The sequence below is a fragment of the Centropristis striata genome, chromosome 9 (assembly GCF_030273125.1).
Source record: "Centropristis striata isolate RG_2023a ecotype Rhode Island chromosome 9, C.striata_1.0, whole genome shotgun sequence".
NCBI lineage: Eukaryota > Metazoa > Chordata > Actinopteri > Perciformes > Serranidae > Centropristis > Centropristis striata.
The window spans coordinates 16,487,218-16,551,600 of record NC_081525.1 but is presented as its reverse complement, the minus strand read 5'-3'; the positions used below and the strand labels follow the sequence as shown (position 1 = coordinate 16,551,600).

The 64,383-nt window shown below is 38.3% G+C and overlaps 4 protein-coding genes across 5 annotated transcripts; 1 reads left to right on the top strand and 3 right to left on the bottom strand.

Annotated features, from left to right (window-relative positions):
• The first annotated feature begins 3,295 nt into the window (after positions 1-3,295).
• Positions 3,296-20,858, top strand: bcl6aa (BCL6A transcription repressor a). Of its 2 annotated transcripts, XM_059341785.1 has the most exons (10): positions 3,296-3,506; positions 11,720-11,812; positions 15,817-15,988; positions 16,095-16,316; positions 16,405-17,370; positions 17,719-17,900; positions 17,997-18,164; positions 18,270-18,400; positions 18,605-18,742; positions 19,530-20,858. In XM_059341785.1, the coding sequence occupies exons 1-10, from the start codon at positions 3,479-3,481 to the stop codon at positions 19,668-19,670; spliced, it is 2,241 nt and encodes a 746-aa protein (XP_059197768.1). In that variant the 5' UTR covers positions 3,296-3,478; the 3' UTR covers positions 19,671-20,858. The 2 variants fall into 2 exon arrangements, with proteins under 2 accessions (XP_059197768.1, XP_059197769.1); XM_059341786.1 differs by lacking the exons at positions 3,296-3,506; positions 11,720-11,812 and adding an exon at positions 13,433-13,509.
• A 2,192-nt stretch (positions 20,859-23,050) lies between these two features.
• Positions 23,051-27,094, bottom strand: smx5. Its single transcript, XM_059340351.1, has 5 exons — positions 27,005-27,094; positions 26,735-26,802; positions 25,792-25,822; positions 25,137-25,196; positions 23,051-23,613 (listed from the first exon to the last, which is right to left on the bottom strand). The coding sequence occupies exons 1-5, from the start codon at positions 27,005-27,007 to the stop codon at positions 23,488-23,490; spliced, it is 288 nt and encodes a 95-aa protein (XP_059196334.1). The 5' UTR covers positions 27,008-27,094; the 3' UTR covers positions 23,051-23,487.
• Positions 27,095-29,691: 2,597 nt separating this feature from the next.
• inpp5d (inositol polyphosphate-5-phosphatase D) lies at positions 29,692-53,228 on the bottom strand. The gene is made up of 27 exons (XM_059340854.1): positions 52,616-53,228; positions 52,100-52,163; positions 48,797-48,932; positions 48,560-48,704; positions 48,226-48,366; positions 46,749-46,839; positions 46,556-46,633; positions 46,382-46,459; positions 46,153-46,276; positions 44,071-44,177; positions 42,806-42,908; positions 42,525-42,721; positions 42,328-42,445; positions 41,529-41,625; positions 40,019-40,157; positions 38,808-38,916; positions 38,561-38,649; positions 37,641-37,722; positions 35,827-35,919; positions 35,631-35,741; positions 35,457-35,536; positions 35,282-35,369; positions 33,709-33,855; positions 33,556-33,619; positions 33,270-33,467; positions 31,498-31,934; positions 29,692-30,741 (listed from the first exon to the last, which is right to left on the bottom strand). Exons 1-27 carry the CDS (start codon positions 52,753-52,755, stop codon positions 30,701-30,703), a joined length of 3,297 nt encoding a protein of 1,098 aa, XP_059196837.1. The 5' UTR covers positions 52,756-53,228; the 3' UTR covers positions 29,692-30,700.
• A 1,026-nt stretch (positions 53,229-54,254) lies between these two features.
• gpr17 (G protein-coupled receptor 17) lies at positions 54,255-62,078 on the bottom strand. The gene is made up of 2 exons (XM_059340855.1): positions 61,869-62,078; positions 54,255-58,428 (listed from the first exon to the last, which is right to left on the bottom strand). The coding sequence occupies exon 2, from the start codon at positions 58,418-58,420 to the stop codon at positions 57,398-57,400; it is 1,023 nt and encodes a 340-aa protein (XP_059196838.1). The 5' UTR covers positions 58,421-58,428; positions 61,869-62,078; the 3' UTR covers positions 54,255-57,397.
• Between the last annotated feature and the right edge of the window lie 2,305 nt (positions 62,079-64,383).

Sequence of the window (64,383 nt, the reverse complement as noted above, 5' to 3'; positions counted from 1 at the left end):
CAGTGGGCTGCCCACATGGGGCCCAATTTTCTGCCTGTAGTGACCCCACACAGGCCCCTAGAAGGAATGTGTGCTGGGCTGAGTGTTTTGGCTATGTTCCCCTCAGCCTCTGTTCACATACAGGTACTTTTGTAGCGGCTAACCAACAGAGTTTGAATGTGACGTAAATAGTTCTGCAACATTTACGTGATTATTTAGCGACGAGTTTGACCACGACGTCAGTGAAGCAACACTGACAACAGTCCAAACAGTCGAGACATGGCCATGGAGGACATGGAAGGAGAGAAGATGGTTTCTTGTTCTCGATTCTCTTGTCTCAGTCTGCTCTGCTTATTTCTTTTAGAAATGGCGCTGTTATGTTGTTCTACTCACATCATATCCAGCCACAACCGTATCCAATCAGCGACGACATGTTATTAGCTGAGCAGCTAACCAGTGAAGTTGGGCGGATGTTGGCGGATCCTCTCTCCCAAGCCACACCCATAGCGGCTGACTAGAGGGATAAGTGCCTAATGAAAATGCGTCTTTTGTCTTTGGGAGGCCAGCAGACACAGCTTCTGAGATGAATGCCTGGCTAATTGGCTAGCGAGCTAAACAGCAACGTAGTCTGCCAGTAGCAGGGAATGAGGAGGAGGAGGAACACAGTCACTGACCACTAGCCTGCCGTTTGCCTCATTTTCTGTAGAGAGTGTAGCATTAAAGGTGGAATTAGCAAGCTAACAAGCTAACATTAATCAAGTTGTTAACGGCTGGCTAGTTACATAGTTTAGGAATTGCTCCTATGGGTCATATGTGAGTGAGGAACATGTCTTCGTAAGGTTTGGAGGACTTGTTAAAATAGGGTATTAGTGTCAGCCCTGTAATAACCTGGCGACCTGTCCAGGGTGTACCCACCTCTCAGCTTTAGCACCCTAGCGCTAGGATAAACTGATAGAGGGAAAGGTCCAATGAACATTTATGCAGCATTACTCACTGAGGGCAACATTTTAATTAAATGTTTTTCTTGGACAAGGAAGTGGTGTTAAATTCCTCTGCAGACAGTACAGGTTCACTTTTTTCAACTTTCAAACCTTTTTTTCAGACCCTGTTGATATGAATTACTGCAAGGCATGCTGTAGAGAGCGAGGAAGCTGTGAATCGCTGATCTTATATTTCCAAGGGAAAGGCCAAGCCAGAAATATGAAGTCTGTCTGGGCTTTAAAAACCAAAAATAAACACTTTGTGAAATCAAGTTTACATCTAGAAGGTTGCAACAACAAATGGTCCCTTTTAAAGGACTAGTTGATCCCTCTTTTGTTAATTTGATGCGGGCTGAAATTACATCAGATGACAGCATAATCCAACATCATTATCAACATCAAAATGTGTTTGGCGCTGTTTGGCCCGGGGCCGACGGCAGCACAGCCTCTGTAACGGGATGATATGGATTACACTTTGCAAACCGACCTTGCCCCCCTCTCATTTTTTATGCCTGCCAGTCAAACACAGCGATGACCGCCGATGCCGAATAAAACCCAAATATCCCTCTGATGATTAAGGTCACTCATACACTGCTCTACAGAAGCCATCCTCTTATAAGCCCCACAGAGCAGGAAAAGGGGTGGGGGGGGGTAGGGGGCGTTGGGGGTGTTCGATGACTTGGACTAGAGTCAGTCTTGATGTCTTTATTGTCATTCCTCTTCGGTGCTGTCTAAGTTCTTCCTGCCTCGCTGTGGCTGCCGGTGACAGCAACGGGACAATTCAGTAATCAAAGTTTTCCTCTGAGGCACTGTGACCTGTTGTTGCCTTTCATTTGTGTGTCAGTTCAGAGGTTTAAGCTTCTTCATGAGAAGTTTATCCCTGGATCACAGGGATCTGAGGGCTCACCGGTCATTTGCCGTCACTATCCCAAAGGCTCAGATTGTTAGGGCTGCTTTATTCTGAAATATGATGGAAATGTGTTGGACTAATTTGGCTTTAGCAGGATTGGCTGAATATTAGTCCACTCATCCAATGGATTATCCCATGGCTGCGATGAACATACTGTACAGATCTGTCAAACACCCATATATATCTCATTTTCCTCTCATGTTCTTGTATAAGAGCACATTCGGATGCATTCTGGAATGATGGCAGCACTCAGTGAGCAACACAGTGCCTGATGCTGACACAGTAAAGCTGTGCAGCATGTTACAAGAGCTTTGGGAGTTCTTACCCGCTGAGGTGAGCTTATCTGCACGGACATGTGTATTCATTTAATCTGAGTTCAACATCAGGTGTCGAGAGCGATTACACACTGATGCTTTGACATTAACACTATGGATTCATGCGCAGAAACATGCTTTCTGTTTCTCATTGTGAATTGCTTTTGCAAGCAAAAGAATAAAAAAAAATATTAAAAGCAGCTAATTATTTGATATGACAAGTGAATTTAAAAAAAAATTTTGACTGATCTTAGCTTTTTTTTCTCTAAATATTGCTTTACTGTTTTCAGGATTTTCCTCCCTAATTTTCTCTCTGGCAGCCACATTGCTGACCTTCCTATTGGCTGTGCCAGGTTGAAGTGACAGCTGGTGTGATGTAATAACACCCCCTCCACTAGACAAGTTATAAAGAGCAATATCTAGTTCCATGGATTGAGATAAGCTTAGGTAGATTAATGCTCCAGGACACTGAAATGTTTGTTGTATAAAAGCTCTGTTTATAAAACAATGTGTCATTGGCGTATATGAAAAAGTCTAATCTGGCAGATGGCCTGAGCTCCAAGAGTTCCTCCACTGTAAAGGCACTGATAGTCTATGGCTTGTGCTCCTGTGGCTTAATGGGATTTTAGACTCTTCATTCAAATGAATTATATATAGGAAAACTGGGATTATTTTACAGGCTGTTTAATCTCTTCTCTTTTTTTTCTCCCAAAACTGAGCCTGCCCCACGGTTTTAGCATTCGTGGAAAAGTGGAGCGACTGAGTGCTACAATCAATGAACGCTAGAGTGCAGGCGGCCTATCAGCTCAGAGAGCCAGAGATGCCCTGTGGACCGTTTCACTAACATGAAGCGTGCTCAGTCGACTTGACTCACTTCAGCCCGGCTGCCGTGCCCGCCTTTCCAGAAGCGTTCCCCATCCTGCTGAACACTGACAGACATGAGGCTTCACCAGAGCTGCTCCGCCACAGCGAGACACACACTCGGTGCACTTTTGCACTGAAGACAGCTTCATCCCTCCAGCTTTAGCTGCCACTCAGGGGGGTTGGAGAGGCTCGCTCAGGCACCAGTCAGACTCTGCATCCTGGAACATCTAGCTACTTGCCAGAAAAATAAAACTCTGGCTTTGTGTTGTGTTGTGCTCTGGATCTTATAGTCAGGTAGAAAAGTTGATTGATCTCAGTGACTGGCACCGAAAAGACTTTTTGGAACTGCAGAAGAGGCCCCTTCGCTTCCTGAACTGGGCTTTGATTTCGAGGTGCAGCACTTCCTCCTGATTCCCACTACAGATCCCATCATGCCTCACTCCTTCCAGCAGAAAAAAGGTGAGACTTCTTTCTTCTGTTTCTCAACACCTGCACTACTTACAGTGACAATTTTTCAATGTTGGCAAAGTGGTGCATAAAAAAATAATTTCTTAATTTAAAAAATTAAGAAATATTTAAAAAATAAAACAAAACATTTTGTCAAAGTCCAATGAAAACTGTACAAAGACAATATATTATATGTTCAAACTGGCAAAGTGGTGCATTAAAAAAAATCCTTAATTAAAAAAATTAGGAAATATTTTTTAAAAATCTTGACATACCTGATGAGACATGTGCAATAGTCTAAAATGTAAAAATAAAATAAAACAAAACATTTTGACATAAAGTCAAATGAAAACCGTACAAAGACAATACCTTTTTGTAAATATACACTTTTAATTATGTATTTGATGCATTTAATTTTACATTTTACAAACTTTTTTGAACTTTACTAGTGCTTGTCATATATTTCCACAAGAATTAAATTAAACATTAAGTAATTATACTAAAACTGCACTAATGTCAAGTTTGCTTTTGTCCGAAAAGTACATTATTTCAATAAATCTAACATTGCATTATATTTTGTCATTATCATGGGATTGCTTATGAAAGTGTTCACATTTTATTTTCTTACATGAACAAACTGTATCCACAGGATGAATGGCAGCAAAACAGATTCCTCCACAAACTATGGCTGGCTAACTCCTGCTTATAATAAGTGATAAAACTGTATATTTCCATACTGCTTTCATGATGCTGCACTAATCTCCAGAGATCAAATCAATATAGTGCTCAATCGCCTGCTCACTCACAACACTAACAAGAGCCAGCATGCAAAGTGACATTTACAGGGGTCACGATAAAACAACTGACATCTGATAAGCAAATGAGAGCACCAAATTCAACAAATCGTGTCCTCACAGGTTTATCTACAGTATGTAAAAACCTGACAAAGACATCAGAGAACTCTTTCATTCACTTTAGATTTTCACACAAGTTTGGAGAATCTTTTCACATCTGCACAACAGATGAAAACAAAGGTTTGTAATTTAAATATGTTTAAAAAAAACCCTCATGCACAAAGCAACCTATACAGTTTGTGAAATTATAGGTTGATTAAGTTCACATGTAATTATGTCAAGAAATGCTCTCGTACATACGAAGCACAAGAATTTCAGAAGATATCAAGAGTGTGCGTGCGTGCGTGTGTGTGCATGCACGTGATATAGAACAGATAACAATTATGCGAATGTGTTGAGCACAGAAGGTGTCACTCTGCTTTCTTGCATCAGCACTTCCACCTGTTATTTCCTGGGCTTCACAGTTACTTCTAATGAAAGCACTGAGGGATACAGTAGCTGTTACACATTAGTAAGAATACACAGATTTTTTTTCTTTAACTCAAAAAGCTCATTCCTTCATTTCAAATGTGCATAAATGCAAATTAATGAGGCCTGATGGTTATTTGAGTTGATTTGTTTCTAGCAAACATAAAGAGTGGGAGGTTTTCCAGAATTTAGAGGGAGAAAGCACTGTCTGGTTTCATGTTTTAGCTGGGGAAAAAAGGGTGTAGGCGCTGACAAGACAAAGAAAATTCAATCAAATATGATGCATTTTAAGCAAAACCTAAAACATGTTGTTTAGAAATTGGATAAAAAGGAAAGAGACATTTAAAAAATAATGAGTTTTCTTTGTTTGCAAATTAACTATTTAAAAGGACATGTACATTTAATGTATTATGTATACATTTTCCGTGATATCTCATAAAAAAGTTGGAGTTATCTCCTCTTGAATCCATGTCAGTACCCAGAATTTGACTTTTTTTTTTTTGTACAGCAGTTGACTTCTGGGGCTTGGTGGGATTGCTTTCATCCTCCCCAATCCCATGTTTCCATGTTGGATTTAAATCCATTTACTGCTTTGGCTGGAGGAAACCTAAAAAAAAAAAAAAGCTGACATGAAAATATACCTATATACTAATGGAAGCTGTGAACGTTTGATGATGATCTCTAGCGAAATACACTGAGGGCTAATGTCAGATTTTTCCTCATGAAATGAAATTTTAAAAGCTCACATGGGTCCGTTTAAAAACAGTTTTATAATGTACCTGCAGTGGACATCACCTTTTCTGTTTGCATGTAAGCAAATACAAGAAACTTTTCTCAGGGTTACATTAATATTTGAGTATTTTTCAGACACAAAAGCAACAGAGACAAAGAGCTGAGGTGGTGGATGTGCTGAGTGCGCCGCCGCCGCCGCTGCTACTGCTGCTGCTGCTGCTGCTGCTGCTGCTGCTCTGTGCGTGGTTCTTGTTGAACCGTGGCCTGGAGCTAGGTGTGTGTAGTTCCTGTTTAACCAGCCCTGTAGACCAGTATCAGCAGTTGGCATTAGATGCAGGCTGCTACTTTGACCTGGCAGTGGGAGCGATGTAACATAGGAGAATTTGATATAGTTGAAAGCGAAATTGGGCTGGAGAGCAGGGGCAAGAGAGAGAGAGAGAAACAGCAAGTGGAGAGCTGCAACAGTTAACTGAGGGAATAACATGAGAGCTGAGTCCCCAATAACCAAACACTGGCTGTGACTGTGTCTGTGTGGGGTGGCTTTCTGCAAACTCTCATGATGTTTTTGTTACTTTTATACTCCAGATTCAATATATATTGCTTGTGAGTCCTAAAACAAAGAATATAAACTGGTTTAGTGGCCTTTTCTCTACGTCACCATAAACATGTTGACATTGGAAGATTCCACCAGTACAGTGGAAATACAGAAGAAATGTTAGCCGTATTGCCTAAACAGTGCAGATGGCGTTTACATGCATCATTCATGCAACGTTTCAGTGGTAATCTGAGGACAAAATCACTAGATGCCGTCTCCAGAGAAAGTGTCATTGTGCTGGATAATGTCCCAAAGTTCAATGACGGTGTGAGAAAAAATATGCTGAAGCATTCTTTGAGCATCTCTGCGGGTATTTTACATACCTGAAGTTATAACGTGTAGTGTAGCACGTGATATTTTTTGTCTGATGCACTCCAACATCTCCGGCAGATTAAAAAAAAAACTTTCACCAACACAAATCTTTGATTTTTACAGATGTTTTCATTTCAGTTGCTTTCAAAATTGTTTTGTTATAATCATTTTTAATACAATTTGGTAATGTTTCAGTCAGTTGGGTCAAATTTGCATTTTTTTCTACTACCACTTGGAGAAAAAGAAGGTTAATTTTTCAATCACTTATCCATAGCTAATTATTTCAACTGTATATCAGTTAATTTTAGATAATTATTTCAACTGTTTATTAATTTTAGATAATTATTTCAACTGTTTATTAATATTAGATAATTATTTCAACTGTATATGTAGCCTATATTTTATATATTTATATATTTTATGTATTTCAATTGTATATCTATTCATTTTAGATCATTTCAACTGCTTATTAACTAATTTTAGATATTTCAATTGTTTATCTATTAATTTAAGATAATTATTTCAACTGTTTATTAATTTTAGATAATTATTTCAATTGTTTATTTAATATTTTTTATATTATTATTTAATTTTTTATTTTTTATTTCTAGATTATTATTTCAACTGTTTATCTCTTTATACTAAGTGATTATTTCAACTGTAATTATTATATTATAGATCGATATTTCAACTCTCTTCTATTCATTTAAGATAATTATTTAATTCACTTAAGATCATTATTTTAATTGTTTATCTATTCATTTTAGATTATGACTTCAAATGTTTATGCTCTCATAGCTAACTAATTTTAGCTATCTTAGCTAGCTATTTAAACCATGTAGCCATTTTTTTGCGTATTTTGATATGATTTTGATCCGATAATGTATCCTGCAAGGTATCCTCATACATATCGTATGAAGTATGACTGCTCTATTTAACGTTGTTAAACGGTCACTGTTTGCAAACGCGTAGTTAACACTGATCTGCTTGGTGAGGTTCAGAAAAAAGCTCATGGTTTGGGTTTAAAATTGCTTTAAATGGGATTCAGAGCGATCAATTTCCTACACACTGCTCTCGACATGGCGGTGGCAGAGTAACTTGAGGGGGAACCAACCAACGTGTCCGATTGATAATAACAAAAATCATTATCAAGAAAACCATGGAAAATGGCTAGATATCGGCTATAAAATTAAACTCTTATGAACTATTTTTGTTGTTATCATTATATTTGTCCAAACAAATGCACCTTTAGTTGTACCAGGCATTAAAATGAACAAGAAATTGAAGAAAACAAGGTTGGTCTAATAATTATTTCCATGACTGTAGTCAAGAAACTGAATTGGATGAAATGGCCTGTTAGCTTTTTCGCTAATTTAGCATTTTAGCGAATTAGCTAGCTGTTAGCTTATTCGCTAATTTAGCATTTTAGCAAATTAGCTAACAGGCCATTTCATCCAATTCAGTTTCTTAATTATATTGAAAGTCAAATACTGTAATTTATCAATTAGAATGAAACTACTTAAGCTAGTTTAACACAGTATAAATTTGAGTAATGCTATGTTGCTTAAACATATGGTTCGCATAGACTACACCACCACCTAGACCAAAGCTAAATAAATCTGGGTGAGTTCATTATTTTTATTCCCTGTAAAAAAGTTTTTTTTTTGAGGAGTTTTTCCTTGGCCGATGTGAGGGTCAAAGGACAGAGGGTGTCATACCATGTATAGTCTGTATAGCCCTTTGAGGCAGATCTGTGATTTGTGATTCTGGGCTTTATAAATAAAATTGAATTGAATTGAATTATTACCAGAGTGAATATCTGCACATTCCTTGCTTTGAACAGAAGGGCACATACTCCATATACTATACAGAATTAGAGAACATGACTGTGTGGAAACCAGGCTTGGCTCATGACTACATGGGGCATATTCAAATTATAGTGCATTACTATCTTTAGGTCAAACTATGAACAATCCTGTACAATGTGGGTACATGTGTAAGCAGGAGAATACACGTTCCTAAAGTTCCAAAAGAAAAAAAAAAAGATGCAAAAAAAGAGGCAGGATCCTCACTACATTCCCACCCAACACATCCAGCTCAATACTAACTAATAGGTGTTGTGACAGCAGTGCAGGAAAGGGGGTTGATTCAGACAGATGATTCTTATTGGATCATTATTGAGGGTGGTGCAAAGAAATAAGAGCCACTTGTTTACTGTCTGAATCTCTGCACTAAAGCTGAGAGCAGATACCTCTGTTAAAACACCAAGCTGTGGAGACACATTACATGGCTTTGAAACTAATCTGTGTAGAAGTTGTCCCAAATTTAACAACTCCTCCTCATGTGCTCTTGGAACTCCTGTATTTTGCAGCCCTGGGCATGTGAGAGAAAAAGAGGAAGACAGAGAGAAAACACTGTGAAGATTTGTAAAGGATGGTAGCTATTACAGCGCGCTTGTACTGTATCTACTCGTGTTTTTAAGTGGAAGTAAACTGACCCATCATCCAGCAGATGGCACACTGGCGAGGGACTGTTTGTGGTATGCGTGGAAAATTCCATCAAGTTCGACTCTGCGGGCTGCATTCCTGGCTCCTCTTAGCTGGCCTTGAGAAAGTCCTGAATCTACATGCTTTGATTTGATGAAATTGGAATTCTACCCCACTAACACGCCTCTGCACTGACTATAACCTTAGCATGTAGCTTGCAAAGGCAAGCCGGTGAACTCAAGGTTATCACTGCAGAAACTTACTCCAATTTTTTTTTTTTTGGTGTTCCTGTGTTTTGACTGATAAAGCAGGATAAAAAGTGTTTAACAAAGTTTTTTGTTACATGTCCTGGGAGCTTTGTTAATGACCTTCTGTTGTTGCTGCTGCATTACAATACATGCATAACTTTTTTCAGTGAAGTAGTCAGAAAGAGAGAAAAAAAAATCAAAATGGCATTGTCAAAATCTTAGCACTACATAAAATCAAGTGTGAGCTCCTTATCTCTATTATTCGCTGCTGCTGGTAATCTTCCTGTGTGTGTTTAACCTTGTCAAGTGCGATGAAAGACATCTTTCAACCTGGAGTGTGTAAGCGCAGAGACGCGCTGCAGCATTGTTGCAAGCAGACATGATTTCATGTCAGAATATAACTTGCCAGTTTGTCTGTTAATTAAAATAAAAAAAAGGCAAGAGGCAAGCTTCCAAGTAAAGTGCGCTCATCATTACCTGCACAGAGAAATCTTTTGATGTGGCATCAGTGAATTTTTTCACTGCATCTATTTATTACACGTCGTGTTATTTAACTGACGTTATAAATTATGCATGCCATTTGTTTGCAATGATCTGCACAAACAGACAATCAGGGGAAGATGTGGAGTAAAATACAATAGAGGTTATTTTTATAGGCACACAGGAGCCGACCTGCAGTAGCAATGGTGTTTGACAAAGGGCGACTTTGTTGTGGACAAAAGAAAAAGAAGAAATGCTTCTGGGATGCATGGAGTTAAAAAAGTGAAACTTAACAATATAAAAAGAAAATCTTTTAAAGAAAGGAACTAAAAAGACCTCTGTAGCTAACAGCATTTTCTGTTTGGTGTTACAGCTTGGTTGCATCATGCCTCTCAGAACAAAACTCTACACTCACATCTTTGCTGACAATGAACACTGAAGTTGGCAGAAATTTGCTGTGAAACGAGACAAAAGTGTGCAGTTTATGAAAAAAAAAAGTGAGGCAACCTCCGGGCCTCGGGCTTTTGTCAGTGGGCATTTCTATTCAATGACCTATCATGCACCAAGTGTAGGCAATGATACGGCTTAGAGATGTTTCACACTGTGTCAGAAGTGTACAAGCTCCTTTTTTTTTTTCTTTCTTTTTTTAAATGTGCAGCTGTTACTGGCCGGGCAGACTTTGAATCACTGTCACAACCTGCTTTGGCTGTGATTGTTTCTGAACAGCGCGCCACCGCCGACACAAAGACCCTAACGCCATGACCCGTTGTTTAATTATGCAGCCTGAATGGAGATCAAGGATTATCAGATGCCCTGTTCATAATGTGACAATGTGCCCTGTGTGTCATTCCTATCAGTTTAGACTGATTGATATCGATCAGCTCCCCTGCACTCTTTCTCTGTCCTCAATAAGTGGGTCATTTATTTTTGCTAGGAATTGGTTGAGTAAAAGTTTGCCAAGGATGTGCAGTAATTATCTCATCCTTCTATAGCTGGGCACAGCATGGGGCTTTGGTAAATTACACATCTCTCTCCTAACTCCTGGATGGTTTATGGCCGTGCATTATGCATAACTGTGCTGGAGCGCCTTAAACATCCCCCAAGTGGATTGAAATAAAGTTGACGCTGCTCTTTGTTTGGAGCTCAAGATAGTCTTTATTTGGCAGTGCTGAATCGGAGGTTGCTGTAAACGCGTGCGTCTTAATTATTTTGGAGACTTTTTTTTTCTCTTCTCTCTCCCCCCCCCAAAGGTTTGTAAACACCTGGAGTGTTTTTTAGTGCAATGCCGGATCCAGATGGGCGGATGCTCGGGCAATCCACAGGGAAATGCTGGTTACATTATAGTAGAGTGTGGCATCACATATAAAGGGTTAAACAGAAAAAAAGAAAAAAAGAAAGGAGCTGCTTCATTTAGATGCTATAACACAGACTGACTGACAAAGGTTACTTAAACCTCATGTAATCATTATTGTATGTCACTAGGATTGTGTATATATTGTGCAAATAAGTGTATATTTTAAAAAATCTATTTAAAAAATGTAAACCAGGGCAAATAATCTTATTTGGAAATAAAGATCTCACTTTTAAGATGTATTTTACATATCTCTGTTCATCTTTATCAAAATAAAAGTATCAGATCAGGAGACTTTTACAACATATTTCTCAAAGACTTGATCAAATATACAATGATCAATAAGTGTAAAGGTATTTAAAGTCAAAATATGGACTGGATTTACCCAAATAAAATACAAATATAATGCAACATGGGATGTTCTGTGTTACTGATTATCATTATCATATCATAACTGACTGCCCACTGATTATTTTTACAGTGATTTATATGAATAACAGCTTCATTGTTTAAAAAAATGTAATTATTATAGTGCCACCAGAGTGTTTAAATCTAAACAGAGATCCTGTGTGTTATTTTATATTATTAATAATACTGCAGATAAATTATATATTTAACAAGAAGAGTCATATGTACACTTTCACTGATGTATTATCTTCTAATTCATTGTATAAACTTGTCTTTGTCGTGTACTATCAGCTCAGCAAATGCTCCTTCTGTGCCAAGGGGTGAACGGGATGAGAAAAGACGGGGAATCCGTGGTCTGGAATCACCACAAACAAAGTTTCCACGGTGAGTCACTGACAGTAAATGCTTGCCCACAACTCATGAAATTAATGCAACTTTTCAGATGCTGTCACACAACACCCGTCACCTAAACCATCTATGATCCGGTTACCACATATGTAAAGTCACACCATCTCCATGCAGGGAGAAAAAACAAACTACACAACTTCTCTTCCATGCCATCGTGTTGTACAAAAGCCCTGATACTTTTCAAACTAAAAGAAGTAAAAACAACACTAGTAAGCCAAAAAAGTACAAAAAGACTCCATTTATTCTTGCCCAACTCTGAGAAATGATGCAACAGGGAGTACACATGCCTTAAATTAAATGGTAGGAGGAAAAAAATCACAGCAATGCATTCAATTAATTTTCCAGGAAACTTTCACTTTGCATTTCAATGAGCTATGTTTTTGTTGTAAGAGTGCACATTACCTAACAAGCACAACTGCCCCATTCCAGTTAATCAGTTATCAAATCAAAAAGGTGTTTTTTTTCTTAACATTTTTAAAACAGAAGACAGCCATTCACATAACAAGAGCATGAAGCCTGTTTAAACTGTGAAGTCCAATTAGGTTACAAAGACATAAAACATTAAAACACCAATGTATTGAATTTGACAATCTATCTAATGGGTCTCACTGCATTTGAAACAGTAATGCCCTAAATATAAAATGCCATATTTTGAATATAATGATTGCATTCAACTGCTATGCAGGCTACATCCTTTGCTCATGGCATGCTTTTAGATTGGTGATGCGCTGGCTCTCATGCAACAAGTTTTCTACGTTATTATAAAGTTAATATAAGACTCTTGATCACACCTACAATAAGTCTAAATCATAATATTACCAACAACAAAAAATAAGTCACGCTTCAACACAATAAAGTCCATAAAGCGAATATGTTAAATACGCAGATGAGAATATAAAACTAGACCTAAGAAGTGCCACTCCGACCATGCACAGACATGAACTGAAACATCACACAGCTGAACAATGACATCTACACGACACACAGCTCCGCTGACTGCCTATAGACTTGTGAATAATAAATCTATTGAAGCTTTCCTTTTTCAACAAACCCCCGATGGTGATTCGCAGCATTCTCCATCTATGAAGTCAGCATACCTGCAGAAAATCTGGCTAAATAACAAAAAATAAAAAAATGAAATGAACAGCACGCCTGTCACATCGACCTGTCCGTATGAGCCTAATTAAGCTGTCGGTCTGTGTGCTGTACATGTAGGGTCTGTGTGTTAAATGCGACGAACGGCAACGGAACGACACATTGCCTAAAACATGGAATATAAATTAGTTCTGAGAATTTCGGGGGCTGGGTTAAAGGAACTGGTGACGTAGCCGGCTCGACGTCCTGTGACTGCGGATTCAACCAAAACCAAGGGGTGTTTGTACCACTGTGAAACAATTTTATACGTTATTTTACAAAATAATTCACATTTTTATACTCATTTGAACGCTTATTATCGGTAGTTGTTACTGTAAAAATCATTGTGCGCAATACGCGTTGAAATAACAGCTTTTAAAATAAGTTTTTTACACCGCTAGGGAAAAAAACGTCACACCCCTGGCACGGGAAAGTGGTACGGTCTCGGGCTCAAATTCCGAGAATTGAGCTCGTCTGATTCTTAGAACTGGGGTTCTTAGAAGTGGTGATGCAAGAAGTTTCTAGGAAAGCGCTACCAGGTGATTTTTTAAATTCCTTTTCCCTTTAATTTGGCGCGAAGTTGTTATCTACTGTGTATTGCTGATGTTTTATACAGAGCTATTTGTCCATTTGTGCTGTTTTAGTGTTTGTGTGAAGCCGGGGCTGTGTGTGACTATTTGAACAGTGCAGAGTCGAAACTCTGAAGTGGCTCCTGTAGTGACAGGCAGCGAGCCGCGGTCTTGACAGATCATCTGCCTTGCGTTGCGCTGCGCTGCAATGAAAAAAAAGCTGCTGGTTTCGTTTGAAGCGGCGGGACAGACAGACAGACAGACAGTCTCTCTGCGCTGGAGCTTCACATGCCGCACTGACACTGTTGGAGAGCTGTAATAGCGCTTCGTGTAGAGAGAACTACACCGAGGAAATTAGGGATTTTTAAGCGGTGTAAAAGCGACCCAGAGCCTCTGGTTGCGCTTCATGGCTCTCGGGTGGACAGAGTTAACGGTGTTAGCAGTGGCTGTAAAGGCGCTCAGATTTAGTGCGACTTTATACGTTCAAGTGTCAACACACAGTGTGGCAGCGCGCTGTCAGGCGAAGTTTGCTTGCAGCATGGCAGCCTCAGGTTCAGGGTATTTTTTACTTCGCGGTCGCTCCGACGGTGATTTGCTCCAATGGAGCGCAAAAGGCTGCGCCGAAAGAGCCCTTCTGTTACCGTAACATTGTAGCGGAAACATTGGTGTTGATGGGTGTGTGTGTTTTCCACGGTAGAGGTTACAAGACACGTCGTCGCACCAAGTTGCGTTTCCACTGTGACACTGCGCTGCGTGAGAAAAGCTAGTCCGAACTAAGTTGATAGGTTTTTTTTTTTGTTAGTGAGATGCGCTCAGAGTTCAGCTTTCCTGCAAAGTGTTGCCTCATTTCATGCAACAGACTGAGAGTTTCTGTTAGATAGTGTTTTTATGCTCAGGAACACTTATTATGCTATGTTCATGCCACCAAAATAAAAATATGAAAATCAGAGATATAGTGAGGACCTACTTTATCGGCTGACAAAAATGTGTGTGCTGTTATTTTTAATTAAATGATAGGGAAAATTGACGTTTGCCATAGTTGCAGCCCTCATAATCCATAATCCATCTTTTTTTTTTTTTTTAAATGTAGTTAATTGTTACTACAGCATTACTGCTTGTTTGCCAGTACCTTTTGATCAGTCTATTTAAGCTGCATTCTGCCCTGGTTCTATTTTCGGACGTGTCCAGTTACAGACTTGAGTCTTCACATTGAGTTGAAGATACTGTCATAAATCCGCGTCCGTGTCATAAAGCCAAATCTGCCTTGAGTTAATCAAATAATAGTTTTTCACTCCCGTAAAGTAATTGACCTAAAATGCACTGTAGTATATTGGCACCGAGGAGAGAATATTGAGCGCTGCTGAGCCTAACAACAACATGCTGTCGCAGGTTTCATCAGAGCAAACAAGGAAAACTGTTACTGTTTTAACCTTGCCAGCTGCACCGGCTTAGTTTGAAGATTCAATCATGGCGAGGACATCTTGCGGTTGAAATTAAAAATCATAGTTGTCAGGGGGTTTTGTGTGACAAAAAAAGTTTGCAGTAATAATTGAGCTGTTTTCCTGCTTGTTCAGAGTGAGTGGTGTGAAAATCCGACACCGCCGCGCTGAAGGCAAAGACAGAAAAAAAAAAACTTTATTCCGTTAGGTTGAATTAAGAAAAATAATTCTCTTAAATAATTAAGAGAAATAGGTGTACAGAGTCAGTTCTGCTCATTTTGATATGCGATGAATAAAAATAATCGCGAATTGATTCTAAAATAAAAATATCTGTTTCTAATGGTGTGTTATTTAAATGTGTGCTATTTTTTATTTAATTAAAATCAACGTTGTCATTGTTTTTGAATTTTCAATGTAAAAAGTTTATATTTTAAAAATACCTTTATTACAAAATTATAGCCTATAGTCTATTTTTTTGCTCCAGTCTGTTAGAATGTGATACATTTTTTCCTTCATTTTAATTTCCTATATTAACTTGTCAACCAGTGGTTTAGAAAGAGAGAAGGTGAGGGGGAGAGATTCCAAAGGTAGAAATTTAAATGTCTAGACAGTGTTTGTTTAATAAATGGCGCCGCCTTCTGGAGAACGGCTGTATCTGTTTCTGCCACATTGATGAAGACCTTGTGAGGATCATAAATAATTTCAGCCCAGTGAATTTACTCAAAGATTACCTGCACCACAGCGTTGAAACAGATGGCTGAGCGGTGGCATTGACTCACCAGGGACCAGGGCACTATTTCTTTGTGAAATAAATAATCTTTACTATTCTTTTTTGCAGAACTTGACAAAATGGCTTGCGCAGCAGACAGCTGCATACAATTCACACGCCATGCAAGTGATGTCCTGCTCAACCTGAATCGGCTGCGTAGCAGAGACATTCTCACAGATGTCACTATCTTGGTTAACAGACAGCAGTTTCGTGCGCACAAGACCGTTCTCATGGCTTGCAGGTGTGTGTTATTCAGGCCAAGTTGAGTGAGCCAAATTTTCTCCCGCTGTTTAAAGATAAAGTGTCTAATCTTTGTACGCTCTCTGTGTTCTTTTACATGGCTGCAGTGGGTTGTTTTACACCATCTTTACTGACTCCCACAAGTGCAACCTTAATGCTATCAGTCTGGACCCAAAGGTGGACCCAGAGGGCTTTGCTATCCTGCTGGAGTTTATGTACACCTCCCGTCTCACGCTAAAGGAGAGTCTGATTATGGCGATCATGAACACAGCCATCTACCTGCAGATGGATCATGTTGTGGACACGTGCCACAGATTCATCAAATCCAGGTTGGCAGACTAAGGTTCCATTCCACCGGTCAGATTCATCATTATCAGCATCTTTCATGTTTTTTTACCTCTCCCATTCTCTCTACAGTGATCCGTCTGCCAAGCTGCCCAGAGATGAGTTTTTGGTCAGTCCATTGGTGTTACCTCAGGATGTCCATGCTTACCGGCCCCATGATGTTGTTGACAGTTTGCACAGCCGCGTAGCTCCATTCAGGGATGGGAGGCCCTACGGCTCAAACATGTTCAACGGGGTCAGCACCCCCAGCAACTACCATCTCTACGGGCAGTTTCCCATGCCAGGATTCCCTTTCCCTCTCTGCAAGCTGACTGATGCCAAAAACGCTTTTGCTGACCTCTCTAAGAGTGGTATCCACCACAAGCATTGTTCTCCGCATGACAGCGCCAACCTCATCAGGGCAGAATACACCAGGGCAGTTGGCACAGGCTCCTCCAGCATTATTCACTCCACCACCTACGCTTCCAGGGAGGTAGGCAGAGACGATGAGATGCGAAAGGAAAGCCACGAGGGGGTCGGCCAGTCTATCGCTCTCGGCACAAGGAAGCGTGCATTTCCTGTGTTGACCCTCGAGCACCAGAGAGACTCTGGAAAAGATCACGCTCCTCAGGCAGAGGAAGACCTGATCCATCAGCACTACCCACTGGGAATCTCCTCCGCTGGACGCAAGAGCCTCATGAGCAGCCCGCAGAGCCCCCTCAAATCAGACTGCCAGCCAAACTCCCCAACAGAGTCCAGCAGTAGCAAGAACGCCGGCCTCTCCCAAGCCGCCGGAGTGCAGGCTCCGCAAGGTACGCAGGACCCCAAATCTCGCAACTGGAAGAAGTATAAGTTCATCGTCCTGAATCAGAGTGCTAAGGAAGAAGAGGTGGGGCTGCGGGATCCCGGGCTTCGTTCACCTCAGCGCCTTGGCCTGCAACCCTACCTCCACCCCAGCGACTCGGAGAACCACGACCCACAAGCCACGAGCAAGAGCAACGATCACAGCGAAGACCTACCTGTGCCCCAGGCCAGTCGTCTCAACAACATCATTAACAGGTGAGGGTTTTTCCTCAAATTCATACCGACATATTTTGGCAAATTTACTTTTGTTTTTTTGGAATCCAGTTTACTGTGCTGGGTTTTTGAATATTCACCAGGATCATTTTAGGAACTTTATTTTGGAATAACATTTCATTTGAAGTATTATGTATGATAGTATTTCTTCAGATCTGGTTTGAAGTTTTTGTCTTGTTTGAAATCTTTTTTTTTAAGTATTCGTTTACTTCTGAAGTGTTTGAAGTACTTGCTTACATCTGGTTCGAAGTATTTCTTAAGTCTGGTTTGAAGTATTTTTTGAAGTATTTATCTTAGTCTGACTTGTATGTATGTGTGTTGTGTCTCCAGTGCACTGGATGGCTCCCTGAGGAACGGTGACAGCCACCCTCCACACTACTTGAGCCGCCTGAACTGCTCAACCTGCGGCACCCCGTCCCCACAGCACTCAGAAGTGTGTCCCAACACCTCCAGGTCCCGTCTCACAGAGGACATGGCAGAGCTGCACTCAGAATACTCAGACTCCAGTTGTGGTGAGCTTGTAGCAGACATTAAATCTAAAATCAAAAAATCATAATGTATATAATTTAGGACTAGTGGCTAACTTTGATCATGTTTCTCCTGGACAGAAAACGGTACATTCTTCTGTAACGAATGTGACTCGAAGTTCGCTGAAGACGAAGCGCTGAAACAACACATGCTTCAAGTCCACAGCGACAAGCCATACAAGTGTGACCGCTGCCAGGCTGCTTTCCGCTACAAGGGCAACCTCGCCAGCCACAAGACTGTCCACACAGGTACTTCTAAGAGATTCATTTATTGTCTGTCTGTCAAACCTTTTGTTCCTTTGTGGCTGAATTCTAACAGGGTTTTTTTGTCTCCTTTTGATTTCCTTTTCTCAGGAGAGAAGCCGTATCGCTGTAATATCTGTGGTGCTCAGTTTAACAGACCAGCTAACCTCAAGACTCACACTCGTATCCACTCAGGAGAGAAGCCATACAAATGTGAGACGTGTGGAGCTCGTTTTGTACAGGTAAGTGGTGCATGAGGCACTAAAACTCGTCTCTGAATTGTCACTATGGGTGGGTAAAAAGTAATTTTCAGCTTTGCAGAAGTACCCATGGCCTTCAGGGTGTTTTGACTTCCATGCATGAATATTCGCGCTGTCTGGAAAAGATTTTCATCAGTAAGATCTTTGGATTCAAGCTGATTTTATTTATGTTTTTGTGCATTTCAGGTCGCTCATCTCCGCGCTCATGTGTTGATCCACACGGGTGAGAAGCCATATCCGTGTGAGATCTGTGGAACACGCTTCCGTCACCTGCAGACGCTGAAGAGCCACCTGCGTATACACACAGGAGAGAAGCCCTACCATGTAGGTTCACATACTGTATTTCCCTTTCTTAAGCAGGGTTCGTTCAGCTTTTAAAGAGTCAAGAATTTGCAGACATTTGAAGCCTTTAATCATCACATGAAAATTGTTAAATGAAAATGCAAAAAGAGTTTACAGAATTATTTTATACCTAAAGCAATCAACATCTACTGAGACTTTATTTTACCAGCTGTTTACAGTCATGGAAAAAAAATCTGAGACCACCCTTGTTTTCTTCAATTTCCTGTTCATTTTATTGCCTGGCACAGCTAAATGTACATGTGTTTGGACAAATATAACGATAACAACAAAGACAGCTCATAAGAGTTTAATTTAAGAGCTGATATCGCCATTTTCCATGGTTTTCTTGACAATGATTTTGGTTATTATCAAAGAAAACCGTGGAAAATGGCTAGATATCAGCTCTTAAATTAAACTCTTGTGAGATTTTTTTATTTGTAATTGTATTTGTCCAAACAAATGAAGCTTCAGTTGTACCAGGCATTAAAATGAATAGGAAATTGAAGAAAACAAAGTCTGTCTATAATTTTTTCCATGACTGTATATTAACTTTAATTGTATGTTTGATCATAATTACTTAATGAATAATTTCATGAGTAATTGTGTAGATGAAACACCAAAATGTCAGGCACTTTTCAAGCAGTATATTCAAATTCATATCCCTCACCTTGAAAACATGACAAGACTTTGTGCCAACCCTGCTAAAGGTAATAAAGCGCTACTTTCGTTACAAAAAATGCCTTTCAATAATAAAATATTTCTTTTTCAGTGTGAGAAATGCAACTTGCACTTCCGCCACAAGAGTCAGCTACGGTTGCATCTCCGACAGAAGCACGGCGCCATCACTAACACAAAGATCCAGTACCGTATGTCGACGGACATGCCCACTGACTTGACAAAGGCATGCTGAACTGGAGGAAGAGGACAGTTTTAACGGAGGCAATCTTGACCTTGGCATTTAAAGACCCCCAACTTGTACAATCATTCAAAATTGTAGTGCCACACTGTGTTCATTAGACGAATAAAATTGGCTGTGTACGCCATTCTAAACGGGTTTCTCACTACATGTGAACGTAGAGCCACTTAACGGCATCTTAGTCACTTTATTGTTTCTATATAGATATGAATATATATATATAAATATATATATGTATGTTGGGAGTGTTTCTAAGCTTTGAAGGTACGTATATAAAGCTTTATTTTATTGAGAAGGATGGAATGTAAACAATCTGTTTTTTGAAAATACAGTATTTTATATCAGAGAACTTACTTTTCTGAAAGTATTGAAAATTTTGATTGACGGGTGGTACATATATTTTAAGATTACAAGATTTGCGGCTGTATAGGGTTGTCTATACATTTTTATGTAGATGTACGTACATGTTGCACCATGTCAAGTTGCCATATTCATGTGAAGAGGGAAAAAAATGACATAGTAATTTGGATTTAGTGTAAAACATATCAGATGTCTGCTGCTGTCTGATGAGGTTATGCATGAGGAATCAGTTGTCAGTGCACATGAAGTGGGCAACTGCATAAATATTGTGACATATTGTGTAATTATATCTGTGGGATTGCTCTCTGCGGGCAGAGCCAATCTAAGTGTTGAAATGCATTTCAAGGTACAGCTTTGTTATGACCAAGAAAATATTTTGCTTTAAATGTATTTGTATAGATGTGACTTTTATGTTTTTGTTCATTTGTTTTCCATAAGTGAAGGTTTACAGTTTTTTGGTCATTGTTCTAGATCCTACAGTAAAGTTGTGTAAGTGTCAACTTTTTTTGTTTGTACATACACTGTGTATTCAATGTGCCTTTCTCTATGGTGTCTGAATTCCTCTCCATTCAGCCCAGCTCAATTAAGGTACAACTCAAGGACACCACTTGTCCTAAACTCCCCTGTTTGTTTGTGTGTGGAGTGTGTGAATGCGAGTGTGTATGTATGTATTTTTAAATGCTTGTCACCAACCTTAAAACATGCAAATTCATCATTGTAAATCTTCAGGACTTGTTTTTGGATTGGGCTTTTTTAACTGCATTAAAATTATTGTACAATGTTATAGATGTATGAATGTAAAATAAAGGTATTGGATTTCTATGTATTAACACCCGACTCGTTTGTCATGTTAAAGTTTGAAATGACGCAGATTATATAGGGGCATACAGGTGGAACATATTGAGATTGAATCTTTAAATCTATAAATCTATAATACATCTGCAATTATTATGTTGTAATTCGAGAAAACTTAGACTTAACTCTTAGAATCTGCAAATGTGTTTGTAACATATCTTTCCAATACATTTCTCTCATGTTGTTCTTTCACAAAATGAAGTGTAAAAAATACAAACTATTGCAAAAAACATACCGGAGTTATATTCTCTATTTCATAAGACTAAAGAAAACCCTCTGAACCAGAGGACATGATGTAGATCAACTACAGCACAATATACAATCATGGAAAAAATAAGACCACCCATGTTTTCTTCAATTTCTTGTTCATTTTAATGTCTGGTACAACTAAAGGTATATTTGTTTGGTCAAATATGATAACAAAAATAGCTCATAAGAGTTTAATTTAAGAGCTGATATCTAGACATGTTCCATGGTATAAGCATACTAGTGCATCAATAATTGTCTCAGATGTTAGGTTTAAGTATAAATGTCAGTTTGAGAGAGATTGTGTTGCTAAAATGAGTATAGATAAATTAACAAGCAAAACCAGCAGCATAAGATTTTCGTTTTTGTTTTTTAATTAAGTTAAATTTAACATAATTTAAGGCTTGTTACAAAAATACTGCAAAAATGCATTGAAAAAGTAATGTTGAAACGTGGGAACTAAAATCACTTTCAAGCCACTTTTTCATAGTTCACCTTATGGCCTATTTAAAATGCATGAGTTTAAGGATTTCCAGCACCCATAAGAACCCTGACTATAAACCCACAAAAGCACTTAAAAAAGGTTAGTAACTTATGACAGGCCTTCCACCACACCTTCACCCATCTGTAAGATAAAACTTAAAGCAAGCCTATGTTACAGCCACTGTGGTGCCAGAATGGTGAAACAGTGCAAGAGGAGCACAAGTGGAGAAGATGCTTGCAGGCATTAGCTAATGGTCCGACCAGACCAAATAAGGCTGTAGCTGCAAAACATATGGGTGTATTTAAGTGAGCAGGGGTGCATTTTACTGCGAACGGAAGACTGTTATTTCTTCTTTCCAAAGGTTACAAAGTTGTGTGTTAAACCATCTTATAGGGAAACTGCACTTACAGGATCATACAACAGGAAGCTCAGATTAACCCTCCTGTTACAGTCATGGAAAAAATTATTAGACCACCCTTTTTCTTCAATTTCTTGTTCATTTTAATGCCTGGTACAACTAAAGGTACATTTGTTTGGACAAATATAACAACAAAATGGCTGGATATCTAGCCATTTCCCATGGTTATCTTGATAATAACCAAAATCATTAACAAGAAAACAAAAGTACCTTTAGTTGTACCTGGCATTAAAATGAACAGGAAACTGAAGAAAACAAGGGTGGTCTAATAATATTTTCCATGAATGTATGTTGCGGGTTAAATTGACCCATTTCAAAGTTTAAAAACCTAAAAAAAATTGTTAAAAGTATTTTTCCATTAAAATATATATTTTTTTATAAAATCAATGTCATGTACAGCCATTATATTTTATATGTAGCTCTTTCCAATGTACATAAAGTTTTAATATGCATTTTTTAATGAAAAACAAGCGAATTATCCTCATTGAACCATGATCTGTGAGAGGTAAAGAACACCACTGCACAAAATATTGATTGAAATGGTTAGTAATGTATTAATTAATGAAATATAAACAATGTTTATTAGTATTTTTTTTAGTTTTTCACACTTCTGGATAATTTAACATGCCCTGCGTCAAATTGAGCCAAGAACATTACTGCTGTTCCTGAAAAACGAACATAACAGGGGGGGTTAAACACAACAAATTAATTATGATTAAACTGATTTGCATGGATAAACCAGAGGTTCTATGAGTGCATAAACATGTACAGCACATTCAGAGGACACTTTATCTCCTGCAACACGCTGTCATGTCTTTACTATCATCTCAATAAGTTATATCAGTATTTTGATTCTGGTAACTGAGGCCATGGGATTTTCATTTTTATATCCCATAAAAGAAATTTGCTTCTGTGATCACAGCTCAAAGGCTTTTTCAGTTTCTCCAGTCATTTTAAAAAGGCCAAAATCAAAAACACTTTCCTATAAATGACGATAACATGACCAAACTGTAAATAAAATATTTTTTTTTATTTTAAAGTGGCATAAAAAAAAAAACAAAGTCATAATTTTTAAAGATAAGAAACCGTGCTTGTATTATGCAACAGAAACAGATTTATTTATTTACCCTTACTAGGTTCAAAATTGAATTTAGTTCTATTTCTTTTAAACAACACAAAAGACAGCATCAAATGAAACCTCCTGTACGACTATTTCCAATAATTACTGTTTTGAAAAGTATTGATCACTCATATTAAGAATGCAATTTAGCTCTCTGTGAAAGTACAGGAAAATGACCAATACTGCTTAATTACAAGAGTTGCACAAAATGTGCCATCTTTAAATGAACCAAACTCAAAACTACTCATTATTTACTGTCAACAAAAACCCCACCAGAGACCCCAGCGACCCCCCCACCCCACTCTAAACCCCCTATGGTTCAGGTCAATCACTGCTTCTGCTGCATTGCTTCTTTTCGTGCAGCGTCCTGCAGGAGCTGCGTGTCCACTTCATCTGCAGGTAGCTGAACGTACCGGACCACAGATCCACGGATGAAACAGTTTTTCACAGAGAGCTGGAGCGAAATTAAAACAAGACATTACAGACGGGCGAACGATGTGTACTGTTTCAGTAGAATGGCGTCAGAGCTTGAATCATATGAGGGAAATAACACGTGACTGACGACATCCGAAGCTTCAAATGTCTGTTTGACACTTTTGATGTTTGACAGCTTGGAAGGTTTTGCAGCTAAATTCTATCAGTAAGCTAAGGAGAATAACACAAATGTGGCGATACAGTCATGGAAGAAATTATTAGACCGCCCTTGTTTTCTTCAGTTTCTTGTTCATTTTAATGTCTGGTACAGCTAAAAGTACATTTGTTTGGACAAATATAATGATAAGAACAAAAATAGCTCATAACAGTTTAATTTAAGAGCTGATATCTAGACATTTTCCATGGTTTTCTTGATAATAGCCAAAATCATTATCAAGAAAACCATGGAAAATGGCTAGATATCAGCTCTTAAATTAAACTCTTATGAGCATTTTAATGTAGCAGGCATTAAAATGAACAAGAAACTGAAGAAAACAATGGTCTAATATTTCCATGACTGTATTCTGTAGAAACGAGAGATGAAAAGATTTACAAAACTACACGAATAATGAATATTTTGGATGATGCATTACCGACATATTTCACCATACCATATATACAATACCATATACATTTAATGCAGTACTTCTGCATCACAGATTAGTATTTACAGGCTTGTTGAATTTTTATAACACACAAAACTGAAGCTGTTAAAATCAGAGAGGTGTTGCAGGGCTCCTGTACGTTCATAAGTGCTGCTATATGTTTTACAGGCCACCAGATGTCACTGTGTTTGCCCCAAAGCTTTTAATCTTTTCAGCACAAATACACAGAAAGCCCCAAAGCTTCATTCACCCCTACCTAAAAGACATCGCCGAGTTTGAAAATAATCATCACCCAACATGTCGGAGGTGTGAGAGAGAAAACTGACGGGTAATATTTTAAAGAGTCTGATTTTATGCAACCCTCAAATGATTCATAAAGTGCAAGTTTCATGGGCTTTATGTTGACATTATCTTTACTATATCATGGTTATATAATAAATATAACAAAATCAACTTCTTTGTCTCAGCTGGAGTATTGAAGTGGTAACCCTTTCTGTTGCCATAAAACTGAGCTTGCACATTCAATTAAATGGCCATATACTACTTTTATAAGGGCAAATAAGGATGCATTACAAGCATAAAACAAATATAAATTCCGCTTAAGGATCCCATGCATTAATGGACCCGCACATCTGCATCTGAAAGTCTGTACGTTTCTCATGGATCCACACAAGCACCTGTGTGGGGACTCACAACCGACACATGTGGGTGCATCTGTGTGTGTATACACTTATTATGGTCTGTAACCTTGTTTAACAGCTGCAAACAGGACTCCAAATAGGAGGGGTTTTTTTCCTGTAGCAGACTTCTGAAATATCTTCACCTCAAAATCAAGTTCTTACAAAATTTTCGTAACATTTGAATGTGTCAGTGATCAGTGCCAAGCAGCTGAACTTACCATGTGTGGATATTTCTCTGGATCAGTGACACTGATGTCTGTGAGTTTTATGTTCAGATACTGAAACACAAAGGCAGAGACATGTGATGTTAACCCTTGTGATCGTCTCCACGGTGAAATCTTTTTTTTTTAAATGACCCGCCACCAACAGAGTATAAATCTTCTCTTAGGGGTCATTTTTGGCCCCGGCAGCTATAAAATAACTTTCATACCACAAAAAAAAACACATAAAAACCATGCATACACATATGCATTCACACTAGCTAAAAAGCTATTTTCCCTGATGCAGTACCTTTAGCAATAAAATAATAAAAATAAACCCAGACATTAGTAAAACAGTAAACCAATTATGACAGATGTTTAAAAAAAACTAGTGGATTCCACTGATTAAATCCAGTATTTCTGCACTGTAGAAAAGGGGAAAACCTCAATCTTCACAAAGTTTGTGATGAATACTTGTTTGTTCATGCAAAATAGATTTGGGTTTGAAAATTCAATGAAGCTGCTTTATTTTAGAGGGGTTGAATAAAGGTGGTGTATACAGAAAGTCAAGACAACACAAGGGTTAGAAGGTTAGAAGTCATTACAACTGACCAGTCTTATGAAGCTGAATGGATTTATTTCAATACAAGGAAAAGAAATAAGAATTTGATACCTGGTCAACAGAATGAAGTGTTCCACAGATGCTGAAAAGAGAAATGTTAAGATTAGAAATTATGGACATCTCATCCTTACAGGAACAATAAAGTGCAGGTGAATTCACATATAGATCGTAGACAAAATAATAAAAACATATTGTAACCTAAAACAACCCCACTGCATTCAATCGGTCGTTCGGTAAAAACTGAACAATCTGACCATAACGATCTCCTCACCCTCCATATAGCTGTTTTAAGTGAAATGTCTCAACACCTGTTGACGGATTGCCAGTGGTGGAATGTAACTAAGTACATTTACTCAAGAACTGTACTTAACTACAATTTGGAGGCATTTGTGCTTTAATGGGGTTTTTCCCATTTTATGTAACTTTATACTTCTACTTCACTACATTTTAGGGGCAAAGATTGTACTTTTCTCTCCACTACATATACAAAAACTCTAAAACATGATACATTTAAAGTGATTAGACATTTGTTTTTAAATGATACTTCATAACAGTATATTAGGTAGTTAAAATGATCCATATCTTTACAAAATTAAAACGTTCCTTACATAAATGTATCAATACAAATAATCTCATAATATATTTAGAATATATAAAACAACGTGAGTGGGTCCATTCTGCATGACAATTACTTTTACTTTAATACTTTAAGTACACTTTGATGCTGATAATTTTGTACTTTTACCTAAGAAAGTTTTGAATGCAGGACTTTAATTGTAGTGGAGTCATTTCACAGTGAGGTATTGGTACTTTTACTTAAGTAAGGGGTCTAAATACTTCTTCCCCCACTGGTTAATTCAAAGCTAAAGTTGGAGCATTTTTGAGCCACAAAGATGAACGGACCACCTCACCTCCACCGCTCCAATCAGCTCAGTCTTGTGGCTCTGATTAATGGAGGGTGATTCAAACAAAGATACCCGCGAGAAAAACTCACCTCAGATCGTTTTTGAGCTCCACCACCACATCCTTCCCCACCAGCGACTTGAAAAACGAGTAGAAAAGCTGAAAAACAGACACGATATAATAACGCTAATGTTAGCATCGAGCTAAACGTGCAGCGCGATACAGGATGCACATAACGAGCAAAGTCAACCACATGAAGCAGCACAGTGAGCTGCGAGCACTTCATCGTCGAACTGAATCTTCAAATAAGAATTATGGTGTGTTTTTTGTTTTTAATCTGCCGTTTAATTCGCTTTCTTACCATTATTGCTGTTGGTTTCTTGTGGTTGTGTGCGTCTAGTGTTGATTATGTACACGCTGCGTCATATTCCTGCGACGGGCCGGGGTGCAATTACTGAGCCGCGCCACATGGGGGAGCCAGAGGGGCGTTCAGTGTGAAACACATTGGTGGACTTCAGTACCTCTTCACCCTGATGAAATAATCGCCTAACTCATTTTTTTCAAGTTTTCCAGGAAACACAAAAAACTTCACCAAAAGTGTAACATATGACATTTATTAATCATTTCACTCAAAAAGGATGTAACAAAGGATGGCTACTGGCATAGTAATAACACTGTGTGTAAATTATGTAACTTAAGAGAAATAAATGACTTAGTTTGACTTATGTTGAAGGTGTCTACATAAGAGTCACACAAGCCTGTCAGAAACATGACATGACAAGTATCATGAGCATTAATGTTACTTCAAAGTGTCATTAATGTTCATGACACATCCTATGTCATGTTTATGACAGGCTCACGTCACTCTTATGTAGACAGACACCTTCAAAATAAAGTGTTACCATAACTTGCTTAAGTCACAAAGGCATGTTCAAAAAATTGACTAAGTCACATTTTATTTTGACTTAAGCATAATAAATCTGCTTAAGTCACACACTTGACATAGGCCATTATCTTAAAGGGGTAAAATCACATGATCTGATCAACTGAGGATGTAGGCGATTTTACCATGTGGCCGGCGTCATGAGGAGAAGATTAAGGCAAAAAAAACAATTTTGACAAAAAATGACTTAGGCGATTATTTTAACAGTGTGACAACCTGGGAAAAGGTTTATTGTAGCTCGTTAAGTAAGCTGTCCGGTAATAAAGCATTATGGCGTCACTGTGAAGTAAAACATGTAATATAGTGTCTCAGTGATTCAGTGGAATGGCCCTCTAGCTGTTTATCTGTTGGCCTTGTGTGATAAAATGTATTTTAAAGTGTAAAGGCCTAGCAGCCTTTGGGATTTACTAGACTTGTGCTTCCAAACCTGTTTGATTTGTGCCCCTTTAAATGGACAGTTCAGACTATACAACAGAAAAATAGTATTTATAAGAGTTATCTTGAGTAACCAGGTCATGATTTCTGAAAAACAGAAGAGGATTGGGGCCAGGTAAGAGAAAAAAATGATGAGAGGAGGATTTTTTTTCATTATGCAGTTCGAGAAAAAAGTCAAGAATAAAGTTGAGATGTAGAGAATGAAGTTGAAATCCAATTTTAAGAAAAAGGTCATCAGAGGAACATTTTTGTTTGGGGGAAAATCTGCGTTTATGTAATTTATGTGAATTTTTTAGACATTTATTGTATTATATTATATATTCTATACATATTTTCTCAACATTTTATTTTGACTGTTTTTTCTCAACATTGTAATTCAACTTTTTTCTCAAACTTAATAATGATTTATTTTTTTCTCCTACTTGGCCCTAATCCTTTTCCGTACTGAAAAGAGACATTGCTGTTGAGTTTTTCAAATGTATATTTTTGACACTTTGAGCACAAGTTGCAAAGTGCCAACTAGTCCCAATATATTAAAGAGAAGGCGGACATCTCTCGAGCCTTCTGCCCACACTCTGCATTCATTTGATCCATATTTGTGCAGGTTTCTGAATGCTTATGGACCCAAGAAAGACATAGTTTTCAAAAACAGCAGAACTTTTTGAGGTGATATCAATGAAACAAAATTATCCGTGCACAGATCATTGGTATCTAAAAGGCTGTCTCTGTATCAAGATTTATAGGCCTATTATTGTGACCTCCTCCACTGTCACCATGTCTGCTGTTGTCAGAACTTTTGACTCTGCAATGAGCTGCCCTCTGGTCGATATATTGTTGAACATCCATGCCAACATGAAGGATGCATGGACTTTTCTATTTTCATACCTAAAGGGTGCAAAGATGAGGCTTTAGAGGGAAATTATGCATTTTTGATTTGGGGGTGAACTGTCCCTTTAAATGAGGAACTGTCTACTTACAACCCATCATTAGTGGTTACCAGTGGTGGAAGAAGTATTCAGATTCCAAAAGTAAAAGTGCTAATACCACTACAAGTAAATGTCCTGCATTCATATTTTACTAAGTAAAAGTACAAAAGTATCAGCACAAACATGTACTTAAAGTATCAAAAGTAAAAGTATTCCCTATGCAGAATGGCCCCACTCAGATTGTTTTATATATTCCAAATATATTATTTGAATATTGATGCATTTATTAATGACGTCAAGGCCGGGCTCATTAAACTACTTAATAAACTGTTATGTGATTTAATTTATAAACATGTAATCATTTTAAATTGATATATTTCTCCATGTTAAATCTCAACCTGAAAAGTAACTGAAACTAAAACTGGCAGCTCAATGTAGTGCAGCTCACATTGACACGCATCTGACTGGACTAAATTGCATCAGAAAAAGTTGATGCCTGTGTATTTTTTTAATAGCATCAAGTAGGATATCCTCTATGATTTCATTAAGGATTTGAAGAGTTTATTAATAACTTTGTTACTCTGCATGCAGTTCTTTTAGGCAGCAGCAGATGGAAGCAAATGACTGGGGTGTTGCAGCACGAAACCGGTCACTTCTGCAGACTTTAGGAGGTATTTATTAACATTTTCACAGGCAGTAATTGTGACATCAGTGATAAAGATCTAAAATAACAAAATTAAGCTGAATTTATTTGAGCATTTATTGTACATTCTCATGGCAAACATGTTTGTGCAAGATAATACTGTGCGGTAAACATCGGGTAGCTACTGTATAGTGTAAAACTCAGCATGAAGTGTAACAGAAACATTTATAAGCAGAGTTTAATTTCAAATTTACTTTTTAATGTGAGCTCAGCAGAAATGAAGTCTGAAAATGTTGCGCTAATGTTTAAATCACTGAAGGAAAAGTCTAACATTTTGGAAAATGCGCTTTTTTGGCTTTCTTGGCAAGAATTAGGTGAGAACCTTGATATCATGCTCATGTTAGAATGTGAAATATGAAACTAAAGACAGGAGACAGTTAGCTTTGCATTAAGTTTTGCATTTAAAAGTGATGATTAACGCATTTTGCACAGAGTAAGTTTCAACCTTAGTCTGAAGTGTCTTAAACCTGCATTCTTTCTCATGGCCAGCAGGGGGCGACTCCACTGGATGCTGGTCAGATTGTATAGAAGTCTATGAGAAAATTAGGCTACTTCTCACTTGATTTATTACCTCAGTAAATAGTTTTCGAATTAATGGTCCTGATCGTTTCATTCTGTGTGGCTTTTTTCCTCCCAGAACTTTGACCCTTTCACTGTGTGTTTTCAGTTCATGAAAGTTAATTCAACATAGTAACAAAAGTAACATTTCAATCGCCTAAAATGTCTGGTTCAGCATTTGGTTGTGGGCTATTTAAAGACATCCATTTTTGCACCTTGCAACAGTAGCCCTGTTTCCAGTATTGATGCTAAGCTAAGTGTCTGTAGCATCATATTTAGCAAACAGCCAGTATATAGTGAAACAATAATGTATAATAAGGACAAATAGTATAATGTTGAACAATTCCTTCATTAATATTGCAAAATCACTCATAAGTGATACATATGTAGGAGGGAGTGACTGGCTGGAGCCTTTTCTCTGTGGATTTTATGTTTACAATAATGCAGAGCAGGAAGCTGTACAGTTTTGCTGATCATCGCTGCAGCCTGGTCTCACTTCACAGAACGGCCAATCTTGGGAACTTCAGGATGTGCTACAGAAAGACAAAAAGTTTGCATTATTATATTTGCTGGGGAATTAAAGACTAATGGGAAGGGATGGATGTTTGGAAGAAACCTGCAATCTCAATTATCTATAACAATTACTCAATTAATCGCTGCATGCATATATGGGCAAAATAAAAGATATATATATACAGTACTATGCAAATGCCTGTTTTGATAACGGACACTTTTATTTTGTAAGGAAGAAAAGAGACTTGATCCTGTCGATCGTAAAACTAACTCAAGTGATATAAAACTGTAAAGATAACGTCAAGAATTTCAATGTTTTATGTTTTAGTCCCAGAGGCATGAGGTTACTTTTCACAGTAATCTTGCATATTTAAGTTTGTTTTGTGTTTAAATAAGTTTTGGATTAAATTAAACCTAGTAATTCATGCTAAGGTTTGATACAGTAAGCTAGTTTTGCTCAAATTAATACTCTTGTATTTCTGTGTGTTTTATAATTGTGTTTTCAACTTTCAGGTTGCAAACTGTAGCTTTATCCAACTTAATTCTCAGCTCATTGGCTTATTGACATACGGACGCAGAACTGAATGCTAAGCTGAGTTTCAGTTCAGTGAGTTTTGATAAGCAGTCATAGATAAAATTAAAATTAAAGAATACACAGATTGATAAAAAATTCCCCGTGATCGACCAAATTCTTAACGACCATTAATCGATCATCCATTAATTATTTCCATCCTTACTAATGAGCCTTTGCATGTGAGAAACAGAGTTTTCCTTACGATCTTTGTGAGCCTGTGCCTGGACAGGTCTTGCTGGCGGTCTGTGTTTGTTGGGGAGTTCAGAGTTGTCTCTGTAGTCTCTTGGATTCTGGGGCTCCGGCACGCCTGGCCGGGACTTGGAAGGTAAAGGAGGCCGGTTGGGTGCCATCCCTCCTTCGGAGCGTGAGGGCACTACTGGCTTCTTGTGTGTGGAGGGATACGAGGTGATGGGTGCTGGAGGCTGAGGTCTGGTCTCTGAGCAGGTGAAGGAGCGGTTGCGTGGGGTGGGCAGCGGGGGACGATCAAGGTCTCCGTCTGCTGGTTTGGAGATTGCAAAGAAGGGATCTGGAGGTGTGAGGTGGTCCTTCTGCTGATGTTCTTGGTCCTTGCCCCGTGATTTCCCCATTGCACCGTATAATGGATTGTCAAACATCTCTGACCCCTTTTCATCCTCACCCCTACAGAAACAGACCAGATCATATCAGCTACTAATATCTTCCATATGCTGATGACACACAGTTGTACATTTCACTTTGATTTGATGATGTCAGTCCTGTTAACAAACCTATAAACTGTATTAATAAGTTAGATTACAATTGAGATTGAAGTAGGCCTGGGTAATATTATGATTGCAATTAGTGGCCGTGATAAATTTAAGGTCGATTACGCTGATCAGCTGTGAGCATATTTTCTCAATCAAACATGTCGGAAATGTGCCTGACAACAGCCAATCAGAGTCGACCTTTTCCTTCTCCACTACTGTTTGTAAGTTGCCGGAGAAGTAAGTAAGAAAGACCGAACACAGAGCTAAACGTGGAGCTGAGGTCAGCGGAATAGATGTCAGCCATGACTTGGAGCAATAAACCAGGGAGGTACAGGTTAATGTTGGGAAAGAGCAAAAGGAAATTACAATCTATCCGCCGCTGTATGGAGAGAAAACTAACATTCACAGCATGGCAATTCACACACAGGTATGGTGCATTCAACAGCGTCGGAATGGCTATGGTGCGTTCAAGAGCATGGGGCATATGAAAACTTAGAGAAACATGTTTTTACTGAATGGAACTTAGTTCAATAAACAAGTTTTATATTTTTCTACATTTGTTGTACTGTTGAATGAATATACTTTTTATATATTATTTAACTACTTTGTAATTAACTCTGTACGTTAATAAAATGTTGAACTAATCTCTAGTTTCTTTCCTTTATTAATTCTTCTTTTTGTACTGAAAAATAAACAACAACATCAACAAAGTTAACAATAACAACGTAGGCTAGATGCATATACATATACACAACGTTATACAGATGTACATATACACATATAGATTTACACACATACAGTATATATAACCCTATACATATACATGCATCTGCCCTGTCTAAGTCATGAGATAAATATAAGAACCAGCCGACTTAATATTCAATACGCATTTCCTAATATCATTGTGATCCGTAAAAAAAGGGAGTGGGCTGAAGTAAAAAAATACTTATCTAGGCCTATTCGGAGAATTTCTATTACTCCCACAAAGAAAACAAACAAACAACAACAACAAAACAAAAGACTGAAGGCAGTTACAAGAACATCCTCATCCAGTTTGTAACCTATACTTATTCACTTATTTAGCATATCATTTTTCATAATCCTTCTATCAACCTTTCATAATTATAATCCAGATCGGACGATATCAAAAAAAATGTCATGATCATTTTTTTAATATATATATCGCCCAGCCCTAGATTGAAGACTGAGTGTCACAGAAAAACACCACTGCACCAGAAACAAAACTTACGTAGGATTCAAAGGTTTTGCTGTGGGACTGCGTGTTCCCACGTCATAACCTTTCTTGTCTTTACCCCCTTGTCCAGCGATTGGAAGATTTTTTGGCGGCATGCTGTAACTCCAGCCTTTATCTATCACATTGCCACTTCTGAAGGACACTCCCATGTAACTGGGGTTAGAAATATCAAGTGTTTGGGTGAGGGAACACCTGTTGATCAGAAGATAGAATATATTACACCCAGAACTCGTGTTTTAGATATTCTGAAGTAATCACAAGTGGAAAAAAAATGTCTCACTTGTTTGCGTCGCCGCCTTTGCCTTTTGAAGTGACAGTGTCATCCCTTTCGACTTTGATGAAATCTGAGAGAGAAAAAAAGAGGAATTGTTACTCCAAGAACAGAAGTAGAATACATTTATTACACAGGTTCTGAGCATATTTCCGGACTCACCGTATAACTTCTCAGTGGGCTTTCCCTCAGAGGTCTTTATCTGGATGCCACCTGTCAAAGTTCCCGTCTTCTCTCCGTGGTGAGTAAGTGTGATCTGAAACTCTGTGTAGCAGAACTGGGCAGCTCGCAGCGCAATACAACCCTCCCCTTTTGGAATAATAAGAACAATAATAATCTTTATTCATAGAGCACTTTTCAAAAGACATGTTACAACGTGCTTTCCAAAGACATTAAAGACAGACATAAAATGACAGATAAAAGTAATGCAATTAAAAGACAGTTCAAGGGAAGTTAAGATTTGTTAAGTTAAGTAAATTTGTGATTTGTGACAACAGATTTATGAGGAAAAAAAATTTTTTCTTGCAAATTTGCCACTTTTATCTCGTAAATTTGCCACTTTTTCTAGAAATAATACCCCCCTCCCCCGCGTACATATTTGTTACTTGGCCCTAATACGCCGTCGTATAAAAGAGATCACTGACTCAGTCGATCTGATTTCCTCGGGCAGCTTGTTCCAGAGCCTCAGGGTCCTGACTGCGAACACTCTGTCCCCCTTAGTTTTCAGCCGGGCCTCTGGAACAGTCAGGAGACCTCTGCCCGAGGATCTCAAAGTACGGACTGGTGTGTAAGGTGTTAAGAGGTCAGAGATGTAGCCACGAAGGGCCTTAAAAGTAATCAGTAAAATCCTAAAATCTATTCTAAAACATACTGGGAGCCAGTGTAAGGATGCTAAAACAGGAGTGATATGATCATGTTCCTTGGTTCTCGTTAAAAGTCTGGTTACTGCATTCTGGACAATCTGGACTCTAAGAATGGATTTTTGGTTCAGGCAGGTAAAAAGCCTGTTGCAGTAAACCAAGCGTGTGTCATTTCCAGAAAAATGTAAGTTAATTAATTCAGTTCTCTCTGGTGCCTATGTTGTCTTGTGATTTGCTGTTTTATTTTGGTTCCACTTCCTGTCTGTGTCCATTGTTCCCATTGTATAGTCCGTGTCTCCCTTTGTCCTGTGCCATTTTGTCTTGTTCCATGTCAGAGAACCAGCGCTTTGTCCATGTCATTGTCAGGTCTTGTTGCTTCGATACTTCGTCTGCTAGAGTAATTTTCAGTTTTTCTTTTTAGCATAGCCTTACAAGAGTGATTTTCTTTTTGTGTTCTTAGTCATAGTTTAGCCTCATAAGAGTGATTCTCAGTTTGTTTATTAGTCAAACTGTGTCAAACAGTCAAATTGTGAGTTTTAGTTTCTGAGATTAGTGAAGAGTTTTTCTTCTGTAAAGTGATTTTTATTTTGTTTAATAAAACTTTATTTTTAAACTTTTTTGGTCTGAAGAGATGTGCTTTTGGGTTTGGGTCCATAGTTCGGTTGTGACAGCGTGATGTGATAAAAGCATGTAAAATGGTCTCGGTGTCTTTAAAAGTTAGCATCGACCGTATTTTTTAAATATTTCGAAGGTGATAAAAACAGGATTGCACAAGCTTTGCGGTGTGTTTTCATATAAGACATAAAACACGATCAAACTGTAAGTGCTGTTCATCTCAACGCATAAACATAAAAAACGGTGTGTAAGTTCATTACCGTAGGACTCGTCGCAGTCTGTCGACTTCACACAGATGAGGATGTGCTGGTCCAAAAGGTACTCCGGGTCAGAGATGATAGGGGTGAGCTAAAAAAAACAAAAAACAGAGACAACAAATGATTAATTTCCAGAATAAGTCATCTTACACTCTGAAAGCTCCTCCCTAATTTTTACCTCGACTTGGTTGCCAAACCAAACTTTTATGGACCCATTGGTTTGCTCCGTGTTCTCTCCCTCTAAAGTCTTGACTGTTTCTGTAGAAGTTTAGAGAAAAACATTTGTTTGATCATCTCAGCCTTATTTCAAAGCATGATCCAATATGATACGGTCAGACAGAGACAAACATACTCTCCAAGCAGCTGGAATGGTACTCGATGAAGAATTTGGTCTTTGATTTTGTCGACAAGGTGGCCACACAGTTCATGATCTGTATCCCACCTTGAGGTGCACTGTTTGGGTCTGAAATACATTTTAAAAAAGACAACATGATGTAACATCATTGGAGTGGGTGAAGTCATCTGCAGTGAGCTGTAGGTGATCATACCTTGCTTGGAGACAAACTGGACTACTGCTACGCCGACTTCAAATGAAGCGAATAATGGTGAGTGGTCACTTGTCATGATGTCATTAGTGCACCCTGCGAGTTAGAAAAGACTGGATCTTATTAAATATCATTGACAGGGTACTCAAGCACTTTTTTTAAAGATATTTTTTTGGCCATTTTCAAGGCTTTTATTGATAGTGAGACAGATAGAAAGGGGGTGACAGAGGGGAGGACATGCGGCAAAGGGAGCTCAGGCCGGATTTGAACCCGGCTCCGCCGCAGCGAGGACTGTAGCCTCTGCACATGGGGCGCCTGTGTAACCCACTACGCTACGGACCACCCCTCAAGCAATTTTTAATGAAACTTTTATGAAAGGGGACAGATTGTTCATTTTCAGGTTCACATATTGTTCTATACTGTCGATCTGAATTACAGGCTGTATAAATAATGGACGTACCGTGACGTCACCCATTGGTTTGTGGACTGCCCGTTTGAGGCAAGTTCAGCGTTACACTCGTTGCCATCTTGCTTTTCCGGGAGCAGACCATATTTGGGCTACGGAGCTGCGAGAGGAATCTGACAACACTGACTACACGCCTCTCTACACCGGCAACCTGACTGAGAGAAGTCGCTGCTAATTCGTGTTAGCATTAACTGGGATGTTCAATTTGGCTAGCAAAAAACAAAAACAAAATGTAGGTTACTTACCTAAGAAAAATGAACAGCGACTCCTTGGAGTGTCTAATAGTCCAACCAAATGCTGAACAAGACATTTTTAATGAACAAAATGTTCAAATAAACTGTCATTAAGTGAAAGTACAGTTTGAAAGGGTCAAAGTTATGAGACCAATTTTTTTTACTTTATTGACACGTTGCCGTGGATACGCATTGTTCTGCTTCTCTCCTGATGACAGCTCGCCTTGTTAGTGAACTGTCAATCAAAGGTAGCCATCCCCCAAATCACACGATTTTTTTTCTTCTATTTTCTTCTAAATGGGGCCCCCTTAGAACTATTAACATCAAATTGTCTTGAAGAAGATTTTTTTTACTAGCGATTGAGACCATAGTGTTGTCCTAAAAAAATTCTGAGGTAATAAATCAAGTGAGAAGTTTTCTCATTTTGTAATGAAATGGATGGACCCAAATGCTTCTGCAGCCACCGTCAGCGCCCCCTGCTGGAATTTTTGGTAGAATGCAGCTTGGGTCACTTCCTGGTTTGCCTCACTGCTCAGACCAGGAGGTTGAATTAGCAGCGGCTTTGCTCAGTTAGGTTGCTGGTGAAGAGAGGCGTGTAGTCAGTGTCATCAGATCCCTCTCGCTCCTCCACAGTCCAAATATGGTCTGCTCCTCGTTTACAAAAACAAGATGGCGACACAAGATGGCGACACAAGATGGCGAAGGGTGTAATGCTGAACTCGATGCCTAAAACAGGCAGTCCACAAACGGTCACTACATCCATTCTTTATACATAAATATAAATGTTTTTGAAAAATTGTGTATTATTGCAACCACAAGAGGTCAAACAAACAGTCCTGAATATGCACATAAAGAGTTCAGTATTCAGATACACGACCACATTATCCCTCCAGTCTGACAGTGAGCAGAGATAAGAGCATAATAATGGCTCAGTTATCGGCTAAGCGGACCTGCTGGGATTAATTGGTATAATTTGATGGAAGTGTAACAACAAAACACATTCTCTGTTTTCTTTTTATTTAATTCCAAAGTACACAGTCCTTTCTATCAGTACCCTTCCTAAGAAACCATAGAAAATGATGGATCCTAGAAAATAAGCACTTCTGAAACTGACTCACCATATGCTTGGCAGACAACATGAACCAGAGGGTATGACTTCCGCAGGACACGATCACACCATGATGGCAAATTGTATTTTGTCTGTAGAGATAAAGTCATCATATAAACATTAACCCTCCTGTTATGTTGCGGGTCAAATTGACCCATTTCAAAGTATAGACATCTAAAAAAAAAAATTGTTTAAGTATTTTTTCAGGCTAAAACTTCTTCTGCTTGGCCTAATAAGTGTAATCAACATATAAAATTAAAATGGTTCATTTCACATGTTTGCATGTTTATATTACATAGATACTGTCCAATGGTCAATCTGACCCTGAACAGAAGAGGTGACTATATAAAAGAAAAAAAACAGAATGAAAAATAAAATTTTCAATAATTCAATGTCATGTAAAACCATTGTATTTTATATGTATGTCTTTCCAATGTACATTTAAAAAAAAGTTTTAACATGCATTTTATTATGAAAAACGAGTGAATTATCCACATTGAACCATGATCTGTGAGAGGTAAAGAACACCATTGCACTGAATATTGACTGAGATAGTTAGTATTGGAGTTATTAATGAAATATAAACAATGTTTGGATGTCTGGATTTTTTAGTTTCTGACACGAACATAATAGGAGGGTTAACACCGAATAGTTTTTACAGACTAGACTTTATTGCAGTTTAAGCATTAATTCTGGTAGACAAGATAAATTTGAACATTTGATTGTGGCGTCTGTAGATGAGTTGTGTCATACATTTTCAATGGGCTACATCATATTGTCACACTTTTTGATCTAGATGCCTCAAAGTAAAGGCCATGTTCTGTGTCAAGAGAGTTGTGTTCAATGCTGTAGTTGCTGTAACAGTTTCTGCACTACGGAGCATGACGGGAGCCAAACAGGGAAAAGACATCTGACCAAACATGAGCTTACCCCAGTGGCTTTGGCCTTTGTGTAGGCATACTTCTCTCGCGTGTCTCTTTCAAATCGATATGTGGGTGCAAACGTGATTTCCTCTTCATCTATAACAGAAAAGAAAATGATTCGTCTTCTTGTATAAGTCCTCATTCTTTGATGTATGCTGATGATGAATTAATGCATCAGGTCATGAACAGAACAGAGTTGATATAGAAAGTCACATCTGTATTGATTTAATATTCTCCGTGTGCCCAAGACTCACCGAAATGCAAGAAGACCTTTCCTTCATTCCTCTCCATGTTGAGCTGGTCTTTACAGAGGAGTTCCTGGTACTGCTGCTGTTTGATCTTTGTCACAATGTACTCAGCTTCCTGTGAAGGGAAACAGTGCAGAGTAGTGACTTTTCCTGCTCAAAAGTGTCAGCAGCTGAGACTTGTTCAGACACATGACAACCAGCTCTTTAATGCAGCTCTCACTGAATTACAGCACCGCTGGATCTCTATTATTTTGACATATTTCATAAAATATATTGTTTGAGAATTTTGTTACTAACATATTGCCAGTGGTGGAATGTAAGTAAGTATATTTACTCAAGTACTGTACTTAAGTAGAATTTTGAGGTATTTGTACTTGACTCGAGTATTTCCATCTCATGTAACTTTATACTTCTACTCCACTATATTTTGAGGCAAATATTGTACTTTTCACTCCACTATATTTAGCCGACAGCTTTAGTTACTTTTCAGGTCGAGAATTAACATGAAGAAATTTATCAATTTAAAATGATTGCACATGTTTATAAATTAAACCACATGACGGTGTATTAAGTAGCTAAAAGAGCCCAACCTTGATTTAATTTATAAATGCATCAATAGTAATAATATAATAATATATTTGGAATATATAAAAGAATCTGAGAGGGGTCATTCTGCATAAGGAATACTTTACTTTTGATACTTTAAGTACATTTTGATGCTGATACTTTTGTACTTTTACTTAAGTCAAATATGAATGCAGGACTTTTACTTGTAGTGGACTAATTTCAATGTGGTCAATTTCAAGTGATTAGATATTTTTTTTAAATTAAACCTCATAACGGTATATCAAGTAGTTAAAATGATCCCTATTTACAAAATGTAAACGCTGCTTACATAAATGCATCAATATAAATAATCTAATCATATATTTAGAATATATAAAACAATCTGAGTGGGTCCATTCTGCATAACAAGTACTTTTACTTTTGATACTTTAAGTACATTTTGATGCTGATACTTTTGTACTTTTACTTCAGTAAGTTTTGAATGCAGGACTTTTACTTGTAGTGGAGTAATTTCACAGTGTGGTATTGGTACTTTTACTTAAGTAAGGGATCTGAATACTTCTTTCACTACTGCATGTTGTTAGTATATAATGCTTTTTGATCAAAGCACACACAGTGTACACAGCAAACTGCATTTGACAGCAACTCACAGTGGATGGAAATTCAACACGGTAGTTCAAATCACCGAGCCAGAAGAGGTGAGTGAACTGATGTGTGATGTCAAACGGATTGAGCTTCTTATCTCCCAGATTCAGAAATCGTAGGATGTTGATGTAGTTTTGATTGCGTCTGCAAATACAGAAAAAGGTATTGGAGAATAAAGTGAAAAAACAAACAAAACATACTTTTCCTGCATGTATATACGTGATCCCCATAGTAATGATAGTTGAAGCAAAATGTGAACTCATTAGTGTTTATTAATGTACTTACACCACCTAAAATCCCATTTACTTTTACTGGTAATGACTGTTTTTTTCATATTTACAATAAAGAGCACCCACTGCCCATCTATATCTTTTTTTAGTGGAATATTAACTGTTAACTGTTAAAATAAACACACAATACAAAAAATACAGCCAAATGCATCTATTAAAAATAGTGTTGCCTTAATTATTATCTTTCTATTTATAAAAGCAAGAAGCGTCTGTGTGTGTGTGTGTGTGTGTGTGTGTCGCTCATTTCCACGCCTGACTCATCTCATTTGTAAGTCTGTTTAGCCTACCTATCTTTCGGAGTTTTATAAAGTGCGCTTCAAGGTTCGATTTTCCAATAATATTTGAATAGTTTCCAGCGAATATCAATGTTCAATGTTCATGTGCTGGATGGTGTGCAAACCTTATGAAAAGTAAGTGTTTTATGGAGTTGCAGACTTTGTAGTGTGGCATGTATTGTATGAATACATACTTCCTACGGGCACTGCACTAGTACAATATAAAGCATTATATTTGACATTCAATCAGTTAGTAAAAAAAGTTTTCAAGCTCAGCGTAGCTAATTGTGCAAACAATGGCTTCTTGCTTGGCCCACGCTACATCATTCCACCAAGATTCATAAAAGACTGAGTCAGTATTTTTTTCATTATCCTGCTGAGAAACAAACAACCACGAAACAAACAAACAAACCGAATAGAAACAACCTCCTTGGCAGAGGTAAAAAAGGAATTCAAAATAAAACAACGATTTAGAGAATAAACACATACATGTTTAATCAGTATTATCAACTGATTAGTATGGAAGAGGATTAGGGCCAGGTAGGAGAAAAAATAAATCATTATTAAGTTCAAGAAAAATGTCGAAATGACGAGAATAAAGTCGAAATACAATGTTGAGAAAATACCTATATAATATATAATGTATGTCTAAAATGTACATAAAATAACATGTAAACAACAAAAAGAAGATTTTCCCCAAAACAATAGTTGTACTTTTTTCTCGAACTGTATATTGAAAAAAAAAACTCCTCTCATTATTTTTTTCTCCTACATGGCCCTAAACCTCTTCCGTAGATTAGTGATAGTGATTAGTGATTTTTTACATTTGGTCAGTTTCAGGTATCTACCTTTCTGTCTGTCCTGGCTACAACCTCTACGTATGTATGACGCCTGACAGGCAAAAATGTGGGCCAAAAAAGCCCACATAGATCGAAGCATAATCTGCTCACCTGAGCTTCTTCTCACTTCCAGAGGTCAGGTGACTGTTGACAAAGCCAAACGATGTACCGTTGAACATGAAGGACACTCCCACTGCTCCCTTGTTTCCTACAAACATCACAGAGATGGGTAACTGTTCAATGACCTTCCATGACTGATCCTTTCATGGCTTGTGGAGAAGTGGAACTGCTTATTAGGGATGGGAATAATTTATCGATGATCGATTAATAGTCGTTAAGAATAAGGTCGATCACTTGGAATTTTTAATCAATCTGTGTATTTCTTTTATTTTAATTTTATCGTGCAGCCATAAACCAATGAGCTGAGAATTAAGTTGGATAAAGCTACAGTTTGTGAACTGAAAGTTGCAATAACAATTATAAAACACACAGAAATACAATTAATTTGAGTAAAACTAGCTTACTGTATCAAACCTTGCTAGCATGAATTACAAGGTTTAATTTGATCCAAAACTTATTTAAACACAAAACACACTTAAATATGCAAGATTACTGTGAAAATTAACCTCATGCCTCTTCAGGGGCTAAAAAATAAAACATTGAACTCCTTGATGGTATCTTTACAGTTTAAGCTCATTTGAGTTAGTTTTACGATCAACAGGAATTCTCTTTTCATCCTTTCAAAATAAAAGCATCCGTTATCAAAACCTTATGCATAGTACTGTATATCTTTTAATTTTATACATACTGGAGTATGTATAAAAACAGTGATTAATCGATATATTGATCGTTAACGTTATAAATAATCGAGTTGGCAGGTTTCTTCCAAACGCCCATCCCAACTGCTTACCCAAAGTGTTTGCGATCCCTGTTTTCACACTGTCTGAAAAAACGTGGGAGATCCGGTTTTCGTGCTCAGGCTTGGCGAGGACCACGATCCGAATGTTCCACAGAGTGTGGATTGCCACCTGGAAGTCAGACGATGATGCATTACTGCCCTGCAGCTGCGTTTAGTTCTAGCTTTGTTACTTTGTCAGGGTAACTCACTTGTTTAAAGCTGATGTTTGTGATTTTCCTCAGGACTCCTTTCACCGTGTCGGCCCACTCCCTCTCACCCAGAGGATCCTCCTGAGTCCCGATGACATAAAAATCATGAGGGATGTGGTCGGCGGTGTCGTCTTGTGTCTTGCCTTGGCCCTTACACTGAAACCAGGAGTCGATTTTGTGGGGAGGGCCAGCATTTCCTACAGGTTCATGGAGACATATTTTACTGTACTGTTACATTATCAGTCATGAATTCAAACTATTTAAGATGTTAACGTGGTTACCCATGTTCCAGGTGCCAACAAACACTGTGATCATGTCTGGTTCAGGCTTCTCAGAGTGTTTGTTCTTCATTTGTTGAAGTAGTTGGCAAAACCCTTCCCTTTTCTGTCAAAACATGATAAAACATTTTTTTTTATATCTGTTAATGAACACAATTAAATATTGTACATGAATAACATGTCACTGTAAACTTAACTCCCCTGAAAACATATTTTCTTTATCAGCTTTTTACCAGGAGCAACAGGCTCCTCTGACCCATTGACCCATTTTAAAGTTTAATAATCTAAAAAAAATAGTTATTAAATTAAAATGTATTAAAGTAGTAAAAGTATTAAAGTTATTAAGTATTTCATTATAAAAATAAAAAATATATTTTTTTCCAAATCAATGTCATGTACAACCATTATATTTTATATGTAGGTCTTTCCAATGTACGAAAAAAAAGTTTCAACATGCATTTTTTTTATGAAAAACGAGTGAATTATCTTCATTGAACCACAATCTGTTAACTAAAAATAGTAAAAGGCATTTTTTCGGGATTAAAACTTCCTCAGCTTGGCTTAAAAAGTGTAATCAACATATAAAATGAAAATGGTTCATTTCACATATTTGCATGTTTATATTACATAGATACTGTTCAATGGTCAATCTGACCCTGAACAGAAGAGGTGACTATTGATTTATCAACTCACGACATAAAATAAAAAAAATAAAAAATGTAAAACAAATTTTTCAATAACTCAATCTCATGTAAAACCATTATATTTTATATGTAGGTCTTACCAAGGTACATAAAAAAGTTTTAACATTAACCATGATCAAACGAACGAACCGTGATCAGTGAGAGGTAAAGAACACTATTGAACTAAATATTGATTGAAATGGTTAGTAATGGAGTTATTAATGAAATCTGAAGTATGTTTATAGGATTTTATAGTTTCTGACACTTTTGAATAATTAAACATGCCTCGGGTCAAACTGACCCACGAACATTATTGCTGTTCCTGAGAAACGAACATACAGAGGGTTAAAAACGGTCATGAAACAAACTCAGTCAATCAGGATTTAGCACCACTTGAATGTAAATGTGTTGAAAGTTGTGGATTTGATGGTAATGTAACCCATGGTAATATTGCTAGACCACTGCCAATCAAATCGGACAAATTAATATTTCATATTATAGATATATACTTGATTTGAAAACATGTTTTCAGGATCATTAGGCCTAATCAGGAGTTAAGCAATGACTTAATCAGATGCTTGTTACCTTCGTGTCTTCAAACACAAACTCTTTACGTAGAATCTTTTCTTTCTCCGTCTCTGCCACGATGTTAAGTTTGGCGTGCATTTTCTGGGATTTCACCAACTGCAGGACTGAAAAATAACCACTTTAAAAATGAGTCGTGTTGATGGTTTACAGCAGATATCAAACAAGACTCTAAGGCGTCTATGGTCATGCTTGTGATTCTGTGGACTTTGAATTCTTCTGCACACACACTATTTTTAGAGCATCAGAGAGTTCACACTGATAGTTGTGGCAACATGCAGTGCACAGTGATGTAAAACCGCTCATTTTTATTCAGTTTCAATATCATTGTAAAGTGAGACAACAATCCGGCAGATCATTTGTCGGACGATTGTGGTCAAATGTGGCGCTAATGTTCCATCCGGATGCAATTTGCGATTTCCGGTAAGTAACAGCTGTGTTTGATCTGAGACAACACCCTGTCAACATTCACACACTACACACGTACAAAGCATACAAAGTGTAGCTACTACCTGAAAGTGTACATTGAATTGAAACACAGTCAAGATGTAATTACATGTTCTTCGTGTGCAACTTAAATATGGTAACTTGCTAATGCTATTGTGCTCACAATGATGAACATGCAGGTATAATGTTCACCATGTTTTGCTAACTTTGTTTCGCATGTTAGCAGGTTAACTTGTTACTTAGCATTAGACACAGAGTACAGCAATTCTGACCTGATTATGATTATGAGGGATCACCAAAGTCATGATAAGTAATTCTGATACTTTTCTGTACCGGATTTTATGGCAATCCGCATTGGTCCCTTACTTAAGTAGAAGTACTAATACCACACTTTGAAATTACTCCACTTCAAGTAAAAGTCCTGCATTCAAAACTTAATGAAGTAAAAGTACAAAAGTATCAGCATTAAAATGTATTTATTGTATCAAAAGCAATGTATTCCCTATGCAGAATGGACCCTCTCAGATACATTCAAAAATATATTATTAGATTATTAATATTGATGCATTTAAACCATTTACCATTAGTAAGAACCATTTTAGCCATTTCCCTCAATTTTAGGAATATAGAGGAGATACTAAACTAGGAGATCTAAGGAATCTTTAGACCCCAAGCATGTCAGGAAATCATGTCGGAAGCTATTTTGGTGATTTTCAAAGCAGTCACCTATCGGTGACCTATGACGTCGTGCTATCTCAATAAAAATAGGCTCTCTGGGTTACCACAAGTCTCCTCTTTACACACAGTCATGCTGATAAGATGTAGTTTAAGGCAAAAACCACATAGTTTTTCTCATGAAGTACAAATCTGCCATTTCCACCTACTGTATTTTAATATTTGCGCATACTGAGGTCCCTAAACAGGCATCGAATTACATAAACTGGGTATCACTGGAAAGCTGTGGATTCAATGAGCCCAGTTTTCTTCATGTGAGCTGCATCTCCAATTAATCTTCAGGTTAACAGCTTTCAGATGATATTCACCACTTCTATGTGGCATTTATTGTTGACCTGCTATCTCCCCCCAAAAATCCACTGCCCACAACCATCAATTCTCAAATAAAAAAAGACCTTGAACACTAAGTGGTTAATGACGTCAGGCTCATTTAACTACTTAATACACTGTTATGTGGTTTAATTTAAAAACGTGTGCAATTATTTTAAATTGATATATTTCTTCATGTTAAATCTCAACCTTAAAAGTAATTAAATCTGTCAGCTAAATGTACCAGAGTAAAAAGTACAATATTTTCCTCAAAATGTAGTGAATTAGAAGTCTAAAGTTACATTAAATGGAAGTACCCAATTAAAGTACAAGTACCACCAAATTGTAGTTAAGGACAGTACTTGAGTAAATGTACTTAGTTACATTCCACCACTGGCAATCCGTCAACAGGTGTTGAGACATTTCACTAAAAACAAAAGATGTCAACCTCATTGAGAGCTTCATGAAGAGTCAGGAGATCATTCAAGTCAGATTGTTCAGTTTTTACAGACTGATTTACCAACTGACTGACGAGCCACATTGCTTTCATGGCCAAAAATGTGACATTTAAAGAGAACTGTGACGTCTTACTTTTGTTGTGGACAAAGAATTTGTCTTCTGGCCCGTCCCTCGACTTCTTTAGATAGAGTTTCCCACTTTCAACATCTACTTTCAGGAACATCTTTGTGGAAATACCCAGAGATTCTTGCTTGACCTGCAAGTAAAAGAGGAAACAGGTCAAATAAATCACAACCCCCCAGACATTTTATATAATTCCACTTTCCTGCACAGTAATACAGTAACTCCTTTAGAGAAGCACCTCGAATGTAACCAGTGGTATGAGAGATTTCCTGTGACCTCCTTCCTGTCCAACAGACTCAAACATGGAACTTTTAGCCTGAAAAAAGGAAGAGAAAAGTGCTTTGTTATCTGTAACTGGAATTAACTGTTGGTGTGTCAGATTGTTCACAGTCAGTAAAATGAGTCACTCTACCTTATCCTCTATTGAGTAGAGCAGTTTTGTCAGTTTCTCGAGCCTTAAGGTTACAGATTGACCTGAATCTCCAGAGAACTGAAAATAAAGGAAATAATACACGATAAGGGCTGTGTGTGTGTGTGTGTGTGTGTGTGTGTGTGTGCGCGCGTGTGAGTTGACAATGCTGCAAAGGATCAAGAGTGCCACCCACATGTTTTGGAAACTGTCCAATCCCTGGTGAGAGCTGTTGGTCAAACGATCGATGAAAGACCTCTAGAGCCGGCAGGATGCGGGTAATTTCACTGTTTCATAATAAAAGTCAGAGCCATAGAAATTAAATGACTTTAACAGATATTCCAATTCAAAACAAGATAGCAAGATGGTCAGGGCAGCTGTCATTTTGTGTACTGTTGCCATTGCAAAGAATTGTAGTACGCTAACTTCAGTATAAACCGACTTGTGGTACGTTGTGGACTCACAGAAAAGAGATATTATGGTAAAATGACCAAACAATCACTTGAGTAGCATGAAAAGCAAGCAAAATTAAACACCTTAAGGCTTCATTCACATACTCTTGTCACAGTCAGTGGTGGAAGAAGTATTCAGATCTTTTACTTCAGTAAACGTATTAATACCACACTATGAAATTACTCCACTATAAGTAAAAGTCCTGCATTCAAAACTAACTGAAGTAAAAGTACAAAAGTATCAGCATCAAAATTTACTTAAAGTATCAAAAGTAAAAGTTAAAGTTAAAATATATTATTGGATTATTAAAATTGATGCATTTGTGTATGCAGCATTTTAATTAAATAAAGATATGGCTCATTTTAACTTCCTTAATATACTGTTATGAGGTTTACTTTGAAAAATGTCTGATCATTTAAATGAATCATGTTAAATCTCGACCTGAAAAGAAACTAAACTGGGGCGCCCCGGTAGCACACCTGGTAGAGTGCATGCCATAGAGGCCTTGACCTCGCAAGCGGGCGGCCCGGGTTCAAGTCCGACTCGGAGCCCTTTCCCGCATGTCTTCCCCTCTGTCTCCCCCTTTCTCTCTCTCACACTATCAAATAAAGCTGATAAAAGAAATGTCCAAAAAAAAATATCTTTAAAGAAACTAAAGCTGTCAGCTAAATGTAGTGGAGTAAAAATTACAATATTTGCCTCAAAATGTAGTGGAGTAGAAGTATAAAGTTACAAAAAATGGAGATACTCAAGTAAAGTACAAGTACCTCAAAATTGTACTGAAGTACAGTACTTTAGTTAATGTACTTAGTTACATTAAACCACTGGCCACAGTGTGGAAAGCTATTGTCAGAGGAGTGACAACAATTTTTTGTAACCAGTGCAGCATTGAAGCATAGCGAATTAGGGAACTAGCTAGTTTGCTTCTTCCATTTTGATTTCATGGTACACTGGTTACAGAAAATGAGCCCAACAGTGGGTTGGTGGCCAGAAGGGACTGCCCCTTTGTCTCGCTTTACCAGAAAGAGAGCTAACTAGCCATCCATCTTTAGTAGTGAGTGTGACACACTTTACGGCCCCACTGACATGTTGTTACCATAACAACGAACGATAATCACCATTTTCTTTAAACCAATGACAACAGCAAACAGTTCAATGTCCGGTCTACTCGGCCCAATGCATTGCAATCTAATATATATTCTGCTGACTGGCAACAATACCTGTTTAGATTCTTGCAGATTGCCAGTGTTAGTTTCTTTAGCCCAGGGAGGTTAGGGTTACCATACTGTACTTGTTCAGCATCTAAGCAGATTGACGTCCTGAAGTATTCTTGGATAGCCATTTGATGCTCCTCTGGTACTCTAGCATGAAACACAGGAGCACACTGTTAGGTCATGCATTAATTAACTTCACCCAATCACATAATCACTGCCCATAATCATAGGAGTTATCAGATTGTACACTCTTTACACTGCCAGTGTATTATCAGAAACTTCGCATTATAAATGATCTAGCTGAAGTGCATCAGTGTTAATTCTGCAAATGTGACCATACGTGGACAAGTCCATATGCTGCAGTCTCATCAGGTAGGTGTCTGATAAGGACTTGCAGGCCTGTTCAGAAGACTTGGGGTCACTGTCTTTGACATCGTTGGCTGCAAAGTTCCTGGGTGGAAGCTGCGGTGGAAGATTATTGGATTCTGCACGATATAAAATTATGGGATGTTTAGGAATTTTCTATTATTTTTTTATACATTACAGCCACTATTCAGATGAAGTAATGTTGTTTGACCTGGCTCATCGTCTACCTCCACCTCCCTCTGGACAGGGTACTGCAGATGTGTGATCAGACCCATGTTGGGGCTGTAGTATGCCTCCACCAGCTCAGGCAGCATGGAGAAGAACCTGATAGGAACTCCATCAGATGCCTGAAGAGCAGATCACAGGAGACACATAATTGTCCTCACACTCAAGCAGAACTGAAATGTGAAATGTTGTTACTGTTGTTTTTTGTTGCCAATGCAGATGACTTAATCTTTGAGTTTTACTTCCCATATGATGGCAGATGTCGACCTGCACCATCTTTGGCTTCCTCCAGTTGACTAGAGCTGCATTAATGTCATCAGCTAAGTTCCTTAAACAGCTTTATGTAAGTGCTATTTTAGAAAAGAAACTATAATTCCCTATACAAGTTTAAAAAACATAGTTTGACTAGTTTTATTGCAAAGTAGCTCTGATTACATGGCTATGTTAAACTTTTATTTTGAAACTTGAGTTACTGCCATTACAAATAAAGTGATCCAGCTCCTGTCTCTCCAGTTGAACTTTTGCTGTCACTATATTAACTCAACTTCACGTCGTCGTCAGCTCATGATTTAATTAGAATAATAAGGTGCCACTACTTTAAACCACCAGTCTGCATAGCATGCACATGCATGGATTGTACAAGATTTTGTTTTGTTATCAGGTAGTTTACTACTAAATACCCTCTGGCCATTTATAAACAGTCAATTTTTGAGGCATTAGCAGAAAAAAGCACTTTTCTGACCAAACTAGACCACATAGATGCACTTTTTTGCCTCTACTTGCATCTTGTTTGAGCAGGAAACAGGCCTATTTTGACTGACACTTACACAGACCCAGTTGCAGACATTAATCCGTGGGCGGGCCTCAAATCAACATAATAGGTGGCTCGGACGTGTGAGTATTGATCAGGCTGATCATACAATTTTAAATACATCCTCCCTATAAATAGCATATGTGTGTCAAGTCATATGCAGTATTCATAAACAAGCTCTATTTTTATGCTTTTTACTAGCTCTTATTCACATTCAAAGTACATGTCTTAAGCTGAAAACATGCCAAGCTGTGTTGAAAAGCGGCTCACTTCAGTACTGATATATGAATACTTATTTCCTGCAGGTGTGTTCACGTATTTTACATCAACATGTCACAGGACTGTCTACTGATTAGTTGCAGGTATCCTCTGGCTGCAAAAGTTAAACCATCCCCAACTCAGACAGCTATCACATCTTTTTATCGACATTTTATTGCAGCCCGCCGCCTGTGCACCTTGAGGCTGCTTGGTGTGATTTTGGCGCAATTAAAAATTTAAGTGTGTGGCTCAAAAACTAATTTTTGTTTATGATTTAGATTAATAATCTTGATGTGAAAAATACGTAGGCCTACACTGTGCCATTTCTCAGCTACTGTAACGCTCTAGTTTCAATTCTATGCTGATGATACTCAATTATATCTGCCCATATTCACTCAGAGGCAAAAGCTGCTTTTACTTTCTCCAAGTGGGTGTCATTTAAAAAAAAAATGTTTTACACCTATACGTTATATACCATAGGTAACCACAGACTGATAAAGCATCTCTTAATCTGCACATTAAAGTCACCTATGCTATTCTGTCGTTTAGGTTGGAGATCTTGTTGCTACACACACATGGAATCATGTCATCAATCATCAAATTATAAATGTCAACAAATAACAACTACAGCTTGGGTCTGATGAGTACATTTGTGGCATTAAAGTCTTTTGAAACTGGGTTGGATGTGTGCATTGCAGCCTCACACAGGAAGTTTTACACTTTCTCAGTAGCTTCGTCTGCCATTGGTATTTTTCTGATTATTCATCAATTTCAATCAAAAGATAATTCTACAAACACAAGAGTTCTCAGCTCTGTTTTGAAAATGTGATTAATACAAGACTTAAAGCCATGCTAGCAATTCTGTGCTCTACTACTGACAGTTGTTTAGAGCTAAATACTAACGTGAGCATGCTAACATGCTCCCAGTGACAATGCTGACATGTTGATGCTAAGCAGGTGTTTACCTATTTTATACATTCTGTGGTGTTTACCTTTGTAATTTAGTGTGTTCGCATGCTAATATTTACAAATTAGCGCTGATAAAGTACAACTGAGGCTAATGGGAACGTTGTTGGTTTAAATTTTGATAAACAAAAGTGTGGAACAAAGGGAGATTTTGACCTGAGGCCAGTGGTATTTACTGATTATTCATCAATCTCATAAGATAATTCTACAAACCCAAGAGTTCTCAGCTTTGTTTTGATGAAAATGTGATTGAAACAAGACTTTGAATAGTTTAAAGCCATGCTAGCAGCTCTGTGCTAGCTGTACTACCAACACCAGTGTTTAGAGCTAAATAACGTTATCATGATAACATCCTCACAGTGACAATGCTAACATGTTGATGCTAAGCAGGTGATTACCTATTTTATGCAGACTATGGTGTTTACCTTTGTAATTTAGTGTGTTAGCATGCTAACATTTACAAATTAGTGCTAATAATGTACAGTTTATTTTGGATATACACCAAAGTGTGGCACAAAGGGAGATTTCGACCAGATGAGAGTGTTAGATGAAAGGTCAGGGGATCACCAAAACAATTGCAATCTCTCCTCTGGCTGCCATTTATCCTTGCAATATTTACTGAATTGTTTAAGTGTGGACCAATATAGGTGGTGAACTGACTGAGCAAACAACCGACAGGTTTAAAATGTTGCTAATGTGTCACAAATATACAGGTGCATCTCAATAAATTAGAATATCATAGAAAAGTTTATTGATGTCAGTAATTCAATTCAAAAAGTGGAAATAACACATTAAATAGATCCATTAAACACAGAATGAAACATTTCACGTCTTCTTCTAATTATAATGATTATGGCTTACATTTAATGAAGACCTAAAATTCAGTGTCTCAAAAAATTGAATATAACAAAAGACAATTTTTAAAAAGTATGTTTAATATGGAAATGTTGGCTTCTGAAAAGTTTGTCCATCTATATCCACTCAATACTTGGTTGGGGCTATTTGACTTGAATTACTCAAAATTGACTTTTCCATGATACTCTAATTTATTGAGATGCACCTGTATGTCTAAATATACCTGACAGCTTTTAAAAAGGTTACAGCTAAGCTAAAAATAGCTGCCTACCAGCACTTATTTAGATATAAGAAGACAAACAGCCCTTAAGCTTCACAAATGCAATACTTACTTGACAAGTATTCAACAATAGCTCATATGGCAAAATAATGGTTGCTTGTGTCAGACTGTGAACCCACCTGAACAGAGAGCTTCTTATCCTCATTTGGCAGGATTCTGTATGTGTACACACAGTTCTGGTATCTGTGATTAAAATAATATAAATTAAAATGTCTGTCACCAGAACATGACATGTATGAAGTGTGTTCAACATGCAATGAGAACAGTTTGAGTGGCATTTTGAATAAAGGTTCCCTTGAGTTTCAGACGGTAAAGGGTGTTACTTTGTGCTAGCTCAGTATGCAAATAAAGAGGAACTAGTGTTGCGCTGCAGTGCCTATGTGCAAAATGTGATATAATACATTGAAATATAACAGAAGGTTTTCACTTTAAATCATGTTTTATTAAATATGCCCAAATGATGGCTTTTAGTTATTTTTCCTTAAACCTGGTGTTGAAAACATTCAGCATAACAGCCATGTCAACTTAGGATCAAACCCAGCTCATATGCATGTTATGAATGTTGTTGTTTTTTTAACTTTCCACTCTGAAACTGCATCAAAATAAGCTGTCAGAAACAAGTAATGTCAACTTACAGAACACAGAGGGCATATGCTCCCTGTATGGACTCACTGCCCCGGATAAGGAAGCTTCCATCTCTTGCTGCTTTGGAAAGTAGATCCTCAGCTTTGGATCGAGTTATAGTACCATGGTACCAAGGTTGATAATTTGGCATTCTGTTTCTCACCCAAGAGCCGGAGCTCAAGAGTTTCGCATCTGCACTCAAACTATATTCCAGCAAAAGCCAATGAAGAGTTTCTTTCTGGCTATTTTTTATCTTCTCATGGTGCGTACTTTAAAGTCCTCTCTTTCACTTGTTCATCCCCTGCCTCCGAAAGCTGTAAAAGGAAGCTGCTACTAGCTTGCTTCTGAACTTCCTCATTTGAGAAGTTAAGAGAGGAGGGCCCTGTGCCTCTAACTCTGCTCTGCCTGTTGTATGACAGATCCACAGAGCTGTAAATGGAAATACAGACTTTCACTTGCTGAGTAAATCTCTTTATCACATTACTTAATGATTAACCAGCATCCTCCTCTTTAGTTTTATGTACTTGTTAATGTGCACTATGCAGAAAATAGTTAAGCCGTTTGTAAAAACTGATGTTGAAAGAAGTGAAAAAGGGAAGTAACAAATAAAGTATCAAATACAATGATTCTTACTTGTTACACTCAAAGAATGTATAGATAAATCTGTAAAAAAGTACATGAAGCCTCATTTGGTCCCCAGCCTAATTTTTTTAAAGCTCAAATGGCCTTTGACCTAAAAATAAAACAAGTGCACACAGAAGGCACAGCCTGAATTAACTGTTTGATCATCTAATATGAATCAGCAGAGCAATGGGGTTTTCTAAAATATATACATTCAGGAAATACAGCTTTAGAGTGGCTTGCCATGTTCATGTGATGGACAGGAAGTCTTGCAGAAATAAGAGGAGGAAAATAAGCTGCTCACAAACCACAACACGGGTCACATGATACAAAAAGAGAACTACACAGTGACAAGTCACTGCAGCCTCAGAGGTTTCTGTCCTACTCTTGAAATAGGTTTCACACTTTCACAGAGAGCGGGTCAAAGTCTCACATATGAAGCGTCAGTACAGACAACACACATCATTTCATGCACAGAGGTTGTAAAAGCATATGTTTACTGTATTATTATTCACAACTTTAAGTTACAAAGTACATTTATTACTCGCATCTCACTAAGCTGTGTGAATCATGTCTTTCTGTCTCAAACATAACTTCTTCTGCAGATGACGTCAAGCTTAAGTGACTCACAGTGGAATGGGATTAATAGTTTGTCATGCAATAGTGCAACATCATAGAAAAAAACAATACATGCATAGCATAGGAGAGTTAGGGAGGTGATAGATAATGAAGAATATGTGTACAATGAAGATTTGTCGAGCAAAAGCAAAGTAAAAAAATGTTACTGGTGTCTTCCAGCAATTCAAAAAATAACAGAAAATACATTTGTAAGTGGGTTTAAAAATACACCTTATATTAAAAGAAGTGTACAGCCATGCTAGCAGCTCTGAGAGGCTGAATCTACTGTAGGCACAGTGGTGCTTGAAGCTAAATGCTAACATCATCATGCTGACATGCTCACGATGGTGATGCTAACATGCTGATGTTCAACATGTTCAGCATCTTAGCTTAGGTGGTCATATGCAGTCATGGAAAAAATTATTAGACCACCCATGTTTTCTACAGTTTCTTGTTAATTTTAATGGCTGGTACAACTAAAGGTACATTTGTTTGGATAAATATAATGATAACAACAAAAATAGCTCATGAGAATTTAATTTAAGAGCTGATATCTAGCCATTTTCAATGATTTTCTTGATAATAACCAAAATCATTATCTCGCTAATATTTTTTTCCATGACTGTACATAATTACTGCTCATTCTGACAGGAACAGTGTCAGTACCACTGACTTTATATAAAAGATGGAGGACATCACAGCTCCCCAAAACTGTTGTCAAAACATCTTGATCGCCCCCCTGAGGTTGCAGTATTAAATCCTGTCATCTCTGTGCTAGCGGATGGGAAATGGGACAAACTAAAAAAAAAAAAATGTTACTTCCAAATAAGTATATGTCAAATCAGTTTTTCTGAAAGACATTTTTGTAATTTTATGCAGTTCTTATCACTCTGATGTATGTGAAAGTGGATTTTTCTGACTGGTTTGGTTTAAGTTAGAGTTTGATACTATATAAAGGGGGTGCCATGATTGACAGCTGTGCTTGACTTGTGATTGGTCAGTCAGGTGTATGGGTGGGACCTTGATACTGTGGCTCCACCACCTGATTACTGCAGACTGTGGATCAAAATGACCACACCAACGCAAGTATCTGAGATTTCTTTCAAGTCACCAGGAAGAGCGCCAGGCTTTGAACCCAATTTTCATATCGGCCAAACAGTGGAATTACACCTCCAGGGTCTGTCACGTGATGCCATTGGGCTCAAAAGTCTTTTCCCCATGGGCTTACATAAGCAAACAAACATTTTTGGGAGCATAACCCCAGCAACATGACCACAAGCCACATATTCTTGTAGTTTTGCTAATAGTGTAACTAAAAACAATGCACATTACAGCTGTACAGTTAGCTCATAGCTTTGAGCATGAAGCAGTTATATCTTAGTCATACATCTTAGTTTAGTGTGTTAGCATGCAAACATGATTGTACTGTACATACAATGCATGCTCTTAATGTTTTGTGGCTAAGTGCAGTGTTATCCTTTGTCTTTCTATGTGTGAAAAATGTTCCACTGTTGGTTCCCAAGAGGTGAAATGTTTGTCTTAAATGTTATCGAAAGCAAAGCTTTGGGATTAATTCCAACTTTTGACTCTAAGCAGATAGAGGCCTCGCAACAAAAGGCAGATAGAGCTATGGACAAATGGAAACCTGTGTATCAATTGAAGGACAAACGGTTAGTCTCTGAGGGATGTGACTCATATGGTTGTACAACCCTGATTCCAAAAAAGTTGGGATGCTGTGTAAAATGTGAATAAGAAACCAGAAAGTATCTTATTCAGAATTCAGAGCTTATAACTGAAGAATGTGAGAAAGGTTTCATCTTCTACTTTCCATGTGAGTAAAGCACAACTGAAACTACATCAGTTCAACAAAACAAGGTCTAACCTTGGTCTGACCTACCCATATCCTAAGCCACTAGTGGCCAGATGGGTTTCAGGAGTTTAAATATATCTTCTTTCTACAGTTTTCAATTGAATATATGTCAGAAAGGATTAGCAAATTATTGTATATTCTGGGGGTTTTCATGTTCCAACTTTTTTAGAATTGGGGTTGTACATACAAAAAACCATCATTGAGGCTCATACAGTATCTCTCAGCCCAACAAGTTTAGAAGTCCACTGGCAAATGATTGACAAAATATAGCAATAAACTCTTATTCAAATCAAACAAATCAACATTTTGACCTACTGATGACAGAAAAAGTCACAGAAGTTTTTCCAAATCATCCTCAATTGTTAAAATATTTCAGTGTGGTTCAGCCGACCAACTGACCGGCTAACACTGCCATCCCCAGTCATGCTGCTACCATGGCTATAAACACTGATAAAAAAAATAAAATGAAAATGTATTCAAAGCTAAGAAGTATTTATTACATTTGGTACTGGATACAAAAAAAAGTAAAAAAAGAAAAAAAAGTTGACTATGTACATATCTAATCATTTGGTGTTTGACACAAAAATCAGAAGCTTGTGGAAACAGTAGACTCAACAACTTCATTCTCATTGAGGTCACAGGCGCCCGGAGCCTCATCGTCTCATTAGGCTTTGACGGCTTTGATGGTGACGGCTTGTGTCCAAGCGTTCTCTGGTTGACTTTACAAACACTTTCTGCAAGTCAGCAACTGTGTAAACTTTGCTTGTGCAGATAACCCATGATGCATGAAAATCAACTGCGATGGCAGTGGACTTTGGGAAGCATAAAAACGTAAACTGAAGCAAAACATAGACGAAGTAAGGAAAATTAAGGAAAGTCCCTGGAAGTATAAAAACTTGTTTGTCTTATGATTGAAATATGCTGATTTGGTCCCAAAGTACCATTTTGCTTTCAAATAGGGAACATTCTCTACAATTAATTACATCACACATGGAATAGGAGTCCCACACTGAACTGGACACAGGATGCCCCTATCCAAGTAGCTTGATTTGACGAAGTGCTGTTCATATGGAGTCCTTACACCCTCTGCACTCACACAGGAGATGTCAGGTGGACAGTGGAACTGGGCCTTAAATTCATGCTAATGGGGCTACATTGGCACATAACCACTTTGTGGAATGAGCCTTTAGTTTTCAGACAGGCAAAGGCAACAGTCAATTAATTCATTAATTTATTATCCTTAACCGCTTATCTGCTTATCCGCACTCGGGTCGCGGGGGGCTGGAGCCGATCCCAGCTGGCATTGGGCGAGAGGCGGGGTACACTCTGGACAGGTCACCAGACTATCACAGGGCAGACACATAGAGACAGACAATCACGCTCTCATTCACTCCTACGGGCAATTTAGAGTCACCAATTATACCTAAGTGCATATTTTTGGACTGTGGGAGGAAGCCGGAGTACCTGATGAGAACCCACACTGACACGAAGAGAACATGCAAACTCCACACAGAAGAGCCGCAGGTAGGAGTCGAACCAGCGACCCTCTTGCTGTGAGGCAAGAGTGCTAACCACTACAGCACCTTGTAGCCCACAACAGTCAATTGATAGACCAATTTTTGCTTGTGCTGGAAATCCATGGATTATTCGACAGTGGACCAGATGGAGTTCAAATTTCTCTTTCTCAAAACTCAGACTTGGCGCTCACAGAGCTCTCATGTGTTCCCTTTAACTCTCCGCTGGTGGCTCCTGACACTCCTGCCTGATCTTTGCAAAACAATCGCATCAGGGTGCCGCGGAACTTCTCCGCCCCAAACAGGTAGATCAGCGGGTCCATGGCGCCATTGAGGCAGGTGAGGGATGAGGTGAGGCGGTTGGCCAGGCGCAGGCCTCTGCGTGTGTGGCAGGAGACGTCAGGGTGGCTGTAGCCCAGGATGAAAGTGGCCCTGCTCACATGATAAGGCAGGAAACAGACAACATAGATGAGCATGACCAGGCCAATGGTGCGCAGGGCCCTGAGCTTGAGGGCCGGCTCTAACCTGGAGCCCTGGTGCAGGCTGTGAATGATGAGCAGGTAACAGGAGAGGGTGGCCAGGAAAGGTGGCGTGAAGGCCACAGCCAGTGAGATCAGTGCATTGCGAGACGCTTTTTCTCTGTATAGCTGCAAACACACGGTCACACCGTCCACCTCTGCAGTCTGGTGGGTGATGAGCAGTGGCGCCATTGAGACAGTAACCAGCGCCCATAAAGAGAAGCTGATTATCTGAGCGTAGCGAGCACGACGAACCTTCAGCGACCTCACAGCGTGAACCACGGCCAGGTAGCGGTCCCCCGCCACACAGGCCAGGAAGTACAGGCTGGCGTACATGTTGACGTAAAACAAGAAGCCCGTTACTCTGCAGGGCACCTCGCCAAAGGGCCAGTGGCCTCCAGTGAGGTGGTAGGTGGCCCTCAGCGGGAGGATGATCACGTATGATAAGTCCGCCACCGCCAGATGGATCAAAAAGATGTTAGCTGGAGATGAAGCGCCGCGCTGGTGAGAGAAGATCCAGAGAGCCAGACTGTTACCGTTCAGCGCCAGGAAGAAAATCAGGATGTAGAAGCATCCAAACAGTGTGTTCTCAACGGTTGTATCCACTGGCTCGCAGCTTGCTGATGACGACCCGTTGAATATTAAAGAGGGCAGCTCTGTTGTAACAGACTCCATTGTGGTGGCTGGTGAGACAGAAAAAATGTCATAAACGTATCCTAAAAACAGGTGTTTTTTTTTTTAGGTATAACTAGAAAAATGTATCCTTATCTTAATAAAGCAACATACAGTCAGGGGAAAAAAATATTAGACCACCCTTGTTTTCTTTAATTTCTTGTTCATTTAAATGCCTGGTACAACTAGAGGTACATTTGTTTAGACAAATATAATGATTTTTTTTTTACTTTTTATTCTTTTATTTCCTTTTTAACTTTAACTTTTTAAATTGAGGTTTTTTTATTTTTACTATTTTATTGTTTTTGTATTATTTTATTGTTTTCATTGTTTTGATTTATTTACATATTTGTGTATGATTTTTATTGTATTTTAATAACTGTACAGCACTTTGGTCAATTGAGGTTGTTTTTAAATGTGCTCTATAAATAAACTTTGACTTGACTTGACTTGATAACAACAAAAATAGCTCATAAGAGTTTAATTTAAGAGCTGATATCTAGCCATTTCCCATGGGTTTCTTGTTTATGGTTTTAGTTATTATCAAGAAAACCATGGAAAATGGCATACCTTTAATTGTAAGAAGAAGAAATTGGTCTAATATTTTTTTTCTATGACTGTATGTGTGCTTGCAGGATACAAAAACCTACATCATTGACAGTTTCAGATCAGGTCTTATGTCATTTGACGTTTCGAAACACATGCTTTTGATTTCTAAAATAGATCATTGTTAGTATTCAGACAGCAAACTACCCCAGTGACAGGAAACCCAACCCCTGTCCGCACTACTTAACACACACACACACACACACACACACACACACACACACACACACACACTGACAATAGGCAGGGAGGGTATTTGTCACAGTGCCAGTCTCACAAGGTAACAATAGATGTCAGTGTCCCTGGCTAATGTGCACATGCCCTCAGAGCGGATAATTACTTCATCCTGACCACTACAAGTAGGAGACTTCCTGCACACACTGTTAAATTCAGGAAGTCATCAGATCTTTACTCTTCTTTTAACAGCTTCACAGCTTGGCCCTGTAGTCTGATTTGTCAGCAAGAATTATTTTATCTAGACTTTACTGTAAACTTTAAGGGGCATTGAAAAAGGGAAACTATGTGAAACTTGAATGGGAATGGGTCTGTCTGTGCAAGATAATAGTGAGCAGAAAACAACTGTAGTACTTATATATAACTGTGCACTTCGGTCAACTGAGGTTGTTTTTAAATGTGCTCTATAAATAAACTTTGGCTTGACTTGACTTCTATGTAATGTTTTTCTCATCAAAAATATTGAAATCACACACATATTGATATATAAATCATATTTTGTGAATAATCCAGCATATTTTAAGTAAGTATCAGGTTGCCTTTCACTATCCAAAATTGCTCTTTTGTATGCTATTGTAAAGTTTGGTTACACACTCTCTCCACCTCCCTACACTTGTGTTTAGAGTGTAATTCATTTAACCCTCAAGTTATGTTTATTTCTCAGGAACAGCAATAATGTTTGTGGGTCAATTTGACCCGGGGCATGTTTAATTATCCAAAAGTATCAGAAACTAAAAAATCCCAATCCCAATCAAAATTCTTTATATTTCATTAATAACTCCAATACTAACCATTTCAATCAATATTTAGCGCAATGATGTTCTTTACCTCTCACAGATCATGGTTCAATGAGGATAATTCACTCGTTTTTCATGAAAAATGCATGTTAAAACTTTTTTGAATGTACATTGGAAAGACCTGCATATAAAATACAAATTTTAAAATTTACATGACATTGATTTTTTATTATTTTACATTAAAAAAATATTTTTGTGAAAAAAATATTATTTATTTATTTATTTATTTTTTTTTACGTTGAAATGGTTCAATTTGACCAGCAACATAACAGGAGGTTTAATTTAAAAATAAAAAAAAATCTGCTAACAACATGAAATATGGATTTGACAGTTTTTTGTTCTCTTCAGGTCATTCAACAGCATCTCTATTGGATTGAGGTCATGGTTCTGACTGGGCCATTATAATTGTTTGGGTGGTATTAGGTTAAGCACTTGTGTTTGTCTGTACCCAAGATACAGATCTGATCACACTTTGACAAATTAATGCAGAAAATTAGGTCATTTCAAAGGGTTCACATACTTTTTCTTGCAACTGTATTTTTGCAGGCACATTTCTGTTTTGACACTATTTGACTCTCCTCAGTAACAGCTTTTAAAGTGTGAAATTGACCCGTATAATTTCCAACATTCCTCAAAGGATTGCACATCTGTTTCATTTACAATTTTAGAGAAATATTCAGACACACCCAAAAATGACCACCCACTCCTCCCTTTGCACCCCTGGCAAGCCCCAACTGTCCACTCCTCTCATTTTGTTTTTATCTCCTCTTCTGCTTTAGCTCAACATCTACACAAACACCACTGGGGTGTGACCAGCTATAATTAATCTCAGAAAAAGCCTCTCTTGAACTTTCACTTTAACAATCTATGGAGGTTCCAAGAACAGCATTAAACCATGTGCTGCAGGGATGAATTTGTCATCCCACAGATGTTTCTATAGCTGAAGGGAGGCTCCAAAATATACAAACAGCTCACCAATGTGATTAAATAATGCTGCACCCATGCAGGGCTGTTTAATAAAAAGGGTAAGGGATTGTCCCTTTATCTGACTGGGCTAAATCACCAGCTCAGTCTGGACCTTTGGCCCATTAGGAACCAACCAGATGCAGCAGCGTGGCTCTTTTCAGTGCATGCTACGCTCCTGCACCGACTGGAGCGGTGAGACCCACAACGGAGGGCATTTCTCAGCCAAAGCTCAGACTCATTCAGGAGCCCCAAAGAAAAGGGCTGCAGTCCCAGCAGGGATAACAAACCCGGAGCAGCACAGCTCAATGGAAAAGCTCCCATAAATACGGATCCCAGAGGGATAATCCTAAACAGAGGCAATCCTGAAATATGCCTTCACCACAATGATCTGGGTAAGCAGATCTGTTGGCTGAGAGGAGACGGAGCATCCTGCCTTTTTTTAGAGATTAGTCAGTGACAATTTGTTGTGACAAAACTGTCACAGCTGTAATGTGTATACAGTCTTCTATTGTTAACACTCGTCCAATAATACTCAAGTACAATAAAGTAGCTGTGAAATGTGCTGATTGGATTAAAAGTGAGTTTACTTGATATTCATCCTTCCAATGTTAAAAAGCAGATTGTCATCAATACATACTCTAAAAAAAATAAGTCAAAATGCTGTTTTGAGATGACAAAAGTGACACAGTTACAGAATAAATACTATTATTGTTAGAGTTATCATCTATGCCACTTGAATACAGAGTGTACTATGAAAACAATCCCTCTCCTGGGGTCAGACTTTGTTAAAAAAACATAATTAAATACATCTCTATTGCTCAAATGTAAGGTGAAATAAAAAGACTTACCTGAGCTTTTAGAGCTTTGCAGTGAATGAACTTCTTGAAGGGACAATTCAACTGGTGAACAATCAGGGCAGCAGCAGAGTGAAGACTGGGAGTGCGACTGGCGGAGCTCTGGAAGAACTGACACAAAGAATGCTGTCCTACGACTCCCTTTCTCTGCCTCAAGATGTTCTCGGGAATGAGACTGTAGCTCTTTTTGTGTCTCGACAAATTTGATAACAGAAAGGGAGTCCCAATGGGAGCCTTTCGTTTGAACCTTGACCCCACCCTTTCTTTCTCCATCCCCTTCTCCTCAGAGAGCCACTTGTGCGCTCCACAATAGCCTGAGTCAGAATAAGCTGCACATTTTAGCAGCGGAGAGAAGAATGGCATGCCTCAGTCGCAACGAGTCCTCGGGTATGACTCCATGGAAACGAGGCCTCGTGGTGCACCGAGTGGCTTTACTATGAACTCCCACCCCCCCACTGATAGATAGAAGATGGACTGTGTTGTTAATTTAGAAGTTTATGACTAAAGTCTCAGAGATGATCTTTTGTGGATGGTCTGTGTAGCTCTACAGAGGGCCCCATTCCCTATAGGAGAGCAAGTGAAAAACAAGAGCGGGGAGGGGCGGGGACGCTGCGAGGAAACAGAGGGCCTTGTTGCTCTCTTGCCTCCTGGGGGCATCCTGAATTGGAATGCCCAAAATAATCAGTCACATAGCCATCGGACAGATGTGGAGAGAGTACCCGCTGGCTGAGGGGGGATAATATTTCTTTCATACAAGGAGATCACAGCTGTGTGTCAGACACATCGACCCTTTCTCTTCTCTCTATCATCGATATGCAAATGGTATTCTGTAGACTTGAATAGAGGCACTATCTGCGCAGGGCTGGGGAGAAGCTTTGACAGCACTATCCTGTTAATCTACTGCCAACTCCTAATTGGGACGGCCCCAGCCTTTGTTCGGCTCCTCAGCTCTGTCTGATGCGCGTCTCGTAACCCTGAAGCAAAAACATTGCCTTGTGTAAGTGCTTACTATCATAAATATATCATTCTTCTTGCTGCTGTGAAGGAGCGGCTCCCGGCTGTTCAAAGAGAATAACATGCTCCAAACATTTAGAACAGTTACACTCACCAAGAGGCTTCCACTGGGAAAATGTTTAGCAGAAAATAAATGCTTATTGAATGGAACAACAAAATCAGTTTTAGGAAATTAAAATGTTCTCTAGAGGTATGTATGATGTAAATAGTTCTGCGACACCTACGTGATTATTCAGTGACAATTTTGACTTTGACGTCAGTGACGCAACGCTGACAAAAGGCCGATGTGGCGTCGGGGGTCATTCTTTTTCCTTTGTCCATCGTCTTCTCTTCTTTGGCTTCTTCTAAAAATTGCGCTGTTATGTTGTGATTGTGTCGAGTTCTACTTACGTCATATCCCGCCTCAACCGTATCCAATCAGCGTCGACTAGTTAGTAGCGGCTCAGAAAGTACCTACCAGAGACAGGTACTTTCTGAGCCGCTAACCGTTGAAGTTGTGCGGATTTTGGCCGGATCCTCTCTCCCAAGCCATATAAAAGTACCCTAATGGAAACGCGCTTAATATAAACAAAATTGGCTTTGGGGTTTTATGAGGGAAAACATTTATTCAACTAGGGATGAGATTGAATACTTAAGTATTTTATTTGGTCGTCAGTATTCTTTTTATTTCCCCTGTGCTTTGTAACTGTCAATATCTCAGTATGAGGTGCTATTACAACCCAATTTGCAAAAGAATTGGGGCACTGTGACAAACGTAAATAAAAACAGAATGCAGTGATTAGCAAATCCTTTTCAAACTACATTCAATAGAATACAGTACAAAGACCAAATATTTAATGCTGAAACTGATTTTTCCCCCCTGCTTAGATAAACCCTGAATTCCTGAATTGTTTTACAGCTTACAAGCTAATGCTTATGGTAATGTTACAACAACGGTGAACATGCTCATCAAGTTAATATAACTGTGATTGTTTTGACCTCAGATAACAGTGCTGGACCACCCAACAACTGAATTCACCACATAACGTTAGCTACAGTAGCTGCATGGGTAGTCCACTCATCTGATGGTAAATTGGCAACGCTAGCATTGGCAACGTTAGCTAGTGACACCTGGCTTTTTGCTTTTCCATGAGACTGAAATTACATGTTATTAAAGGTGACTAAACGTCACATGAATAAAACTTTAATACTGTAGCTATGTTGTTGCATTGCCTCTTCACCAAAATGCTGAGTAAATTGAAGTTCCCTCTGGTGATAAGTAGTGTGTCTAGGCCTTTTATTGTGAAAGGAAAGAATGAGAGGAGAGCTGTAATGCACTGCCGTCTTAGCTCAGACTAAGAAGCCTCCATGGTATTATTTTATGACCTTCATCACTATAGTCGCAACTCATAACTACACTACATTAACTAACATCCTTACTTAACAAGACTACTTATTTGGAATCAAGGACACTATTTGACACGATCAAATCATTGGTTTATTCTCACAGCCCCCC

Excerpts from the sequence above, each read along its gene's own strand:
- bcl6aa (XM_059341785.1), top strand. The coding sequence starts at position 3,479 with ATGCCTCACTCCTTCCAGCAGAAAAAAG. Across the intron at positions 11,813-15,816 it reads CCACAAACAAAGTTTCCACG|AACTTGACAAAATGGCTTGC; the intron begins GTGAGTCACTGA and ends TCTTTTTTGCAG. Across the intron at positions 18,165-18,269 it reads CCACAAGACTGTCCACACAG|GAGAGAAGCCGTATCGCTGT; the intron begins GTACTTCTAAGA and ends TCCTTTTCTCAG.
- smx5 (XM_059340351.1), bottom strand. Across the intron at positions 25,823-26,734 it reads GAGCTCAAAAACGATCTGAG|CATCTGTGGAACACTTCATT; the intron begins GTGAGTTTTTCT and ends TTCTCTTTTCAG. Across the intron at positions 23,614-25,136 it reads CAGAGAAATATCCACACATG|CTCTCTGTGAAAAACTGTTT; the intron begins GTAAGTTCAGCT and ends ATTTCGCTCCAG.
- inpp5d (XM_059340854.1), bottom strand. The coding sequence starts at position 52,755 with ATGCCAAATTATCAACCTTGGTACCATGGTACTATAACTCGATCCAAA. Across the intron at positions 44,178-46,152 it reads ATTCTTTGTCCACAACAAAA|TCCTGCAGTTGGTGAAATCC; the intron begins GTAAGACGTCAC and ends GTTATTTTTCAG. Across the intron at positions 33,856-35,281 it reads AGACTGCGACGAGTCCTACG|GGGAGGGTTGTATTGCGCTG; the intron begins GTAATGAACTTA and ends TTATTCCAAAAG.
- gpr17 (XM_059340855.1), bottom strand. The coding sequence starts at position 58,420 with ATGGAGTCTGTTACAACAGAGCTGCCCTCTTTAATATTCAACGGGTCG.